A 72,089-nucleotide genomic window follows, 5' to 3' on the forward strand; every position below is an offset into this window, starting at 1 on the left:
GCCCACAAAGCCACACCCACAGAACCGGTAGTAAAATAATTTGAATCCAACCACTGAGCTTAATGATGAGTTTGAGTATATTGGTGGGAAGTATTTAAAATAAAATAATTAAACATAACTGCAAGGTAAGTTTTGTCTCACAAGCCTGGTTGTTTTTCATCTTTATTTTTAGGATAGCAATAACTCATTCAAAAGAGAACACATTCTGAAACTTTCAAAATCTTTTTCCCTCTTCAGATGCAGATTGAAATGATCAAACAGATGAGATATTGAAAGTTTAAAGTACAAAACGTGAGTATATAGAAACGGGGGGAGGGCATGGTATTTGTGATGGGAATAATTGGTACAGGAGTTTTAGTCAAAAAGGGAGTTTTGTTCTCACCATCTTCTGCGCATGCTGATGGCCGATGTTTGGACCTGGTCAAGGCCAACCGTCCTGCATACCAACCTGATGCTGCTGCTTGGAGATGCAACCCACATGACATGTAAGGGAGTTGCAGATTGGGCAATGGGGTGGGGGTGTTGGAGGGAGGGGCCTGGGCAAATGTTTGATATGTATGATTTCGTGCTTTTCTGCCTCAGACCTTGCTTTACTTCGCTGCTATCTATTCATAACCAGTAAAAGTACTTTTAATTCCACAAACAATGGTGCTGAGAGCTTTCTTTCTTGGTTACTGAGGGAGGCAGGTCTAACACCAGTGGCAATAAGTTGACAATGACTCATTTGTCCTTTTTATTTGAATGAGAGTAACATTCATCTGAAATTTAATTCACTTATCATTCTAATTCATAAATATATTTTTCATGAAATTGCCTTCAAGTCCTTGGGTTTTTGAATTACATGGTTTAGTAATGTTCCCTGCAAGTTTTCAAAATTGCTAATCTGTTGGATATATTTTGTGTAATTAGGTAGAATTTTTCCTTCAAGATACATCAAACTCTTTTTTTTTACTGTAATTTGAGAAAGTCAACAGTTGACATAAAATCTCTTTCAAGTTAAAAATAGATTCAGTAAGGAACTCTTTATTTCTATACATCAGCAGAATTGCTTGCTGGGTGTTTTGTTTTTTTAACATTCTGCAGATCAGAGTTAATAGCAGTTACACTAGAATTTTAAAAAGATAAAGAAACATGCAAGTATATTTAAAGGTTAGTAGGATGTCTTTTGGAATAGCAAATCAAATGAAGAATAGAGTTGGAAAAGCACATGAAAAGTTGGCTGACCAAGGAAAGGCCAACATGTGTGGCGCAGTAGTTAAAATACAGTATTGCAGGCTAATTCTGCCAACTGCCAGCAGTTCGATCCTGATCATCTGAAGGTTAACTCGGCCTTCCATCCTTCTGAGATCAGTAAAATGAAGACCCAGATGGTTGGGGGCAATAGGCTGACTCTGTCAACCGCTTAGAGAAGGTTGTAAAAGCACTTTGAAGCGGTATACACATCTAAGTGCTATTGTTATCTGAGAGGTTGCATCTAAGCCACCCATTTTTGAAGGATCAGGGGTCATTCGTATTCTGGAGTTTCAAAAATGACCAAAACGCTATTGTTCATTTTTAGGGAAGAGGCACAAGTGGGGATGGGATTAGGAAGACTTTCAGAGGAAAATATTCCTATTCCCTTCCTTAAAATTAGTGCGGGTGCGCACACACACAGACACACACGAATCAGATTCATGCCATGGAACTTAGTCATCTCTTTCTGCAACCAATGAAACACTACAATATTTTTTTGTTAGCAGAATAGATAATCAAGAGTATAGAAGGCATTTCTTTCATGTTGGACTCCTTGGGCTGATTCTGCACCTGCTTACAAGCCAATTGTTTAGGACAGTATTTCTCAACCTGGTCAGTGCACTCCTGGGGGGGGGGGGAGCTTGCTGTTGTCACAGAGGTCTACAAAGGCTTGAAGAAATCTTATGATTTAATCTTGAGGTAAGTCTTGGGGCTCTGCAGACATGACCCAGGCCACAAAAGGTAAAGAGCCATGGTGGCGCAATGGTTAGAATGCAGTACCGCACTCACTGCTCACTCCAGGAGTTCAATCCTGACCGGCTCAAGGTTGACTCATCCTTCCATCCTTCCGAGGTGGGTAAAATGAGGACTCAGATTTTTTTGGGGGGGCTGACTCTGAAAATTGCTAAGAGAGGGCTATAAAGCACTATGAAGCGATATATAAGTCTAAATGCTATTGCTATTTAAAAGGGGTCATGGTGAAGAAAAGGTTGAGAACCAGAGGTTTTTGGCTGTGTAGATGTGACATATCTGAAAATACAACATCTTCAATATGTAGTCTCCCAAGTGTGTTTGTATTGTAGCTGCCACGGGTTTTAGCCACAATACAGATTTTTTTTTAATTTCTATAGTTTTTAGGTTGTTTGTTTTGGGGAGGTTTTTTTTTAAAAAAAACATAGTTGATAAAGACTTCTCCCTTAAGATCAAATCTGAAAAAAATAAAAATAAAAAGGGAAGAGGATTCATTTTAATTTCCCCAAACTGAGAAAGTAACACATTTTATAGACATGTCATCCCATTTATCAAACAGAAAGTATGTTGAACACCAAGAAGTGTAGCCAGGAATGTGTCACTCACTCAAAATCCAATTTGAATTATTGTTTCAATTGTTTGAATAATTGATTGGCTCCCCGGTCAAGTTTGAAAAGTTAAATGGAGTCGATTTGATGCAAAGTATGTACGTGATATGGACAAGTCCATAAAAGTACCAAATTCATCTAGTTCAAAGCCACTCAGTTCAATTCAAATACATTGAGTGGATTGGACAGTTCAGTGTCCGTGTTTGAGTGGAAGCTGCAGCTGAATTGTTGTGATGAACTATTGGGTTGATTCAGAGGTCAGGGAGAAGAATGTCAAGCTGCTACAGAAAAGAAACTTGAGTCCTAGGAAAGCAAGAAGCATGGGGGGGGGGGGGAATCAGAAAACAACTCCATCTTAACTTTCTTAGATATAAGTTGAAGTAGAAAACAGCCATGACAGGCTTTTCCATTACAATACCCTAACCACATTAAAATTCCTTCCTAAGACTCTCTTAATGTTAGGCGCAAAAGATCAGGCCCACACATGAAGGTCCAATTTAATTGACTTATTGCCGGGGGGAGGGGGGGGCTCCTACAGGTTCACCCTGGTTTGGGAAAACCCGTTGCTAACATTATGGCCGGTTTGGAGAACCTACAAATCCTACCCCTGCCTGATCCCACCCACACCATCCGTCCCACCCCGCCTGTCCCAGGAGTCTCCATGCAGGATGCAATATAAATGCAGGGCCCGCGCAGAGGGAGAAAAACAGGTCTCCTGGAAGCTCTGGAGAGCCTCCAGATCCTGGGGGAGGCAGTTTCACTCTCCCAGAGGCTTGAGGAAAGCCTCCAGAGCCTGGGGAAGATGAAAACACCCCCTCCCTGCCGCCATGGTGCAGGAGGCCAACTAGGCCATGCCCACCATGGCCACACCCACCCAGCAACTGGGCAAAGAACCCGTTGCTGAAATTTTTGAAGCCCACCCCTGCTTATTGCTACTCATGCCTATGCAAAGGAATATTCTGAACTAATAGAGCTTGCTTGGAGAAATAAGAGTCCATAGAATTCAAGGGGTTTTAGACATATTGCTTGTGGCTATGTAGAGATTCTAGGTTGATCCCTCTTTTAACTCCGTCCCAGGTTCTGCCACTCCTTTCCCTTACAATGTTTCCTTACTTTGCCTGCCTTGAAAAACTGGAAATTGCTTTCTAGTGAAATAAAATGTGAAGTTTTACACATCCCTACAGTCAAGGAAAAGAAGAGGATTTTCCAGAATGGTAGCTTTCTAAATCAATGAATGTATTTATGGTGGCTTTTGGGAGAAGCAACGGGTCTCAAGGAATCAATGGACACTGCAAAGGAGTTCTTCTCCATTGGAAACACTGTTTGAAAATGTAAAATTTATGTTTTCCAAGTGAGAGAACACACAGTGGGCTAGGTAGCCTTTGAATGCTCAGCATCTCTATTTCACAGAAATTAAATTCATTGTGCGACATATGAAAATCTGGATCACAAATCTTTCATTGAGTTAATATTTCTACACCACTGCAATGGTTTTTTTATGATATCAAACTTCTTTTTAAGATTTCAGATCAAACCACATAATTCCCAGTAATTGTCCTACAGTTAAGAATAAACCAGTATAACAATCATTTGGGGGGCTGAAGATACTAACGTAATAGGTAACTGACTGGCAGACCTTTTTAAAAACAAAATCAAAGTCAGCTTCTCAGCAAGGCAAAGCTCAACTTGGACCACCAAAGAGGGTATAATTAAATACTAGCCGGAATCAACCCTCAATGTCAAATGGCAGATGTCCATTTTAAAATGCTTAAATGCTTTAATCAAAGAAACATATAACTTGCTAACTGAGACATGTAAAGTATATTTCCCCATCCCTGTCAATTATAAGACTGCAAACTCCGAGAGTAGGATAACAATTCCATTGGGGAAGCAGTGATATCTTGGAATGGGTCCAGGCCAGACAGATGGCGCAGAAAAGGAGGGGTAATGAGACATATAATATTGGAGGAACTGTGTTCTTCTCGGTAGCAACGTGGCATTATTAAGGCTCTTGATAGAAAGAAATATCTTGAAAATTGAAAAATGAAAGAGATCGGGAGGAAAAAATCAAGTGAATTTTGTTGGAAAATTATTCCTTTATTCTTAATTTAAGGCAAATGCAGGCTCCTGCTTTCTGTGGAATTGGTATAAAGTCTGACTTCAGCCCAGCTTCTCTTCTGCTTTTGCAACCTAGTTTGAAGGTGGAGGAATCTTCTGTTTTGCAATGAGAACTCTGCTGCTTTGTTCCTTTTTTTTTCAATCAAATTTTTATTTTTTTTATAATCTTTATACATATCACTATGTGAATGGTGTGGTAACTGGGTAACATACATTTCAATACACAAACATAGTCTTATTATTCCTAAATATTACATTTCATTCCCATTATTTCATATTATTTATATATCACCTTTCATTTCTGAATCATTTTTCTGTCCTTTTCTTTATCTTAACATATTAATATATAATTATTATTATTCCCCACTATTTTCTATCCCTATTTTAACTCCCCCCCCCTTTCATTTCGCTATAATATTCAAGGAAGTATTTTCACTTATTTTGTTGTTCATATTTCCTTTGTTCAATCAACGTTCCATCCTTTATTCTTCTATTAGTCAATATCTCTTTGAACATTTTTAGTATCAATCACAATCATTTATATATTTAGGGAATTTCTGTTCATATTCTTTCCAGTTCTTCAATCCATATAATTCTACTATTATACTATTACTTGTGTGTGTGTGTGTGTGTGTGTGTGTGTGTGTGTGTGTATGTATGTATTGTGTCACAACCCCTGATATGCCCAAATATGGAAGGGAGCATACTGCTTCCCTTTTCTGTCTTTCCACTCACCCTAGGAGCCATCCAGGCAGAAAGCCATTTTTTAATGTTGCCTTTGTTACATTTGTGTTGCATTTGTGCTGATAAATAAATAAAGGGAGACTAGTATAGATATATTTCAAGCTATTTAGCTCTCATCAGCTAGCCATACCCTTACTGGGAATTGAACCTGGGCTGTATTACATATCAGGCAGTTGTATTAGCCACTAAGCCACAGGGTCTCCTCCTTTATCAGCTAAGCCAGGGAAATAAGTATGTATTGTATATATAGAATATAATTCCAGAACTATCCATTTCACTATCTATCTCTTTTCCCCAGTTCTCTTCCTGTTCCTCGCATTCCCTTTTTAGGTTTTTTACATTATTTCCCTTCTTTTTTAGTTCCTTAATCACTATTCGTTTTGGCAACCTCATTTTATGTCCTGCTTTTTCCTTCAGCCTTCAAGGCAGTGCACATGGGGTTTCCCCTCATGTTATTTGCTAAGCAACATGTTGACCCAACAAGCATCTCTTCTCACCTTTAAGGAATGGCTTCTATGGATTAGTTGTGCTTTGGTTTGATTTTTTAAAAGAAGTTTTAAGACTTGTTCAGGCAGTTGCCAGAAGTCAATATGTGGCTATGAATTTTGTTTTACAGTCTTTTTAATGGTCTTATACATATTGTTTTGCTGTTGTTATTTTACTGTGAGCCACTCAGAATCTTTTTCAGTGATGGGCAGCTATATAAATTAGATAGACAGACAGACAGACAGAGATGGATGGACGGACGGACGGACGGATGGATGGATAGAGGGATAGATGAATAGATGATATATAGGGGGATAGATAGATGGATGGATGGATGGATGGATGGATAGATATAGAGGGATAGATAGGTAGGTAGATAGGTAGTAGGTAGGTAGGTAGGTAGGTAGGTAGGTAGGTAGGTAGGTAGGTAGGTAGGTAGATGATAGATAGAGGGATAGATAGATAGATAGATAGATAGATAGATAGATAGATAGATAGATAGATAGATAGATAGAGGGATAGATAGATAGATAGATAGATAGATAGATAGATAGATAGATAGATAGATAGATAGATGGATAGATAGAGGGATAGATAGATAGATAGATAGATAGATAGATAGATAGATAGATAGATAGATAGATAGATAGATGATAGATAGATAGGGATATAAGGGAATAATGAATTAAGCTAGCTGAAAATGGAAGAACTCAACATTAATCAATAAGATCCTAAGATACAATTGACATTGCATCTGGAGATGAAGACCAAAAATGTAATGAGTTAAGAAATCAGACAAGAGAAGATACTGTAATGTTAAAAAGTCATAAAAAATCAACTGTGTGCAAAACAACTTCCTCCTTATCCCCGCTTTCTCATATATGTATTAAATTTGCTGAGCCACTTAATCAAACAAACCACATTTTAACTATTCAGCAAAATATTTGCTGGCTGATGGTATATATTTGCACATACAGCAAGTGTTAGCAAGATGGTTCATAGATGAGACAGCTCTATCAGCATTCTGTATAATGAGCTCTTCTTATACTACTGACACCTCAAAATAATTTAAGAAGCTTCAAGTAGATCATATCAATGTTAGGCTGTGTCATACTATGTGTTAAGATGCAAAAAAGCAAAACCCACATAGGCAACTTTAAATAAATTCAACAACCGGAAGCATAATGAAATATCTGATATTACCTGGATGATAGAAACAAGAATTTGGTCAAGAATTCAACACAAGAACTTTTCAATTCTGTCTCCCGTTTACAGCCAGTTTGGGATAATTCTGTAACCATTCTTTTCTTCCAAATTAATAGAAGGAAAAGCTTCTAAAATATCACAAGAATCATCAGCTTAGAATCAGTGGTGGTATTCAGCAGGTTCTGACCGGTTCTGGAGAACCGGTAGCGGAAATTTTGAGTACTTCGGAGAACCGGTAAATACCATCTCTGACTGGCCCCGCCCCCATTTATTCTCTGCCTCCCGAATCCCAGCTGATCGGGAGGAAATGGGGATTTTGCAGCAACCTTCCCCTGGAGTGGGGAGGGAATGGAGATTTTACAGTATCCTTCCGCTGCCACGCTCACCAAGCCACACCCACAGAACCGGTAGTAAAAATGTTTGAATCCCACCACTGCTTAGAACCCATTCAGTAACTGTTCTAAATGCAGAATGATTGCATGTAAATTACAAGACTTGATAATATAGACTTAGTTGTGAGACATATTTTACACTAGTGCCACAATCTTTGCATTTCTTATTTTCCAGACTCAAAGAAAATGACATTGAACTATAAAGCAGATAGCAAGACTGGACTCGTATGTATATCCACTAAAGTAAGTCCATTGTAGTCCAATAAAAAATTTCAAATCCTTTTTGCTAGAAAACTGTTTTTACCATATTGCTGAAATGTGTTGCTTTCTAGTCAATTGCCTAAAAGACAATAGGAATACAGGTAGTTCTTGACTTACCAGTTCATTTAGTGGCTGTTCAAAGTTACGACACTGATAAAAGTGACTTATGACCGTTTTTGACCCTTATGACTATTATGGCATTCCCATGGTCATATGATCAAAATTCAGGTGCTTGGCCACTGACTCATATTTATGACAATTGCAGTGTCCTGGGATCATGTGTGATCACCTTTTGCAACCTTTTGTCAAGCAAAGTCAATGGGGAAGTCAGATTCACTTCACAAACCTGTTGCTAAATTAACAACTGAAATAATTTATTTAACAAATGTGACAAGAAAGGTTCTAAAATGGAAGGTAAAATTCACTTAAATGTCTCACTTAGCAACAGCTCAATTCTGGCCATTAATCGAGGACTACTTGTACTATACATCAGGATGAGAATACCCAGTAGTACAGGGGTGGGTTTCTACTGGTACGGTATGGTACGGCTGAATAGGTAGTAACTTCGGTGGACACGTGACCATACTGGTTCTATCAGCAGTGCCATAGGTGGCACTATCTTGTTTTTGGCTTCTGCGCATGCACAGAAGCAATTTTTCACTAATGCGCATGCGCACATAGTGAGCATCAAGGGCACACGCAAAGCACACACACACGAAGCGCATCCCTGAGTGAACCGGCAGTAAAAAAAATCTGGAACCCACCTCTGCTATAGTACTTAGCAAGCAGAACAACTGGGGGGCAGCTACCTACGCGAACCTCAGTAGATAGGAGCTGGAAGACTTTCATACCCTACTGGACTCCATCTTCCCAAATATACAATTCAGAGTGGAGGCAAAAATGTCTAAACAATTGCCATTTTTTGTGTTACTAGTTGTGAAGCCATATGCAACCCATCGCAACCCCATGGACAATGTTCCTCCAGGCCTTCCTATCCACTACCATCCTCTGGAGTCCATTTAAACTCATACCGACTGCTTCGGTGACTCCATACGTCCACCTCATTCTCTGTCGTCCCCTTCTTCTTTTGCCCTCAGTCTTCTGGAGTCCATTTAAGCTCATACCGACTGCTTCGGTGACTCCGTACGTCCAGCTCATTCTCTGTCGTCCCGTTCTTCTTTTGCCCTCAGTCTTTCCCAGCATGAGGCTCTTCTCCAGGGAGTCCTTCCTTCTCATTAGGTAGCCAAAGTACTTGAGTTTCATCTTCAGGATCTGGCCTTCCAAAGAGCAGCCAAGGTTGTTCTCCTCTAGGACTGACCGGTTTGATCACCTTGCAGTCCAAGGGACTCACAGGAGTCTTCTCCAGAGCAATAGATCAGCGATGGCAAACCTTTTTTGGCTCGCGTGCCACAAGGGGGGGGAGCACAGGGGGGTCATATGCGGGCGTGCTGCACCCATAATGCAATGCGACCACCCCAGTGCGCATGCGCACACAACGTGCAACCACCCCCTTTTTACATGCTCTTTTCGCTCTCCCCAGGCTCCAATAAAGCCTCTGGAGCCTGGGGAGGGCGAAAAATGGCTTTTAAAAAGGTGAACTCAGCTGGCCAGCATGCGCATGCGCGCTGGCCAGCTGACAGGGCAGCGCCTCGCGTGCCCTGACAAATGGCTCCGTGTGCCACCTGTGGCACGCATGCCATAGGTTCGCCATCACTGCAATAGATCAAAGGCCTCAATTCTTTGGCACTCAGCTTTCCTTATGGTCCAACTTTCACAGCCATACATTGCAACTGGAAAAACCATAGCCTTGACTATACACACTTTTGTTGGCAGAGTGATGTCTCTGCTTTTTAGTATGCTGTCTAGATTTGCCATTTTTAGATGTTATCAACAGACAGGAAGATGGCAGCCTAGAAACCACGGTATATCACAGGAATACCCACACTCACATCTTCTGAGCTTCTGAACAGTAACCATCCATGGTGTGCAAAAAAATGACAGGGGGAGAACACTCTCTAGTACCCAGCAAACAAAACAACTGAAGAGCAAGTACCTACATGAACCTGGGACACATATATTTAGCCACAATAGGAATATTTCTCAATAAGGAATTTAGTAAGAATTTCTCTATAATGGTTGGATATAGGAGATTCCATTTTATCCCATGTAATGATCATACATGTGTTTGCGGAGTTGAAGAGGTAGAAAACCTGATTCATATTCTTTCATTCTATTTTACATATTTTATGTATTAAATTGTAGTTTACCCTATTCTTATTTTAAATTGTTTTAATAGGATTTTATTAGTAACTAGCCGATAAACTGGCATTGCCCCAGTATTTATTTATAGGGGGAAAATTTCCAGACCAAACATAATTTCTAATGTTGGATTTCCCTTCTTACCAGAGGGAACCCCCTTGTGGAGTACTGTGAAGTTGTTGCCATGGCAACTCCACTGTGCTGTAAAGTAGAAGCTATTTAAGGAGGTACAGTAGAAACCATTTTAAGGCACAAAAGGCTGTGTCTTAACAGAACATACATCCCGAGGGGTGTTAGGGGTGTCTTACCCCCACAGTATTTTTCTCCAGAGAGTAAGTCATCTGGGTACCAAGTTTGATTGAAATTGCTTGAGGCTTTCCAGAGTTATGATGGAACACACACACACACACACACACACACACACACACACACAGCCATTTATATATATTGAACCTTGTATTTTGATATGGCCTATAGGTTAATCAATAAAAGTAATCTCAGTAAGAATTTCTACTTTAGATGATGGGATTGTTTCTATTTTTTAAAAAAGCAAATTCCTTTTTATATAAATTATTTCCAGCACATTTTATTTATAAGGAGCTTTAAAGCAATTGAGTGTGATAACTTTTCCTATTAGTGATTATACACACCGCACTTCTGAGATGTCCATGTATGTCTCTAACAAAGCTTATGATGAATATATCAAACAAGCCACTGTTGATCTATAATGATGTAGCTTTCAGTGAAAGCACCAGAAACATAAACTATACTAGTAATAAAACTTCTTTATAAATGTTTCCACTCTCCTGAGATATTTCAGCAGTCAAGGACTCACTCTCTGCTCATCGGCTGTCTGCTCAGAGCTTCTAAGAAGCCCACGTCTGGCTGACTCTGCCATTTCTTATCATTCTTCCAAATTGATATCTTTGGAGAACAAATTGTTTCCAGCCACTAACATACTGCTTAATTATAATCGCTTAGCTCTTCTCATGGCCAAATATAAGCAGACCTCCTATTTGTAAACATACCTTGTACTTATCAGTTATCTTAGCCAGAGCTAATGCTGACGCCTATTCAGGAAAGCCAGCAAAAACTTTTGGTTTTTGTCTACTGAGACAGTCCCACCTATTTAATACAACCTATTTCTTCGCCACCCCCAAAACACTTAGCAATCAAATGGATCAATTACCACGGAAAGAATTTTACCCTAAGCCTGTGATGGCGAACCTACGGCATGCGTCCCACAGGTGGCCCACAGAGCCCTCTCTGCAGCTATAGCCCCAGCTCAGCTCCACCACACATGCACACACACCTCCCACCAGCCAGCTAATTTTTGGGTCTCTGCCGCGCATACGCAGGGGGAAAGGGCACCTGCAGGAGATGCACATGCATGCGTGGGGGTGGGGATCATGTGTGCATGCATAGGGGCAGGGGGTTGCGCACACATGTGCTAGGGGAGGGGGGAGCATGGGGGATGAGGCGCACCCCCCTGCAGCCCATTTTTGGTCACAGGAGGCTGCAGGGAGGCCTACTAGGCCCAAAATAGGGGGGGTCACGCACGCATGCACGGGGGTGGATGGGAGCATGGGGGTCATGTGTGCATGCACAGGGGGCAGGTCACTGGGGGGGTGTCGCACATGCATTGCATTATGGGTGCAGGCGCATACATGCTTTCGGCACGTGACAACAAAAAGGTTAGCCATCACTTCCCTGAGTTCTCGTTAGCCTTCATTTGCTTTGGACTGTGTACTGCCTATTTTCTAAGTATGGTCTTATTATTTATGAATATAATTGGGAGGCCCATTGAACTTGGCCATTCACACACTTTCAGAAAATGCAAAGCTGGGATCCGTATGGTGCATTTAAAAAAGAACTCAAGAAAAGTTGGAGGACAAAAGAAACCACATTCCTACAATTCCCTGTGTGGTTTGGGTTTTGGGGCAGACATGATATTACTAATGAGACATTCATGTCACTTAAGTCAATTTGAGTTCTTAAATGTGGCTATTAAACCATCACATGATCCTGCTGGAAATTCTTACAAATGTATACCAGACAGTTCATGGCAGCTGTATGATTGTGTCATGCACTTCGCATTGGTAGGAACAAAAATACCAGGACAGCTGTTGTCAGAAAGAAAAATCATTCAGTATTTAAGAACTATTTCAAATCAGCAGCTGGATGACAAATTCCAGATGAAAATTAGGATGCACTCATACACATCTTTATCTATTTAGTCAGCCCAAAAGGTACCTACGATGACTTAGAATTCAAATGTTTACTAAAAATGTAAATCTACAAAACATCACTCTGCAAAATTTAGAGGAGGAAAGCAGTTTTTTTGAAAACAGAATAGAGCTAATATTAATATATTAAAAAGCTCGCTAAAACATGAGAAACAAGAAAGGAGCACAATTAAACTGTTTTTAACTTCCAGTCTGGAAGTTGCCTTTTCCTACTTTGGGTTGATTTTAGAAGTTCTTTTAGTCTACAGTAATTTTAAGAATACAATACAATACAATACAATACAATACAATACAATACAATACAATACAATACAATACAATACAATACAATACAATACAATACAATAGCAGAGTTGGAAGGGACCTTGGAGGTCTTCTAGTCCAACCCCCTGCCTAGGCAGGAAACCCTATACCGTTTCAGACAGATGGCTATCCAACATCTTCTTAAAGACTTCCAGTGTTGGGGCATTCACAACTTCTGGAGGCAAGCTGTTCCACTGATTAATTGTTCTAACTGTCAGGATATTTCTCCTCAGTTCTAAGTTGCTTCTCTCCTTGATTAGTTTCCACCCATTGCTTCTTGTTCTACCCTCAGGTGCTTTGGAGAATAGTTTGACTCCCTCTTCTTTGTGACAACCCCTGAGATATTGGAACAATGCTATCATGTCTCCCCTAATCCTTCTTTTCATTAAACTAGACCAGGGGTGTCCAAACTTGGGAACTTTAAGACTTGTGGACTTCAACTCCCAGAATTCTGGGAGTTGAAGTCCACAAGTCTTAAAGTTCCCAAGTTTGGACACCCCTGAACTAGACGTACCCAGTTCCAAGAACGTGACATTTATGAAGAAAATCAAAGGGATCTTCAACAGCTCAATAACTTCTGCTGCCCTTTCATTCTAAAATTATGTTGAGGGTTAGATATTCTCTATGGCAGCGATGGCGAACCTTTTTTGTCTTGCGTGCCATAAGTGGGAGGAGCACAGGGAGGTCGTTTGCAGGCGTGCCGCACTCATAATGCAATGTGCGACACCCCCCCCCAGTGTGCATTTGAATACTATAGGTGCGTCCCCCCATTTTTGCATGCTTTTTTCGTCATCCCCAGGCTCCAGAGGCTTTATTGGAGCATGGGGACAGCGAAAACAGCCTCCCTCACCCCCCTGGAAGTCCTTCCGAGGCTTCAGGGACCTTCAGGAGGCTTCTCTGAAGCCTCAAGAGCAGTCAAAACAACCCTCCGAGGAAACCGGAAGTCACTTCCGGTTTGCTCGAAGGGTCATTTTGAGCGCTCCGAAGGCTTCAGGTACCTTCAGGAAGCTTCCCTGAAGCCTCCGGAGCAGTCAAAACGACCCTCTGAGCAAACAGGAAGTCCGTTCCCGAATTTCCGGTTTGCCCGTAGGGCTGGTTTTTTGCGCTCCGGAGGCTTCAGTGAAGCTCATGCAGCCTCCAGAAGGCCTCCAGGGGGGAGGCTCTTTTCACCCTCCCCAGGCTCCTATAAAGCCTCTGGAGCCCAGGGAAGGCAAAAAATGGCTTTAAAAAAGGGTGAACTCAGCTGGCCAGCGCTCATGCGCACTGGCCAGCTGACAGGGCAGCGCCTCGCGTGGCCTGACAAATGGCTCTGCGTGCCGCCTGTGGCACGCGTGCCATAGGATCGCCATCACTGCTCTATGGGGACATTTCTGGAACTCTAAGAAAACCATGATCAGAGTATGATGAAGTGGGCTAAAATTCTAGTTATACTATACAGATGGAACAATGGGAAAATGTGTGGTTGAAAGGATGGGATGTTACACAAGTTATAATCTTAAAGGGATTTTTTTTCAAAAGGAAGTACCATTGGTATATATCACCAGAAAAAAATAGCTAGAATTTATAAAAGTGCCTCAAATCTAGGCTGGAAATGTGAATAACCAAAAGGATTATCATCAGGAGTAGGCGTCAAAAATTTCAGCAACGGATTCCCTGCCTGTTTGCTGGGTGGGCGTGGCCTAGTCAGGCGTGGCCTAGTCAGCCTCCTGCACCATGGCAGGGGGGGTTTTCGCCTTCCTCAGGCTCCAGAGGCTTTCCTTGAGCCTCTGAGAGGCCGAAAACTGCCTCCCCCACACTCCGGAGTCCCTCAGGAGGCCAGAAACAGGCACATTTCTGGCCTTCCAGAAATTCCAGGAGCTCCATTTTTCCCCCTCCCCGAGCCTCTGCATGGGCCTTGCATCCAAAACAAGCCACGTGGAGACTCCTGGGGAGGGACGGGAGGGGACGGGAGGGGCAGGATGGGGTGGGTGGGGCCAGCCAGGGATGGAATTTGGAGGTTCACCAGATCAGCCATAACATTAGCTACAGGTTCTCATGAACCTGGGCGAACTTGTAGTAGTCCTGATTATCATGATGGTAGACATGCAAAAAAACTAGAAAATGTTGGGTCCAGATACATACAATGTATCTGAGGATTTTAAAGATTAATATACAACTGAAACAAGACTTTTTTTTTCTTTTGGGACTGATGGATAAACAGTTGGAAAAAACAAGATTATTGTATACACAAAGTTGGGAAGATCGACAATGAAGGAACAGTTGGTGAAGCTGATAGAAGCTGATGAGATGACCAAATTGATCTGCTTAATTAGAGAAAAGACAATATATTTGGACAGGAAACCCTTTATGGACTTTTTGCATAAAATAGGAAAAAATAAACATTTGATGTATGGTTTTGACTATTATGTAAAAGAGATTATAAAAAGAAGAAAGTCATAAATTTTCAATTGTACTTATTACTGATATAAAGAAGAATGGGAGCCAATTAGATAGATAGATAGATAGATAGATAGATAGATAGATAGATAGATAGATAGATAGATAGATAGATAGATAGATGATAGATAGATAGATTGATAGATAGATAGATAGATAGATAGATAGATAGATGATGATAGATAGATAGATAGATAGATAGATAGATAGATAGATAGATAGATAGATAGATAGAGAATATATATATGTTGTATTTGTGCTGATAAATGAATAAAGGGAGACTAGTATGGATCCATTTCAAGGTATTTAGCTCTCATCAGCTAGCCATACCCTTACTGGGATTCGAACCAGGGCTGTATTACATGTTAGGCAGTTATTTTTCTGTGATGAGCCGAATGACAGAAAGAGGGAGTAGTGAGCTCCCTCCCATATTTGGGCATACCAGGGGTTGTAACACAAATGCATATATATATATGCAATCTACGAAAACAAATTATATATATATTGTATTGTAACGGCCTGGGTGGTGGGTGGTGTTCGTTTGTTGATTAGGGCTGGTTTCCAGATGTTTGGTAGGCGGGAGGTATCATCACGTTTTTTCATGTTGTGGGGCTGTTTCTCTATTTCGATGGCTTCCATAATTATTCTTGTTGAGGTGTTCTGTTTTGGAGATTAACCTGGCTCCTTCAAAGTTGATTTCATGTCCTGTAGCTTTAAGGTGCTGGAAAAAGGAGGAAGTTTTTTCTTTTTTTCTTACTGCGTTCTTGTGCTCTGTAATGCGTGCATTTATCCTCCTGTTTGTTTGTCCTATATATGTTGCCGGGCAGATTTTGCATGGTGTTTCGTAGACTCCTTGGTTTTCTAGCTGGATTTTGTCTTTGGGGTTTCTTAAGATGTTGGCTATTTTTTGGTGAAGGCTGTCCTGATATTGTGCTTGTGGAGGATTTTGCTGATTTTATCTGTGGTGCCTTTGATGTAAGGGAGGAGGGCGTTGCAAAGACAATCTCAATCTTACACGGGAAAAGACCCGAATACAACAAAACCAGCGTATGTATGTATGTATGTATGTATGTATATTCACCGTGAATATGATTTAAATACTATTGATAGAGACAGAGGCAGTCCTAGCAGGATCAGTCGTATGAAAATGGTAGGAATGACCAGATGACCAAAGAGCTACCTTTTTTAAAAACAGGCATCGTATGTATGTAAAAAGGAGCAGGGTTTTTTAGAAATATATTTTTATTATTAATTACCTAGAAGTATATTGAACATACAGTGTGATTAAGTGAGAACAATAACATATATCATATTTTTTGGAGTATAAGACGCAGCTTTTTCCTTCAAAAAAGAGGCTAAAATCTGGGTACATCTTATACATCGAATACAGCATTTTTTGCCTCCCGAAACCCCACCCCCTTCACTAAAATGGCCGTGCATACCCTTATGGAGGCTTTCAGAGAGCTCCTGGGGGCTGGGGAGGGCAGAAATGAGTGAAAAACGGGCCTTTTTTTGCTCAATTTTGCCCCCCCGACCCCTAGGAGCACTCTATAAGTCTCCTAAAGGCTATGCATTCCCCCTTTTTTTGACAAAAAACGGGCCCGTTTTCCAAAAAACGGGCTGTTTTTGGGAGGTCTGCAGAATGGAAAAACTTCTTTTTTTTTTTATTTGCCTCTTCAAAATCTTGGTGTTTCTTATACTCCGGTGCGTCTTATACTCCGAAAAATACAGTATGCTACTTAAACAGTGCTAGTGTTATACAATTATTTTTGACCATCCTATTCATTCTAATACCACGATGCATATATAGATTTCCAGGTCCCCCTACGCTAATTTCTTCGTATTCTGACTTCCACTTTGTGCTTCTAACCATTGATAGAATCTGTTGTACGTGTCATTACCTGGCAGGGGAGACACCATGATCACGAAGGTGGTTTTCCCAGGGTGAGGCTCATCCATTGCACTCCGGGTGTGCTGAGCCCTGCGATTTCCCCAAATGCGGGAAACTCAACTGCATAATTTGTGGTATTCTGTCTCTCCTTTGTCTTTTATTTTTAACGTTAGTCAATCCATTTCTGCACAGACTAGTATCTTCCTTATTATCTCCTCCTCTGAAGGGGTATTTTCACTCTTCCATTACTGTGCATACAGCATTCTTGCTGCGGTCAGGATGTGTAGTATTAGGAATATTGTTCCTTTATCATAACCATCTGTAATAATGCCTAATAGAAATAATTCTGGCTTGAAGTCTATACGTTGTCTAACCATTTTTCCTAACCACATATGAATTTGTAACCAAAATTTCCTTGCTTTTTTACAGGTCCACCACATATGATTGTTTGTGCCTGGTGTTTGTTTACATTTCCAACAGCTTGGGGACATATTGCTAAACATAACATCCTTCGGGAGAGGGTGCGGCTTAGAAATAAATATTCTATATAAGCCAATCTTGCTGGGGGAACATGCCCCCTATAAAACATTTTATAAAAAATATCTTTATATGATGTGGCCAGTGTCAATTTCCTATTTCTCTCCCAAAGCTTTTCCCAATTGTCCAAATCAATGTTATATCCAAACATTTTAGCCCATACAACCATAATCTCTTTAACTTGTTCTTCTTCCATTTTATAATCTAATAAATATTTGCATAGTATCCTTATCAATTTGTTTTGGGTCCCCACTAATAATTTGTCTAATGTTGTTAATTCTCTATAAAAACCCCATGTTTTCACATCCTTCATGTAACATCTGCAGCAGTGGTGGGTTGCCAATTTTTTTAGTACCGGTTCAGGCGCGCTTCTGCCCCCGAATGCACATGCGCAGAAGTATCCAGGTGGGTGGGAGGAGTCTCTCGCCACCGCTACTACCAGTTCACCCGGTCCATGCCGAACTGGGACCAACCCACCTCTGATCTGCAGGTATTACCACCACTCCAGTTCCAGCTCTTGGAACAGGGTTTTGATTGATTGGCTAGGTTGCCATTTTGAAGCTATACACACACACGCACGCGCGCACACACACACACACACTACATTGTGGAGTTTACAGGATAGTTATGACAATGAAAATTCCATCTGGAGCTTTTGAGATGCCTCTCTCTCTCTTTCTGAAGGAGTCATTATCATTAAAAAAAAATTATATTGGGTTTTCTATGCATAAAAATCCAAGCCTTGCTGTTTCTAGAAGGGGGGCATGTTTCAAATATACTCCAAAATAAAAAGAAGGAAGGCAGCTCCCTCATTGCATGTTATTAACAGACTACCTGGAGCTTCTAAACTTTAAGTAACCCTATGCAATATTGTAATGCACTCTGTTTGAATAAGTTAAGTACATAATAGCATGAGTAATTAAAATATTAAACTTAATTAACCTTAATTTTTAAAGGCCATTTTAGTAACTCAAGAAGATATCAAACAAGCTAAACACACACAAAAATGCAGGAGGAAAGCTATTCTTTGCTGCTGTCCCCATGCTGTTAAATAATTGTGTATTTATGGCACATTACTATATAAAATTGATACAAAAATATATGGTAAATTTCACCATTTTCCCAGTGTGTGTAATTATTAATCACAGCACCTCAGCAATTTCACTCTTATGTTTTGGGAAGAAAAATTGAAAACAGGAGTATGATGGATTAATCACCATCCTTTTACTTTCATTATGTAGAAATTAGGAAACACTAGCCTATTTTAAAAATGTTCTCACTATTCAGCAAAGCAAAAACCATACTGCAAGCCTTCCATTCTCTTTTGCTCTCCATGTCATTCTCTGATTGGCTACTTAGCAGGGTCCAGATGTTAGGGAACCATCATTAAGAGAATAACAGAATAACAACAGAATAGCAGAATTGGAATGGACCTTGGAGGTCTTCTAGTCCAACCCCATGCTCAGGCAGGAAACCTGTATACCATTTCAGACAAGTAGCTGTCCAATCTCTTCTTAAAAACTTGCAGTGTTGCAGCATTCGCAACTTCTGGAGGCAAGTTGTTTTCCACTGATTAATTATTCTAACGGTCAGGAAATTTCTTTTTAGTTCTGCAATAGGTTGCTTCTCTCCTTGATTAGTTTTCAATTGCTTCTTCTCCTGCCCTCAGATGCTTTGGGGAATAGCTTGACTCCCTCTTCTGAGATATTGGAAGACTGCTATCATGTCACCCCTAGTCCTTCTTTTCATTAAGCTAGACATACGCAATTTCTGCAACCATTCTTCATATGTTTTAGCCTCCAGTCCCCATCATGGTGACCAAAACTGGATGCAGTATTCCAAGTGTGGCCTTACCAAGGCATTATAAAGTGGTATTAACACTTCACGTGATCTTGATTCTATCCCTCTGTTGATGCAGCCTAGAATTGTGTTGGCTTTTTTGGCAGCTGCTGCACACTGCTGGCTCATATTTAAATGGTTGTTCACTAGGACTCCAAGATCCCTGTCACAGTTACTACTATTGAGCAAGGTACCACCTATACCTAGGATGGCGAACCTATGGCACACGAGGCGTTGCCCTGTCAGCTGGCCAGCGCGCATGCGTGCACTGGCCAGCTGACTTTAGGCTTTTTTTAAGGCCATTTTTCGCTTCCCCAGGCTCCAGAGGCTTTATAGGAGCCTGGGGAGGGCAAAAGCAGCCTCCCCTGCCCCCCCCGGGGGGGCCCTACAGAGGCTTCAGGAGCTTCCCTGAAGCCTCCAGAGCGCAAAAACCGGGCCCTATGGGCAGACCGGAAGTTCAGGAACGGACTTCCGGTTTGTTGGTAGGGCCAGTTTAAGCCCTCCCGAACCTTCAGGGGCCTTCCCTGAAGGCTCCTGAGGACTAAAAACGACCTTACAGGCAAACCAGAAGTCCGGTTTGTCCGTTGGTCCTCCGGGGGGCGGGGGAGGCTGTTTTCTCCCTCCCCAGGCTCCTATGAAGCCTCTGGAGCCCGGGGAGGGCGAAAAAAGCATGCAAAAAATGTGTGGGGAGCGCCTGTCATGTGTGCATGCATGCTGGGGGGGTGTCGCACATTGTATTATGGGTGTGGCATGCCCACCCACGACCCCCCTGCACTCCCCCCGCTTATGGCACGCGAGCCAAAAAAGGTTCGCCATCGCTGACCTATACTGTACGTGCATTTGGTTTTTCTTGCCTAAATGTAGCACCTTATTTTTTTCACCATTGAATTTCATTTTGTTAGATAGCTCCCAATGTTCAATTCTGTCAAGATCCTTCTGTATTGTAAGCCTATCTTCTGGAGTGTTGGCTATTCTTGCTAGCTTGGTGTCGCCTGCAAATTTGATGAATTCCCCATCTATCCCCTCATCCAAATCATTGATGAAGATTTTGTGTGATAACAACTGTGTGATTCACATGACAACCATGGCAAAAAAAAAAGTTGTAAAATCGGGCAGAACTCATGTAACAGCCACCATGCTTTGTAACCAAATTCTGGTCCCAATTGTCATATGTTGAGAACTATCTGTATCGTACGTATCTTCTTGTATCACTGATTATAACCCATTTGCTTGCTAAAAGTGTAAATTGAGCCTTGCCAGATAAGCTATTAACATCCAGTGTCTCACCCAGGCAAATAAGCTGCACAAAGAACCTAATAAATGTCAGGGTTCCAAATAGCATCCAAAAGTAAATCAGAGTCCAAGGCAAAGTATTGCTCAAAGTTCCAATTTATTAAGAGAGCCATGTTGGCACATCCTGGAAAATCCGAATCTGAAGACTTCCTGGTTTTTCCACCCAGTTGAAAGTTCAAGATCTTGCCCCCACACCCACAAGTCCATCACATGGTCCAATCTTCCACTGCTATGCTGGCAGCTTCCACCCATCCAGTTCCGGTCAGGTGCAGAGGTGCAGAGACAAAGGATGACCTTGGCTTTCTAGAAAGAATTTTGTTTTGGCTACATATCATCTAACTCCATACAATCCCCCCTCCCATTTTCCCACAATAGAAAATGCATAGTAGAATAATAGAAAGTGTGGCAGGCCTGAGATCCACAAGAAAATATGGCTGCCGGCCTGACAATAAGTATAATATGAAGATAAGAACTTTTCTTCTACCATTATTTCCCACTGGTTTGGATTTCAAATCGCATTGGAACAATATATGATAATTATATGAATCACATTTTTTTCTGAACTCCAACGTGGAGCTCAGAAAAAAACCTTAGGTTAAGTAATAAGAGGCCCATTGCCTGTATGGTAACCTCTTTTAAGATTAAATACAGAGGGGGAAATTGCTTGACTCATAAGCATATACTTTGTCTCTCCTCAGCTACTTTTTTGGATGGATGCTGTGTCACACATTATCAGGGCACATTTGTTGGCCTGTAATCAATAATAAAGGTGTCCACTAGAACTCTTGGAGTTCTAGTGGACAACCATTTAAATATGAGCCAACAGTGTGCAGCAGCTGCCAAAAAAGCCAACACAGTTCTAGGCTGCATCAACAGAGGGATAGAATCAAGATCACGTGAAGTGTTAATACCACTTTATAATGCCTTGGTGAGGCCACACTTGGAATACTGCATTCAGTTCTGGTCGCCACGATGTAAAAAAGATGTGGAGACTCTAGAAAGAGTGCAGAGAAGAGCAACAAAGATGATTAGGGGACTGGAGACTAAAACATATGAAGAACGGTTGCAGGAATTGGGTATGTCTAGTTTAATGAAAAGAAGAACTAAGGGAGACATGATAGCAGTGTTCCAATATCTCAGGGGTTGTCACAAAGAAGAGGGAGTCAAACTATTCTCCAAGGCACCTGAGCGTAGAACAAGAAGCAATGGGTGGAAACTAATCAAGGAGAGAAGCAACTTAGAACTGAGGAGAAACTTCCTGACAGTTAGAACAATTAATCAGTGGAACAGCTTGCCTCCAGAAGTTGTGAATGCCCCAATACTGGAAGTCTTTAAGAAGATGTTGGATAGCCATTTGTCTGAAACGGTATAAGGTTTCCTGCCTAGGCAGGGGGTTGGACTAGAAGACCTCCAAGGTCCCTTCCAACTCTACTATTGTATTATTATTGTATTATTGTAAAGGAGGGCTGTCCTCTAAACATTATAGTGAAATAGAGAGGCAGCAACCTTCACCTCAGAATCTCTAGTTGCTGAATCACAAACTATCATTCAAAAGATGTAGAGCAGGGGTGCTGAACTCATGGCCCACAGGCCGGATGCGTCATGCACTGGCCACGCCCATGCCATTTAGTGAAGGGGGGAAAGTCATGATATGTCACTTAACGATGCGAGTTTGCCACCCCTGATGTAGAGGGTGGGATCTCTCTAGCCCCTCATGCTCATCCCTGCTTGTATTGGGGGAAAGCTCAGAATGTAAACCAATTTCATGCCATAGATAAAACTAAATTAGAGGTGATGCAAGATGTCTCACGGCAAACGGCTAAATCAACTTATCCAATAGGTATATCTGAATAATCAAGATGATTTCTTGAAAATACATCCCATATGGGCGTTTATAGCGATTCTCAATTATCCATGGTTGTCCCAAGGGTGCTTTTCCAAAAGGCAACTGGAGCTTTTTTGGGGAGGAGAGGGTTCCTTGAAAATGTTTCGCTTCTCATCCAAGAAACTTTTCATCCCAAGTAAGTTTCTTGGATGGGAAGCAAAATGTTTTTGAGGAAAAAAACCAAGAAAGCCCAGTTGCCTTTTGGAAAAGCACCTTTGGGATCCCATATAGGGCCTTCTTAATTCTATCTGGCTGCTTAATAAAATGAGACCATTCTCATTTAGATAATTAGGGCAATTACAAGGTCTCTACAGGAGTGAATTGGGTATTTGCTAAGAAAGTAGGCAAATAATCAAGGTGCATCAAAATTTGTTGCAGGACTTATGATAGGGCTACAAGAGAAATTAAAATTAAGAGTAATACCATAGGGGTCATGTAGCATTTAGGAACTGAATGTAATACAAGATATACCTCATGCTATATAGGAGATCCTTCCAATGGACTTGCTTGCAGCTCTGGCACTACCATAAATTAGCAAACAAGCAATTATATATCTTTACTCCGTTGTTTTGGTTATGATGATAAAAATAAAACACTGCACCAGTCATTCCAAGCAACGGTAAAAGCAAAATACCAAACCTAGCCTGGTGAAAAGCTCCAGCATGAGGGAGCAAGTCTGCCAGTAAAGACCAGCAAAGTTTGCCATTTTTATTTAGGTATTGCTCAAAATGACTGACAAGTCACATGCCTGCTGGACCAGCAGCCTCCCTGCATTCTCTAATAGCCCAGTGATCTCATGGGAGCAGTGGAGGATTGTTGGGGTGTTCAGTTTCTTTCAAAGTATAGGCCCCGATATCAAAATTGTGTGTAAACAAATCCAAATCAAAGGCTATATATCCAATGAGATCCATCAAAATAAATTGAAAAAACGAAACTGTCTTTGAGTATTTCTTGGTTGAAATGAACACGAAGGAAGAATTATACTGGTCTATTGGTCAACAATGAAGTGCCTAAGGTTTGTCGTGCAGAGAAATGGTAAAAAGGAACACCATCTGTCTCCATGAATTTCAATGAGTCATTTTTAAACAAGTAAAGGCCAAAAAAACCAGAAATCCCAAGTCAAAAGGAAAAAAAATAGTGTTTTATTAACTACCACACTGTTATAATACACTTTAAACGTACAATAAGGTAGCCTTTAAATTTGAGGTGGTTTGAACAAATGAACAGATTTTCCAAATGTTTGTAAATAGTGAACTGTTGCAATTATTGTACTTTTTTTTTGTAAAACGGGTAGAGCACTTACAGACTTGGCTATGCAAATTAAGAGTGTACATTTTTTTATAGTTGAAAATATAAACAGTAATTAAAAAATAAAAAAAATCAGCTTAATAAAAAACATATATGTTTATCAGTTAAATGTACTGGATACATACAATTTAAGGGAAGCATAAAGGAAAGATGTGGATATTTAAATGCAGCTCAACTAACCAAAGCTTGGCAGAAAAAAGCGTTGTAAAACCCTTATTCCACTATCACTAATATTAATATGGACTATTGTCCCTATGGAAATGATTTTCTATTATTTGTATATGTGTGTGTGTGTGTCTGAGTGCTTATGTGTCTTTTTTTACTGATAATTTACATGATGGCTTTTAAGGCCCTGGCAGACAGATGTATTTGGAGACAAAGTTAGATAAAAATTGCAAAAATTGACATGGATACCCTTAATTTTTGGTCCTCCAATATTCAAGAAAAGGGTATCTTTATTTTTGTTTCATCACCCAAAATGCAGCAACTTATTTTTATTTAAGCCTTGAATAATTTTAAACATCAGTTATATTGCCCAAATTAGTTACTTAAAGAATATTATTAACAAGACATTATTTTGGCAAAATTAAACTTTAAACATGGCTTTTCAACAGGATTTAAAAGGTGACTATCCCTAGAGCTCCATGTTAAAATGTAATTTTCAAAATCTTACAAGAGTAATGCTTAAAATATTGTACATAGTTAACCTAATTAAAATAATTAGCTTCAAAATGACAACTTGATGAGCTAAGTAAAGCCTGTACAATGAAACATTTGCTTGGAAACTTGATTTGTCAGTTATGCATAATAAAAATTCCAGTCAAGAAAATTACAAAATTTCTTTTATCATAACATGATTTCTTTTCACCAATCAACTTTTATCTTACAATAGATAAATACCAACATGTTCTCATTTTTACACTAAACCACAAAGGATTGATGCATTTGATTAGACTACCATTTCCATTGTTAAATTTCTTTTTATACAAGTTGGTAAAATTTAATCTCTTCTAGATTCCAAAAGTACCTACAAAACTCATGCAATTTTACCATTTTAATATACTATGGAATATCATACAAAGTAAGGCATTTCAGTGTCATGTATAACCAAGTTACTGTCAATCCAAAAATTTTTGCACATCAATAAAAAGATATCTAAGAACTTAGGAACAATATTCTTCTCACTACTGTATAAAAATAACCACAATTAATAGGTATTTTGTGTATATTTATTCCATTGTCTCATTTCCGGAAACGGTAACAAGCTGTAAAGGTATTTCAGCATTGGTAAGAATATCTTGATTGCTGGTGCCAGATGTATTAACAGTTCCTATCCCTGAAACAGAACCTTGTTGAATATTAGCAAGGATAAGCGTTGTTCCGCCTGCAGTAATCAAAGTATCCTCTGGTGTTGCTTCGACCGATGCAAGCACTGTACTGCTAGCATGAATAGCTTTTTTATTTTGATGGGTTTTAATGTGTTTGGCAAGATGATCACTTCTCATGAAGCGCTTGGAACATTCTGGACAGACGAATTTCTTTTCACCTGGTCAACATATAAAAAAAGGGTTTTTTTCTTTCACACCAACGCAAATATAACTTTAACACGGCTGAAATTTGAAACACTTGAAAAGCTCCTCCTCTTCTTTAAATAGAAAAGCACATACGATTTATAAGCATTGCTATAGATGTTTAGAAATCAGTAGCAATGGTTAAGTGAGATTTTTAACGATTATCCGGTGCTTTAATTTCCCACCCCATACGCCAAAAGAAATAAGTAAAAAAAAAAAGAATTGGTCACCTGTATGTGTTCTCCTGTGTCGCTGTAGCTCATCACTACGGGTAAATCTTTTTCCACAAAACATCCACGTACAAATAAATGGACGCTCTCCAGAATGCCAACGAAGATGAGCTCTCAAATGTGATGTTTTTCCATAGACTTTCCCACATCCTGGTATGTGACAGATGTGTTGTTTCTTCTTTCCCAAATTGGTGCCTCTGTTAAAACATGCAATGAAACAAACGTTACTCGAAACACTGACATCATCAAAACATGTTGCATATTATACTGAACTGTAAGAAAACACATTCATGTACCTCAGCATAGATGTATAGTGATCAAGGGCATTAACTAGCTGAGGAGCAGCATGAGCTGTCACAGCGGAATCTAATGCCACATCCTTCAATCTGTCACTTCCCCATTGGCACCGAAAGAACAAGATGCACAGATTTCCCACAGATACAGGTGCTCAATTTAATGATCACTCTCACTTTTACCTCATTTATTTTAAGGCCATTTGCTACACAATGAGACACGGAATGCATACCTTCCACCACCTTCTTTACAATTGGGGCAAGTGCAAGCTACCCTTCGCAATCTTTTTCCTTCTTGATGCGGCTGGTCCCCTTCTTCATCCACCACCTGCACCCGCAAATGTGTCAGGTCATTGGTATTCAGTGTAGAATCACCACCAAGCTGCCATTCTTCTGGATCAGGCTCCTCTTCTTTAATCCTAATATCTAAAGGGAGGGGGAGGGGGAGAATATTACAGATCAACAGTCAGTCCCATTACACAGAAAGGAGAAAACTGTCTTAAGGTCTTAAGCTTTGCAATGTTATCTGTTTATCCTATCTTATCAATCAATCAATTCCAATCTCAGAATGCCAGGCAACAATTTATGTAATTTTATTCATAGCTGTAAGAACTACGGTAGCCATTCTTTACTGAAAATGCACATCTAGCCTCAGGTGTCAAATCAACTAAGTATGTTTTTAAAAATACTATTAAAAATGTTGCAAACAAAACCAACCATTTTTTCTAGCTAGAAAGCAAAAAAGTAACCTTTATTTTTCAAAAAAAAGGGATTTTCAATGAAATATGTAAAAGAATTCTGTTGAAACTAGAGAGAAGATTTTAAAAGGTGAAAATGATGTTTGAAGAATGCTTTCAAAAAAAAAAAACACCCACCAAACCCTTGCAAATTATTCTCTTGGGCTGGGAGCTTCACTGATGTGTAGTTGTCTAAACAGCTCAAGCAGATGTTTGATACCAGCTAATGATAATGATAAACTGACACATTAAAAACACATCAAAAAATGGCAAAGATTGAGAAATTCAAACAAATAATTGATAGTTGTGAACCAGTATAATAATAGTACATCTGCTGGAGAGATTCTGAAGCTACATGTAGAAGTGGGATGGCTGCACCAATGCTCAAGTCAACAACCTTCAAATCCATTCAAAAACGTATGCTTCCCGTTCTTAGATCAGCTCTAGCTGGCCGCAACTATTTAACTGCCCTTCCCTCCACATCTTGAAATGAAAGCTCAGCATAATGCTTTGCCAGTCCTGATGTGTTGAGTGTTAGCTCTTCCATTTACTCTGAATGGGAAGCCTTAAGAAGCCTATATATGGAAGCAGCATTCTTCCCAGACACAGCAAAGCCAGGCCAAGGAAAGATGACATTCTAATATGCCAAAGGAAGAAGAAAAAAACTCCTTAAATGCCAAGGGCTAGCTTTCAAAAGAAACAGAGCCAATATCAATTAAATACAAAGGTTTTTTTTTAAAAAAAAATCTCTAGGTATTCACCTACATTACATTTGTAATACAGCTTTAGCATTCAAACTACTATGATTAGCCTATATTTGTCTAATAATATCCATCTCTATATTCACTAGTGGTATAAAGAATATTTAATACACTTAATTTACCCTGACATTTAATAGCCTTCAGTTGCTGCAATACAACATATGTATCTATGAAGAACTTCTGTTGAGGAAGGTTAACGCTATAAATCTGTAAAGTGTTGCAAGCATAACTTGTAAAAACAAAGATAACCTAAATGCCGTTGATATTTGTTTAAGTAACACAAATTATAGTGCTTGCTGGAAAAAATTTCATATTCAGTACAAAGAAGAACCGAAAATATTTTTCAATAAGATATTTACCGGTAGCGCATGCACACAGAGAGAGATTTTCCTACAGAACACATTTTATAATTTGTCATTGGTATTAAAGTTTGATGTTGAGGAAAATATAAAATCAAATAATATAATATTGATCCATTTATAAGAGTGAGATCATCTGTCACAATGGATTGAAATATCAACAATATGCTGGTGATATTCAACTTTATATCTCCATCCCTGGGGACCCAAGTGAGGCTGTCATTATCCTGTCATAGGTCTTGGAGACTGTTGGAGCCTGAATGCAGAACAATAAGTTAGGATGACCTTAACAAGGCTGAGTGGCTTTGGGTACATGGAGCATCAAGAACTGGGTTTCTGACATCTTTCGTTCTGGATGGGGTTGCACTACACCTGTCAGGCCCAGTTAGCAACTATGGGGTTCTCCTGGACCCATGTCTTCTGCTTAAAGAGCAGGTGGAAGGTGTGGCTAGGAGAACTTTGGTTTGCACAACTTTGGTTTCTGCACCAGTTGCAGCCTTCCCTAAATCAGGACTGCCTGCACTCAGTCACTATAGCCCTACTGGATTACTGCAATGCACAACTAGTGCAGAGTGTGGCAGCATGAGCAGACTTCGGAGCTCCTAGAATGGCCCATGTTACAACACTGCTGCATGAGCTGCATTGGCTGCCGGTTTGTTTCCTGGTGCAGTTCAAGGGTTTGGTTATGACATTTCAAGTCCTCCTTGTCAAGGGTCCAGGTTACTTGATGAACCATCTCATCCCACTAGGACAGGCCCATCCCACTCACGCCAGCAGGACGCCTGCTGCAGATTTCAGCAGTCAAGGAACTCCAGCTGGCAGGATCCAGGAGAAGAGCCTTCTCTGCCGTAGTGCTGGCCCTCTGGAACATCCTGCCCACTGGTATGAGGCCTGCCCCCACCCTCTTGCCTTTCTATGAGAGCCTGAAGATCTGGCTTTGCCAATTGGCCTGGGGACCTCATGGAGGTGGCTATTAGACTAACAGCAGACCCCTACACATCCCGCTCCCTCTCCACCCATCTTTTTAGTTCATTTTGCTGTAATTTATTTGTATCGTTTCAGTGTTTACTATAGTACTGTTACATTTACATTTTTTATAATTTTACATTCTGCCATTGTAAGCTGTCCAGAATGGCCCCAGAGGGAGATGGATGGCAAATAAATTTAATAAATAAAATAAAATATTACTCAACTCCAAAGATGAACAAGAACCACTATATAACGGAAACATGCACAAGAGTACATACAATGCACCTCTATTGTAGTTCTCAATCAAACTGCACTTCAAGCTTCTAAATTTGGTTAAAAGGGTTCCCAAACTATCAAGCAAACACAGGGGCAGCTTTGCTCAGCTACAACTCCCAGGTGCCTCTATTGTAACTTCTGTCTCATTGTAAAAAAGAAAAGAAAAGAAAAAGCCAGTAGGAAATGGACATATGCCTCTTTCCATCCCCTCCATCTCTGAGTTGCAAAGGAAGATGTATTGAGGCCACCTACTCAGTTCTGAAGAAGCTTCTCTTTATAAGTCATCAATGCCTACCTATACTTTTCTGATGAACATCTTTTAGATTAAAAAACTTTAATCAAGAAAAAAAAGCATTAAAATTTCAACTAGCAAGAGACATACATGGATCTCCCACAAATTTGAGCCCTTTCCTAGATTATTTTACTACTAAATGCTAACTCATTAAAATCGAATGCATTTGTACAAAATTACTGAATATATAAATACATTTTCATTAAAACAAAAAATATATTCATCATCGGAAGAGAAAAATGGATCTAAAATGTAACAATTACACAAAGTCATGTTTGCCAAAGGACTATTTCAGGTGAAAATTCATTTGGTCTCCTCAGCTGTCAGACATGATTGATAAAATTTTGGAGGATGAAGGCAAACTGTTCAAACAGTGAGAATCCCATTAAAATTCAGCCTGCATGAAAAAGTTATATTATAAATGACAGTCATATGTCAATATAAGGAACATTTATTAATTAATAATTACTGGCTACCATTCCAAATACTGTATGAATACTTTGCTTCCTTGTCTTTTAGTTTCTCTTAGAATATAATTTTAAAAGCTCAACTATCTTTTTAATGACAGTATGCAAATATGTCAGCAGCTATCAATACTGATAAAAAATATCCCCTGAACCAGGAAAGGCATTATTCATCCTCTCTCCCCCTGTAAGTCCTAAATCTGTTGCAGATATCCCACCAATATTCTAGAAGAGGTTTGGACACAGAAGGGCTACAAGGGAGAGGGGGAACATGTCTGTTTTTTTAAGTAATGATCCTAACTGGATATCACTCAGATTTTTTTTAGGTAGGTGTACAATGTTTTTCTTCTGTTCAATCATGTCCAAATCTCAGAAACTGCCTGGACAAGTCCCTGCTGTTTTCTTGGCAAGGTTTTTCAGAAACAGTTTGCCACTGCCTTCTTCCTAGGGCTGAGAGAAACTGACTAGCCCAAGGTCACCCAACTGGCTTTGTGCAGTTATTTAAAAAGTGTGTTTTTGAAAGCTTTTTAGTCAATTAGGTTAATCAATAATCCTGTTTCTAACCACACATTCTTCAGTTTCAGGCTTCCAAATAATGGCCCATAGGACTAAGAGATGGAGAATCTGCACATCCTTATCTCCTGCCCCCTGGACTCCAATCTTTTAAACAGGGAACAAGGAAGGACTAAATAGAATGACAATTATAATGGTTTATTTGTATCAGTACCAATCAGAAGTCAAGCAACTAAAAATATATTAAGGAAACATGGTCAAAGATAGTGACTTCTTTCTTCATGCAATCTTCTCAAAAAAGAAAAAATATCCTTATATGTATTCCTATGGGGGGAAAAAAGTTTAATCTTATTTTAAGATGGATTTCACCGCCCTCATTTCCCCATTCCCCAAAGCACTTTCATATTTGTGTTTATTGCTTCCTTATGAAGTAAACCCAAACTTGCAGACTCGAAAGAAATAGACAAAATTTCAGTAAAGGGAAATCTGGAAAAGGATGGGAGAGGTCAAATATATATATATATACACCTTGTACCTTTCTAATAGTTTTCATGTCTGCTTCTTCTGGCCTACAGTTGGTTATAGCCCATATTATTGTTGACATTGGAACTTATATTGCAATTTCTTTTTACAGGTGCACTATCCTACAAGATTATCAAGTTAAGACATAGCATCCTCTTCCAAAGTGCTACAATTCAACAACAGCTGAACAGGAGATTGGTAGCAGCAAACTAGGTGATTGGTGGGTTGCTGGGAAAGTCCTAATGTTACCTCTTAAGAGGAATAAATTATTACCACCAATGAAATAGATCCATCCATCCATCCATCCATCCATCTCCTCTTTCCCAGGGTCAAGTGTGCACACATAGTCCATAATTAAAATATGTGGCATGTAACTCTCCAGATAAAAAAGATTATTCTGTCTTAAATGAGAATGCAGCATAATCAGATGAAAAAGGGCGATGGCACTTACCTGATACGTCTCTTCTCATAGTGGGGGAGGAGTTTCCAGGATGGGTTGACCTTGTCCTCTCATTGATTAGGCTGAGTCAGATAAGCTCTTTGGGCCACGCCCTGGTCACCAGGTACCACCCAGTTATCGGCGAAGAACTTTATCCGACTCGCTATGTCACCTATTCCAGACTTTATCTTAGTTTCAACCTTTATTTCTTTCTTCAGCAGAACAGCTCAACCATCAAACATAACGCTCATGTTACATAACCATATCAGGGAGGGGCTGGATATCCCCTGAGGCGTATCAGATAAGTACCAATGCCCTTTCTCCATAGTGAGGGGAGGAGTATCCAGGATGGGACATACCAAAGCTTACACGTCCCTAGGGAGGGTTACCCATGTTAAGAGCTCGCACAAACCTTATGCCTGGTGAGGCCTCACCTCCGCCCTGTGCAGAGTCTGCAACACCCTACGCCCGAATGAAGCCTCTGCAGAGGCAAAGGAGTCCAGCTTGTAGTTCCTCATGAATGGTGAGGGGGAAGACCACATAGCTGCCCTATAGATCTCAGTCAATGAGGCCTGGGTGGCCGAGGCTGTTGAGGTGGCCGTGCTTCATGTGGAATGTGCTGTAATAGAGCTTGGTGTTTGCAGATCCCGTGCTTGGTAGGCGGTAACAATACAGGTTCGTAAGCACCTGCCAATGGTGGTGGATATCACCTTGTTCCCCAGGGATCCTGGCTAGAAGGAGACAAACAGGGCTTCAGACTTCATGTTCGGCCGGGTTCTTCTGAGGTAAATCCTCAGAGCACTCCTTACATCTAGGGTGTGCCACTTCCTCTCTAACGGGTGAGAGGGGTCCGGGCAGAAATTGAGCAACATAAATTCCTGTGAGCAATGGAAGCAGGAGCACACCTTAGGGATGAAGGAGGGGTCCAATCTTAGTACCACCCTGTCCTGGTGGAACATGCAAGATCCTCCCTGGCCGACAGAGCCTGTAGTTCGGATATCCGCCTGGCTGAGGTGATGGCCACCAGAAAGGCCACTTTAAGAGTCAAAAACTTAAGAGACACAGTTCACACGGGTTCAAAAGGAAGGCCTGTCAAAGCGTCCAACACCTTATACAAGTCCCAGGAGGGGTACCTGTGTACCGGAGGTGGCTTAAGATTGGATGCCCCCTTGAGAAATCACCTGACCATGGGGTGGTGAGTCAAGGTCTTGAGACCTACCGCACAGAATTACAGATGAGATGGCTGAGATCTGTCCCCTAATCGTGTTGGGAACTAACCCTCTGTCCAGGCCCACCTGAAGGAAGTCTAGAACCTGCAGGATCGTGGCTTGAACCGGATTGTGGCCCCTGGAGCTGCAGCTTATTGAAAAGGCACGCCATGTAGTGCCATAAATGAGCTCCGTGGAAGGTCTGTGAGCCTCCTGAATAGTCTGTATCACCCTGGGGAAGAAGTGGCCTTCCATCAGGAAGCTCTGCTCAAGCACCAAGTGGTCAACTGAAGCCACTGAGGGTCCGGGTGCTCCAGCGATCCCTGACTGAGGGAGATCCTCTCCTGGGGGATCCTCCAGGTCGTGTCCACCGAGAGATTGGAGATCGGCAAACCAAGGACTCCTGGGCCAGTGTGGGGCAATCACCACCACCTCCCCCCCTCCCGCAGGATTTTCTGTATGACCTTGGGAATCAGGGATAATGGTGGATAGGAATAGAGGAGCCCCCGGGGCCATGGGCATCGGAGAGTGTCCACCCCCTCCGCCCCCCCCCCATGTCTGATACCTTTGGGCGTCCGAAGTGCCTTGCCACTTCCTCGAATACTGCCGGCTGCAGCCTCCACTCTGAATTGTCCACCTCAGTCCGGCAGAGCCAGTCGGCTCTGATGTTGTCCACCCCGTTATATGTTCCGCAGTCAATGACAGAAGATTCCTTTCGGCCCACTGCCCCAGTCGTTTGGCCTCCTTCATGAGGGCCTTCAATCTGGTCCCCCCACTATCTGTTTATATGAGCCTTGGTGGTGATGTTGTCTGTGAGGACTAAGATGTGGCTGCCCATGACAAGGTGACGAAATTGAAGGAGGGCCCGGCGGATTGCCCTGAGCTCCAACCAGTTTATGTTGTGAGTCAGTTCCGCCTGGTTCCATTGTCCTTGCACCATCTGATCCCTCAGATGGGCGCCCCATCCAAACAAGCTCGCGTCTGTTGTTACCATCACCCTGTCTAGCGTTCTGAAGATCTTGCCCTTGGAGATTGCCGGGGACGTCCACCAAGTCAGTGAGCAGGATACTTCTGTGGGTAGAAGAACCTTGGCCTGGGAGCAGCTCATGCGCCTTCGCTGGAAAGGCAAAAGGAAACATTGGAGGTCTCTGGTGTGGAACCGAGCCCGAGGGACAATGTCAATGGCAGACACCATGATGCCAAGCAGCTTGGACAGTGTGGCTAAGGATACCCTACGCCCCCTGGCTACCTGAGCGGCTAGCTGCCTAAGAGAGAGTTGTCTTTCTGATGACAGAGAAACCGTGTCTGCCTCTGTATCTATCAGGGCTCCTAGCTGGACCAGACTAGTGGAGGGTTGAAGGTGGCTTTTGGCCAGGTTTACCGAAAACCTGTAGTCTCTGAGGACTGCCATAGTAGTGTCTAGATCCCGTAGCGCACCCTTGAAGGACTGCAACAGCAGGTCATCTAAATAACATTGTGGTCAAACAAGAACCTGCCTCAGGTGAGCTGCCAATGCCTCCATTACCTTCGTGAAAACTCGAGGGGCGGACCACAACCTGAAAGGCAGGGCTCGATACTGGAAGTGGTGCCCTAGGTAGCAGAACCTGAGATGTTTATAGTGTTCCGGGGCTATGGGTGTATGCAGGTAGGCCTCTGTGAGGTCTATGAAGGTGAGAAAATCTCCCTGCCTAATCCCTTCCAGGATGGAATGCAGTGAATTCATCTTAAACCTCCGATAGCAGATGAAACAATTCACACGTTTCAAGTCAAGAATCGCTCTCCAGACGCCCGAGGCCTTAGGAATTACAAAGAGAATAGAGTAATATTCCTGGCCTTGCTACTCTAGAGGCACTGGCTGGATGGCTCTGATGTCCAACAGGTGTTGGATGGCCTCCTGCATCAGCAACCTCTGGGTCGGGTTGCTTGAGACAGGGCAGCTCCAAAATGAACTCAGGGGGGTTGGAGAGGAACTCGAGTGAGAGACCATACCGAATGGTGTTCTGGACCCACTTTTTGGAGGTGGTTAAGTCCCAGCAGTCGGCGAAGTACGCCAAGCACCCCCCAATGGGAGGTGAGCTAGGTCTAGGTCTAGTTCTTGTGGAAGGAGAGCCTACCTTCTCCTCCTCCGCCTCCTCAAAAGGGCCGCTTCTGCTGCCTGCCCCTCTGCTGTCTATCTGGGTATCTCTGCCTGGATGAAAAACCTCCCTGGTACTGCCTGGGGCCCGAGTACCCAAATTCCGACCCCCTAAAGGAATCCTGACCCTGGAAGGAGAACCCAAAATCCTGCCCCCGGGAGTTGGGGCGTCTAGGGTATGGCGCCGCCCTGAAGTTGGACTTCTTGTGAACGGTGGGGAGCACCTTTCACTTGTCCTTGTTCTCTACCAGGAATGGGCTGCTCCAAAGAAGGATTCTCCCGTGAAGGGGGCCGATGCCAGGCGCCATTTGTGGCGTACTTCCGCTTGCCACTGCTTCAGCCAAAGCAGCCTGCGAGATGCCACAGATGAGGCGATTGCCCTGGAGACAAACCTGGCTGCAGCTAGGATAGCATCTGAGGAGAATTGGGTGGTAGCCACCAGCTTGTTGATGTCTTGGTGGGCCCTGCCATCGGAAATGGGAATTCGCTGCTGCAGGTCTTGCAGCCACAGCAGAGAAGACCGGTTGAAGGAGGAGGCGGTGGTGGCTGCTCTCACTGCCCAGGCTGCTGCTTGATGCGTCTTCTGTAAGGTGAGGTCAGCTTTTTTGTCTTCCGCCTTCAGGGCATCCTCTGGTTCCCCTGGCATGTTAGTAGGCATATGCAGGGCCGTGACAGGCACGTCGATGGTGGGTTGTGAAAGCACCTGGGCCATGTCCCTGTCTTCGTTGAAGAAGGTCTTGTTCGTGGAAGTGGGCATGAGGCCTGCCGTGGGAGAGGCCCATTGCCGCTTGATCAAGTCTAGGAAAGACTTGGGTGTGGGCACTGTGTTTGCCTCGATGGCCTGCTCCTTGAAAATGTTTTCTGCTGAAAACCCCTGGGGTTGAACCGGGGCTTCTGTTGGCCTGTTGCCAAGCTTGGCTGATGTCTTGGCCTTGAACAGAAGGGATTTGTACAAAGAGGACTGGAACAATCCGGAGAAGGTAGGTTTGGGAGGAGGCATGCCTTCATCCTTAGAGAATCTATCTTCTCTGATTTCGCCCTCTTCGGAATCCGAATCGCTGTCCCCCTGGGAGGAGGCAGGTGATTCTGGAAAATCTTCCTCCTGAGTCTCTAGCTCTTCTGAGACCCTGCACGGGGGCTGCCTGGGGCTGCATCTGTGGCTGCTGAAAGGTTGCTGCCATGCACTGCTGGAAGGCCTGCATCATCATATCCTGGAAGTTGGGCATCCGTGATGTGGGTGGTTTTCCCGCCCCTGTGCCAGCAGGTGTGGACGGGAAAGGCTGTGGCGAGGGTCCCGCTGCTGTGGGGCGTGGGGGTGATTGCCATCCTTGTGCAGCCCACCAGATGCCCGAAGCATCAAAGGGAATCCTCACCTGTGTATGGGGGTTCCCCATCTGCAGTCCTGCCAGGACAGAATCCCTGGAAATCCTTCCCCAGGTTCCTGGCCAGGGGTAGCCCTCTTGCTGCTGGCCTTGTGGCAAATGCACTCCAAGGCTTGGTGCCTCCGCCTTTCGTATTTGGAGCCAGGCTTTGGGGGCTTGGAGTTGCAGCCTGCCTCTTTGGCCCCCTTGGAGGAGACGTGCTTTCTCTTTGCCTTTGCCTTGCCTCCTCCTCTTCCTTTAGCAGCCTCTGTAGCAGTCTCTGACCTGGTTAGCTGCTCCTCTGCTCCTCCGGTGGGGCTGCTGGCTGCTAGGCTGGAGGCTTGAGAGCATTCTCTGTGCTGCTGGGTGCCGCCATCTTGGATCATGTGGTTCCAAAATGGCCACCGACTCCAAATTCAAAAAGTTCCTCTCCCTGGGAACACAAGGAAGCAGCTTGTACCTTTGGGGCTGCCGCACGGCTTCTGCTACTGCTGGAGAGCTCTCTCTCTCGCTTCCTCCGCTCTCTTCCAAGCTTTGCGAGCTCCTGTGGGCCGTTATCTCTCTCCGGCACTCACAGGCAGGCGCGGGCGCTCCGCTGCGTTTACAAACGCCACGGTTTGCTGCTCGACCCCCGGGGGGAGCAGCGGAACGCTCGAGCGCCGGCTGAGCCTCTCCGACATGACTGCCTTCCCGGGGCTTCCAGGAGAGCGTCCCCTCGCCCGGTCTCGATTAGTGCCCTAGGTCTCTCTTTATGACCTGGGCTGCACGTTGCCCTGAAGGGCTTGCTGCGCATGCTCTCTCTCTCTTCCCGGCCAGGGAATCAGCCAAGAGCCAGTTACTCACTCAGGCAGGGAGGCAGCGAATGTAATCAAGTTCAATCCTTTCTTTAAAATTTTCCAGGAGCTTGGGATGATCACAGCCGCCCGTTGAGGGGTTGAGTCAATAACTGGGTGGTATCTGGTGACCAGGGCGTGACCCAAAGAGCTTATCTGACTCAGCCCAATCAATGAGAGGACAAGGTCAACCCATCCTGGATACTCCTCCCCTCACTATGGAGAAGACTATGTAGTCCTCTATCCTGTTTGTGACAGAAGCCAATAATGTAGCTCAAAAAGAGGACATGAGCGCAATGGTCCACTTCCACTTTTATTCTGCGTAACGTATTTCCAGAATTCCAGAATCCTGGGGATATACAATATATAACTACCATAACTGATGCCTTCATTGACAAAAATTAATTAAATTAAAAAGCTATCTGCTGGCAAAGAAAATAGCACAATTCAAGTATCTATTACATGTAACAATTATTATTGCCTGCCCAAATTTTCTACCACTGAGCTTCATCTCATGACATAGTTTGTATTATAGGGAGACTGGGGGGAGGGGGGAAATCTATCTACTTTCTTCGCACCTCACAGTGCATTTTTTAAAAATCATATTCCCCTTACCTTTTTTTTCCATACAATAATTACCAAGCCCATGCACCAGAGGACTGTTTTTGAAACCCCTCGTTGTTTTCAAAATACATTTGCCAAGTGGTTTCATGAAATGAGGTTAAGCGAAAAACACATCTGGACTTTCTGTTTCAGAAGCAATTTTAGTGTTTCCGTTCTAAAATCAATTTATGCCATTAACAACTTGCTTTTGTTTTAAACATTTAAAAAATGAGATCAGCTAATGGAGTATATACATCCAAATCTAGTATCAAAAATCCTTAATAATCCAAAATTTGAAAAATATAATTTTAAAAACATCAGCTTGACAAATCACAAATTAATTTAACCAAGAAAAAGCACCAGAATTTTAGACCGTATGGAGTGAAATATATTTTGGAAGCTGAAATAATTTATTTCTTCCTAAATGGCAACATCAAGTTTTACATGCTTCAATCATTATGACTAATTTTACCATAATTCAAAGCATTAGTTTTACAATACCTGCAGGACTGTCGGCATTTTCTCCGGGATGCAGTTGAATACCTCCAGAGTCTATGGAATTTATTGTAACTGTTTGTAGGTTTGGCAACTGAGCAGTACTTAGACTAACAGGTGTCGAAGTCAAGGCCCCACCTGCTGCAACTTGACCAAGAGTGAGGGTCTGCACAGGTGTCAACGTTATTTGTTGGCCAGGAGCATTTTGAAGCTGCAAGTTCTGCAAGTTCTGTACTCCTTGGACTTGAAATGTTTGCCAAGTTATTTGCCCAGATGGGGTCACCGTCTGTGCCTGGATTAAAAAAGTTCCAGGATTCAACTGAAGCTGAAGATTCTGCAAAGCCTGTTGTGATATACTTTGGCCGGCTTGCACACCATGGATTGTCTGTTGCGCAATACCTTGTACAATCTGAGCCTGACTCGTCGTTTGTTGAGATTCTTGAAGCTGTATATGTTGTACAATAGGCTGTGCTGTTGAGACCTGAATATTCTGGGCCTGTGTCTCCTCCGAGACAGATGTTTGGATGTAATTTCCCTGAAGATCTGAACTATGGACCTGCCCGCTAGTGGAGGGCAAACTGTTTGAATTTTGTTCTAATATGCTAGTATTGTCTATGGTTACAGGCAGTTGCTGTGAGGATGACGATGTTGGCACAAATAAGTCTGTATCGGTGGTTGTTTCCGTCATTTCAGGAGAAACCTGTTCTGCAGTCCTATCAGAAGTGTCCGAACTATCCATTGCCTGTGCAGTGCTTATCAAGTGTCCATCGGCATTAATGCCTGCAGTCATGGTTTGAGAACCACTTAGTCCCAGAGAATCTAGGTCAACGCTATTGATGGGAACAAATGCGATGTTTCCTGGCAGTCCAAGAGGAACATTAGCAACTACCTGTGCTTGCCCAGGAAAAGAGGAACCACCAATTGTAACCCCTTGGACTTGGCCAGTCTGTGATAAAATATTCTGAATGTTACTAGAGGATGTTCCAGAGGCAATAATGGTTTGATTGGAGCCAGGAATGATCTGAATTTGACCAGTTTCTTGATTCACACTACCATTATCGGAAGAGGCTGCAAAACCAAGCTGAACCTGCTGACCATCAGCTGTCTGTATCTGGGGTATTACTTGATACTGGACATTGGACACAGTACCATTTGATGAATCCGAACCAGGTGCAACAGAAAATATCTGCTGATTCTGCAGACTTTGAAGAGGAAGAACGTATTGTCCACTTGAAGTTACTGCGGCAGCCCCTGGGATCTGTACTATGTTGCCAGCTTCATCTTTAATAGTTGTAGGTGTAGCAGACAACACCTCCCATCTATTTGGCGTTCCTGCTAACTGTACAGAGGCCAAATCTCCTGTCTAAACAAAAGCAAAAACAAAAACCAAATTAAAATGCCTATGCAAACAACAGATGAGCAATGCATTACTTGCATGTACATAGTATGCCAAATAGTTAAATCTTAATGCCATATAAAGTTAAATAAAATTAAAAATTCAGCTGTTCTCCACACACAGGAATCTTTTGTCCATTGTTGCTTTAATTACTTTATAATTATTAATTCCTTACATTAATCTAGATTCTGAACTGTTAATTGTCGAATAGCACCTACAACGAGCATTAGCAACTTATGCATTTTATCCCCACCCCACCCCCACCCCCGGCTGTTTGGTTAACTCAGTATAAGGAGTTTGTTTAAACATTTGTTTAAAATAAACTATTTCCGAAATTATGCATTTATATACATATATTAGAATAAGTGAAGAACAAGAAATAGATTTTGATTTGTTATGCCAGGATGCAAACAAGTTAATCCTATCAATTCAGCTTCTTCATTTTTACACATGTGTCAGTAAACATAATTAGAAAGATGTCTATTATATACTAATTCCTACTTTAGCTAAACTATAAAACTATAATTAACAGCTCTAGAACATTAAAACATAAGTTTCAGGGTAGTTTGATAATTGTAGGGTTCTGAAGTTGTTAATCATAATTTCTCAATTAAAATAAAAGGGAAACTATCATTAGCAAGATACATCCTAACAATTTGCCCCAAAGTGGAGGCCAAAATGTATTTATCTCTTGGTTTAATAAGTTGTGACTGCCTACACTAAGAAATAGGAGAGGCCTTTTCTCTGAAACTACCTTTGATTTGAACAGTTTGACCTGATCAAGTAATTCTGCACAATATGCATGTATCAGGATACTGCCTTTCCCAAAGTATCTTAGCCAATCTCCCTCTTTAGAAAACCCTTTCAATTCCAACTTTATGGATACATACAGGTAGTCCTTGACTTGCAATAGTTCATTTAATGACCATTCAAAGTTACAACGGCACTGAAAAAAGTGACTTATGACCATTTTTCACAGTACAATCCCCTAATCACGTGGTCAAAATTCAGACACTTGGCAACTGGTTCATACTTATGACCATCGCTGTGTCCCAAGGTCATGTAAATCACCTTTTGCAACCTTTTGACAGGAAGCCAGATTTACTTAACAACCAAGTTATTAGCTTATCAACTGTGGCAAGGTCGTAAATGGGGGTAAAACTCACTAATTGTCTCACTTAAGAACAGGAATTTTGGCCTCAATTGTGGTCGTAAGTTGAAGACTACCTGTATTGGACATACATATAGCTCCTTAGCAAAAATTATGTTAAGCGATGAAATGCTGACCTTTACATTAATTTCACAATTTTAAAGTGTTAATATTTCCAAATCAGAGGAATAACAAAAAAAGGTATACATGGTCATCAAAACTGATAAGTGATTTGTTTTGGAGATTAAGAAATTATATGATTCAGGAACCTTCAGGACAGCTATACTAATACTTATAATAGATATACAATAACATCTTTGGTCCTTTCTTAATACTAGCTGTTGCATTTATAAGAATGTAAGGTGGGTGTAAAAGATGCAGCCGCTATAACTTAGCTATTAAAATGTTTTGGAGAAATTTTGAAAATAGGAAAGGGTTGAGTTTTCAAAGACCATCTTCCTTTCAGTTTACACTATTAATCATTCCCCACTTAAGTAACTCTCCAAAAAGATTATCTGTGCCCAACCTTAGAAATAACACATGATTTTCTAGTCTTGGACTTACATGTGTATGTTTCTTCTGAACTACAATGTGCTTATCCTTTTCCTTTACATGAATTTTCCTGCATGGTTATTTTTAAAATATTTGATGTACAAAGCCAAAGAAGCATAAGGAACAGAGTTTCTCTCCGTCTCTCTCTCTCCCCGTCTCTCTCTCCCTCTTCCCCCCCCCCTCTCTCTGGCGTTTCCTGAAAGTTCAGAATGTGAAAAAGGTATTTAAAAAATACATACTAAAAAAATGTAGTAAAAAAATATATTTCAACCGTACATTTCTCATTATGTTCATCAATAAAAACAATAGAAAGAACTCTTACATGTGTGAGATACAAATTCTTATTGGTTCCAAAATATTGCTGGCAAGAATAGATCTTATTTTTTTTTCTTTTATGCAATCCATTCCATCAGCTTTCAAAGTGTTTGAAGTCACCATCTAATGTGCCAGGAGCTGGCAATATGGCACTTGTGCATAGCATCACATAGATGGTCCCCCGAGAAATTCCAAAATTAAATAAAAAAATAATCTTCTATAATTGTTGATATGAAAAAGAGATGTAAGAAGGTGTATGCATATGACATGAATGACATATTTCCTTTTATTTGTCATTAACTTCATTTTCAGGAGGCCCGTATAATTCAATTCAGTGTACCTTCCCTAATTCAGAAATCATCCCAATCACATTTATATGGATTCTGCATTACCACCACAAATGTTCTGAGCAACATAGCTAGAAAGAAAAATGAAGTCATATTGCTTTCCTTTCATTATAGTGATCTTGATTCAGTACACCCAGTATATACTCTCATTCACTATTTGCAGCAAGAAAACAAGAAAGCTGCCACATATAAGGCTCTGTTACAGCAGGTTTCCAATCAGTGGGCTACCAGGAGTATATTCACACATTAAGTACCTCACTGGAGGCCAGCAACCAGAGTAACTTGTGAATGTTTAAAACCAATGTTAATTTTAAATAGCCATCCAAGCCATCCTGTCCAACTTCATAATGTACAAAAAGAAGAGAACAGATGGAAAAAATGGCACAGATGAGAAAAAAAAATCAATATAGGAAGTAAACAATAAATTAAATGAAATAGATTAATTACTTATGACAGAAAGCTAGACTATAACAGACAGACAGAGAGACAGACAGACAGACAGAAACACACACATATATATATAAATCAACAAAAATAAAGGCAGCAAAAGCAGTTATAGGAAAGTGTAGAGAAACAGTTTGACTAAACACAAGCAATTAATGCAAGAAGTCTATTATTATTTTTTCTAACTCTAGGTAATTATTACAGAAAGAAACAACGTGAGCTGCTGTAACTATATGTGCATTGTATTGTATTGTATTGTACTGTAATACCACCCTTTTTATTAAATTCCAAAACAGCTCAAACGTACACGTCAACCAGACTCAACTTTTAAAAATGAAGATAAAACAAAATAACATCATTAAAACATATCAGCAAAACTGTCTGGAAACAACCAATTTAAATCTCTAATTCAGCAGTGGACGAAGCATATCCACAAAGGCCAATCTAGGCACAATTTGCATAGGACATAAGCAGAACTCTCAGCAGATGTAGATGAATAGACAGCACAGCTGTTTTAGAAAGGAAAACATTTGTTTCCAGACACCTTGCAAAGAAAAAAAAAATTTAAAAAAATCAAGTCACCTTCAAGTTGGTATCAGCTCTTGATGACTTACATGGTCACATTCACGATTTTTCTATCAGATATGGAAGGGGTGTACCACTGCCTTTTCTAAGATTCTTATTTTGACCCCCTCAGCCTTCAGCCCTAGATTTCTCAGTTGGTCTCCCATTCACTAAGATGAATCCTGCTTAACCTTCTAAATTAGTGAAAGTTAACAACAGTAAAAGCAGGATCAAACCACTGGATCAGGTACAACATTTGCAAGATCAGTCATGGTATACCAGGGGTGTCAAACTCATGCCGTCACACCGGTAGCGTCATGTGACATATTGGGACCCCCCCCCCTTTTGCTAAACTGGGCATGGGCATGGCCAGTGCATGATGCAGCTGGCCCACAGGCCGGATGTTTGACAGCCCTGTGATATACTAATATTGGCTGCTGCTACCTTCCATTGAAAGGTAGGCACACAACTCCAAAGCTGAATCTAGGAGCATGATCAGATTTCAAGCAGATCTGTTTAAAAATTGCCTGAAAACCTGTTCTCTGCAGACTGAATATCTGTTCCTCTAAATTTCTATTTTGCTTTATTTTTTAATTTGTTTTAATTAATTGAATTAATCTGTTTTAATTTTTTAGTTTGATTTGCACATTACAGATAGTTCTCAACTAACATTTGGTAATTAATGACCATTTGAATTTATGACAGACCTCCGTAGAGCTACTTACAACCTATTTCCAGAGTTACAATGGCCATACACACATCTCTGATGACCTGTGACCACATTTTGGATACTTGGCAACCAGCTTATCTATATTCACAGCATCCATGTAGCCATAATTTGTGACATTTTTACTGGATTCCTGTAAACGACCATGGTAAACAATGATCCTAGCTTTAAATCTGGTCCATGATGCTTCAACTTACAGGTGCAATGACTTACCACCTTGGGATTCATTTAACAGCTGCCATAAATGGTTGTAAAATTATGTCTGATCCAATAGATGCCTTAACATAAGGTCATGACTTACAACTAAAATTCTAGTCCCAGTTGTGGTCATAAGTTAACTACCTGAATCTATCATTTACAGTCTACTGAGTTTTGAGCAAACTGAAGCTGGAGGAATACACACTAATCACAACCATTATTTTATTTAAATCTATGTTCCCCACTATATAGTTACATGAAACCAGAAATAACTTGATAATAGTTTAAACTTGCCAATGGCAAACTTTTTTCCTGGTTTTTTTTTTCCATCTACCTCTTTGCACCTTTTGGTCCTGAATTCACATAGTAAATTCCCAATTTTCTGCTTTAAAAATCATAACAAATTTTGTAGGCCAAGACCACATTTAGGATGAAAAATTTCAATAATCATGCCAAAGAACCTCAATTCAGATTCTTTAGCTGCCTAAAAATCTGAGACTATACTGTGTTATTTTTTTCACTACGTCACATTTGGAAGGATGTGTATGAACATGTACAACAACTGGCTTCATTCCAAGCCCTCGCACTAACTAACAGAGGCTGCAGAGAAGTAATAAACTTGGAAGCATATATTACTTTTCTGTTGTGCTAAGGAGATTATACTGTCTGCTACATGAAGCTACTATGCTTAATCCGTTAGTGTGTTTTTAAGTTACAATAAAGTTGATCACTTATAAGTATAGCTACAGGAAAATGTACGTATAAACTAAATAAGCATTAAATTACAACTGTATGGATGTATAAGGTAAAGTCACAAGCATGAGATCACACTTCCTAGATATGTTTATTGAAAAGTCCCTACAAATTCCATAGGACTTGTGCAGACTATACACAAGATTGCAAACTTTGATAAAAGATACTATTAGTCCCCCACCCCATTTCATATAAACCCTAAATAAAACAGGAAACATGAAGCTCAGAAAACTAAAAAAATTGTGCAATTTTAACTCAGGATCAGTGTGGTGTTCACTACACTCATTAAAAGCCAGCACTTCTGCTTTTCTTACCCAGCTAAATTCCTGAGAATTTAGGATCCTGTGAACCAAACAAGGCATCCATCAAGAAGTTATTTCACCCATCAAATGTAATCCTTTCCTCATTGAATTTGCAAAAGCAGGTTCCAACCCCCCCCCCTTCAGAAGTCCCTAATAACCTCAAGAACTTAAACAACTCTCTCAAAGGAACCCTCCCCTTCCCAAAGGACATAAAGAGGGGAAGGCATTAGGAGGGGAGGGGGGGGGAGTTCTGACTACTTTTATCTCCCACGATCTGCAATGCACACACACCGACCCAGCCTAGAAACAGCCTTCAAAAGCAACTCTCTCGCTTCCGCTGGGGACTACTGGCTCCTTTTTTTTCAAACAGCCATTTTACACGCTTAAAAGTGCATCCTGTCTTTCAGCCCAGCCTTCATTTTGTCGGATTTTTTGGGGGGGGGGGTGACAGCTGACAGTCCAGGAAGAAGGAAGGTTGTTCGTTTTTTCTCAGGGACCAAACCCACCCACCCCCGGTTTATTTCCCATTTGCTGAGGGGGGGGGGAGGTGTGAGAGAACCCGCCGCATTCCCGCCTCCCCACCCCCGCCGAGGAGCAGGGAAAAGGCGCCGCGGCGAGGCGAGGGGGAAGTCCCAGCGCCGCCTCCCTCCTCCCTCAGGGAGACCGGCTCCTCCTGGAGAGGCAGGGGAGCCTGGGGACCCCTCTCCGGCAGGTCGGCCTTGCGATCGTCCCTCCCCCGGGCGGGCGGGCAGTACGATGCGGTGTCTCCCCGTCCCTCCCCCCGGGCGGGCGGGCGATCTGCGCCGTCTCTCCCTCTCCCCCCCCTCCGGCAGGCCGTGCGAGCGCGGCGGGGCGGGCACTTACCGCTCCGGCAGATGGAGAAGCGGCGTCGTCCTCCTCCGGTGACGGCGGCCCGATCTTGCTGCAGGTAGCCGCCAACAGCGCCAGCGGCGACGGCTGGGTGTCCTAGGCGCGGCGGGAAGGCCGGGGACGGAGGACAGAGAAAAAGCGGGAGGGGAGGTTAGAAGGGCGCCCACCGCCGGCCTTCTTCTCTTTCTCCTCCGCCGCCGCCTGCCTCCCTCCCTCCCTCCGGACAGCGCGCGCGGCGGGGGCGCCTGCGAGTCCTGCGCTCGCGACGTGTCACCGGGCAGCACGCGGGCGGGCTGGCGGGGGGGGGGGAGAGAGGCGGCGGGGGGGAGAGGGAGGAGGCGTCGGGCAGCCGCCCAGCTCCGCGTTTACCTGGGGAGTTCCGGCCTCGTCAGAGGCGTCGGCCGAAGTGGCTGCCGAGGCCCCGTTTCCCTGCTGCAAATAGTCGCCGTGGGGTCCGCCGCCGCCGCTGCTGTCCACGTCCAAGGCAGCCATTTCCTCTTGTTTCACGGGCTTCTCGGGAGCTGCGGGCATAACGGGGAAGCGAAGGCGCGGGGGTGGGGGGGGAGGGTGAGAGAGGAGAAAGGCGGAGGGAAGCGGGGAGTGTGGGGGGGCGGTTGTCGGGCGGCGGGGGGGAGGGGAGGGGGTTGGGGGAGGAGAGTCACTGACTGGAGCGCTTGCCCCCTCCCTTCCCCATCGCCCCAGCGCTCCCTCCCGCGCAGAGGAGCCCGCCCTGCTCTCCTCCTCCTCCTCCTCCCGCCCGCCAAGCGCAGCCCTCCTCCTCCCTCCGTGCTGCCGCCGCCGCCGCCGCTGCCCCTGCCCCTCTTCTCCCTCCTCCCCCTGGCTCTGCTCCTCCTGCTGCTGCTGCTGCTCAGTGCCGCTCGAGCCACACTCCCAAGCAGACGCCCGCCCGACCCGGGAGCAACAGTAGCAGCAGCAGGAGCCGCCGCTGAGGCCCGTACGTACCCGTCATGGCGCGGAGGAGCCGGCGGCCAGGGGCGCCTTCTGCCGACTTGGCAGGCGGGGAGGGAGCGAGAGAGAGGCAGGCAGGAAGGAAGGAAGGAGAGCGAGCGAGCGCTGGCTGGCTGGTTGGCGGCTGGCTCGCGCTCTCTCTCTCTTCCCCCCCCCCCGGCGCGCGCAGGCCCCGCTCGCACCGCCGCCGCTGTTGCTGCTTCTGCCGCCACTAAGGCGAGGCGGCCGCGGCTGCTGCCGGGGACATGCTTATGGTGCGCGCGGGCGGCAGCGGCGGTGCTGCTGGTGGAGGAGGTGGTGGCGGCGGCCTGGAGCCCACTCCGGGGTTTTCCCCTATTTTGATTGACGGTGCGAGGAAGCCGAAAGGTGGGGCTTGCAGCAAGGGAAGAGGGGGCCCGGCCGACTCCGCCACCACCACCGCCGCCTTGCCCGCTAGCCCGGAACTTCCGCCTTCCCAAGACGCTCCCATCAGCTGATTGGCTGCGGTCCGCCGAGCTCCGCGCCGTCACTGGCTGGCCCGGGCTGTCGCTCCTAGCTGCGGGTGCCCCCCCCCCGCTCTGCTCCCTTGCCGAGGTGGCTTCCTGTTTGCCAGGGTTTGTGTGAGAGACAATGAGCGCGGCCTTCTCAGAGGAGCCCGCGCTGCGGGGGGAAGGAGACCGGGGTTTTGCTCGCCTCACGGCGGGACCGCTACGCTCTAAAAGATACCCGTAGAGTCGGTGTTAAGTGCCCATTTACGGCGGAGGGCCTTCGCTTGCTCTGTCCGCCGCTGATTTCCCCCTTGCCCTGCGGAAAGGCCGGGAGCGCTAGGATGGGTTGCCCGTGGGGAGAGATTGGAAACTCCGCTCTCCCGGGCGCCCCTTGGCTGCTCCTGACAGCGGACTCGGTGGAGGGAAGCCGCGCAGCCATTGCCCTATATAGAGAGGACAAGGAGGAAGAAGCGCGAAGGAACACAAACCTCCCCGTTGAAATATCAGGCGGTCCGTTTTGGAACCACGGATTTGCCTCAGACTGAAGCCCCAAAGGGTCGTTTTCTTCGTATGTTTTCTAATGGAGCTGCCCTTTCCATCCATCCCTTTTTTCCCCGTAGCCATTGATTTTAAAATAACGCCCCAGTTCTCAGGTTTTTCCGAACAATGTCACTGAGCTAGTAAATAGGGTAGTAAGATACGTCAAACTTACTTTATTTAAAAGAACTAGCTTAGAACAAAAGGCCCAATCCACATTTTAAAACTGAATGACAGAACTTCCATTGGGATTAATGTTTATGAATTGTTCCTCTGAGAAACAATTACATCTCCCTCTGGAGAAATTACCATTGGTTCTAAGTGTTCTGGGGTTAATTCTCCAATGAAGTAAAGTCGTTTTCTTAAAGTGAAACTTTGGTTTAAGAGGTATTTTTATATCTACATTGCGTTTTTCCATTGCTAGAAATCCCACTCTAAAAAAGTATACCATAGCATCCATTTTAGGATTTTTTTAAAGTTACCGAATCTTAACTGAATTTCACTTGGATTTAACCTTGAAATCTCAATCTGCCATGTAGAATGTTGTGTGTTTACTTGTAGTTAAGTGGGTCATAGTCTTAATTCTAAACCTGTTTCTTGAAAGACCCACTTTTTGAGAGGTTCATTTCCTGCTATTTTGGTTTTGTAAACAAGATCACAAAGCTAGATAAATATTTAACATTCCTTTATGAAGACTGTCATCTACATCAATGTTTCTCAACCTCAGGAACTTTCGAGATTATGTGGACTTCAATTCCCCAGGCAGTATATAAAGTAAAGATCAATTTAAAAAGTTGCATTACAACTGAATCATTATGCGTGTTATGTCAAGGAGAGACCAAAACTAGAACTGAGGAGAAATTTCTTGACAATTAGAACAATCAGTGGAATGACTTGTCTCCAGAAGTTTTGGGTGTTCCAACACTGGAGGTTTTTAAAAAGATTGGATAATCATTTGTCTGAAATGGTATAGGGTTTCCCGCTTGCACAGTGGGTTGGACTAGAAGATCTCCAAAGTCCCTTCCAACACTGTAATTCTGTTAAGCGGTCCTTTCCTCCTTTTGCAAATATTTCTCAGCTCTGAAACATCAGTTTCCACCCATTTCTCATGTCTTGATGCAGAGACGCAACTCTGTTGTTCTGCATCTGCTAACACACACAGCTTAGTAACTAAAGAAATTTAAAACGGACACGTATAACCCACAACTCTGTAAGAGAATCAAATCTAATAAGCACAGTACAAAGAGTTAAGGAAGAATTCTTGTTTAATTCAAAATACTAGCAATGCTCAAGTCCTTATTGGTTGCAGACTGATAAGCCAGATACAAGATTGGAAAGAGCTTTTTTTGTGTGTGTATTTAACAGATAAAAAAAAATATTGTAATGTTTCCTTCCCTAAGTAACAATGGGGAAAATATTTGGAGGACATTCTCAGTGATTGAAATGAGGAACCCCCAACCTTTTAGGGCTGTAAAAGGTTGTGGTAGCTTGCCCATTCACAAAAGAATTGCTATTGAGTGTACTCAAGAAACCAACTTATCAGAATACTAACTACTAACTCCTCTTAGTATCCCATACCCATGCCATAGGATTCCTTACTCTTCTACTACTAATGGTAATATTTGGGGGGGAGGGGTGAACACAATTCCAAACAATATACAGATACAGCTGTCCATTTCTATATTCCTCATCTTTGTAGTTAAAATATTTGTTTTTAATGTAAAACTCACGACTGGGGCCTGGCAAATCGAAGGAAAAGTAACTGAGTCTATTAGCATCCCTGAGATCCACTTGGAGATGCCAGATCTAAATAGGCTGAGAATGCTGAAGATGATCTGTCAGTTTATATTGTAGCTTTCCAAAGTTGAAATTTTCTGACTTGAAAGAAACAGCCATAAGGAAAACTGAAGGCTAATATTTCTCTTCCAAGGTTGAAGTCTGATCTCAGGAGGAAAAATGATAATCCCAATTTGGATGTAATTTAGGTGAAATTTAGAAAAAAACCAATTAAAGGTAATTATATCTTTGAAAGTTGAGGAGAAAGCAGTTAGCACAGCCAGTTCGGATCGAACTGAGTCTAAAAAAGGGGAGGACACTCCTCAGGCGATGACATCACTTTGGTAGACTCATTTATTGGTTACTGACTGAGTTAACCCATGCATGACCGCTGTCTCCACCAACATTGGAGAAAAGGTCTTTCTAGATCTTTACTACTGTATTTCTTTCAATGTTCCCGATTTTTTTTTCTTCTACTTTTACCATCATAAATTACTTCAGTATGAAGTAATGTCTGCTTTTTAAAAAAATGCAGATCTTGAAGAAATGTCTTCAGAAAGTGAGGCTGAGGGAATACTGTCCATTTAGAGTTGCCAAATATGTTAGATACATACCACATCCTGCAATATGCATTTCATGGAACAAGCTCATGACTAAGGAAGAGAAGAATATGGGGATTTCTCCTTATTGCTCAAATAAAGGAACAGCTACAATTATAACTTTCAGGAATGGTTTCATATGTTTCAAATGGTTACTTCTACAATATGAAGGCATATTTACTTGATGAATATCTTGTCCTAAAATCAATTTAGAAATGAGATGAGATGATCCATTTGTTCACAGTATAGATAATAGATGTTTCAGAGTAAAGTCAACAAGTAATAGAAGCTAATTAAACTGATTGTGTGCAACTTAGATTAAAGAGTTTGTAGATGAAAAGGGGGGCAGTTGAATACTTGGCAATGATGTAAAGAACAAAATTTAGTTGCATTGCATGCAAAGCACCATCCTTTTAAAAATTCAGAGTGAAGATTAAGTACAATAACAGAAATTTAAATAATCCAAAAAAGAATAAAAATCATATGAGCAACCCTCTATGTTAAAATGTTTTTTTCCAACAACATATTTAAATAAATTGATAACTTGTGCAATATAAATATTGAAACAATAGACTTGTTTAAATAGAATTTTTGCATTTATGTGGTTTGCATAGTGATAATATAAGTGGATTTATCAACAACAAAATAATGTCCAGCTGGAAGCAGTTCCTGAAAACAGAGGTAAAGAGAGCAAGAGGAGGCTTGGACCAATGTAGTTATCCCCATCTATCAACAAGCATAAAACAAGTAATTTCCCCCTCCTGTCTTCAAAATCTGAAACAGTTGAGGAAATAGAAAAGGAGATACCTGCTCCCATTGGAGACACATTCAAAACCTTTTTGAGACCCTTTGCACTATAGAATTTCCTGTCTTTGCTATAGAAAAAAAGGACCTTCATACCAAGCCCAATACATTGCTCATGTTAAAATTCAACATAGATAATCTCTGAGGTGTAGCAGTCAAAGGTTTTTTTGCAACATCTGTTTATAATGACTTCATATGGAGACTGAAAAACCAGCTACTATGACAGGGTAGGAGGGATTGCATTGCAATTTTTTTTCAAACACATTTCCAACTTTTTCAGTTATCAATATAGTCCCAAAATTTTTGATGCAGAGGTGGGCAAAAATGACTATGGAAAAGTTTCCAAACAGATTGGATGGAAGGGAAAGAAGCCATTGACCTCAGTTCAGCAATCCTGTTGAATATCATTGCTTCCTTTTTACAGACTTCATTATAGGATGTGCAAAATATCATGTGCAGAAACTGTTCCATGTATGGAACAGCTAATTGTGGAGTAGTTTGTATTTGCATTGAAATGTATGTTTGGTTTTGGCTTGGGCCAAAACGTGTATTCTGGACAGAAGTGTTTTAAAAGGAGTAAGGAAGAGCAGGAAAAAGCAATGGATGTGGGTGACCCATAGTAAAACTCACCCACCCTCTTTCTGGTTTTATAAAGGGCTTCCTTTCCCTGCTCCCCTTTAACCATCACCATTCTCTACTTAAAGGAAGGCACTGGAATGGCTGGCACATAAGCCATGCAAGAGAAGAAGAGAGAGGCATGCTAGCCTTGCTATCATCATCCAGTTAGGCCTCCAGATTATTATTTTTTCATTTTTGTTTTCAGGTGAAACCTCAAACATCTGAAGTGTTCCAGGATTCATTTTTGCCAAACTGCAGCCTTCATGGAATAGCTCAGCAGAGCTTCTGAGACACTATTTTCAGTTTGAAACAAAGCATACTAAGTGTTTTCTGCATATTGCTATTTCATTCTCCTTCCCAGAAATCTGGGTACTGTTTTTGGCTCTCTCCTCTAACACTGTTCACTTTTAATGTTGGGGAAAATAACCATATTCCCATATTTCTACCATTTTTTTGCATCATGAAAGTCAGCTGAATGACTATGGTGGTCATTTTCCCTCCCCACAACCCACATCACAGGGTTGTTGTTGGGAAAATAGGAGGAAGGAATATTACGTATGTTGGCCACCTTGAGTATCCCATAAAAAAACATGGGGTAGAAATAAAAATGTGACTACAAGTTAGATGCTTGTATTAAGAATACAATTTCTAATATAGTCCACATAATATCATAGGAGTCCAGATACTACCTTCTTCCTTTTATTAGCCAGGGCTTCCCAAAATATCTTATGTCTTACCTACATAAAATTATCAGAATAGCTGCATAACATCTTTTGAATTTTAATACTCCCCCCAATAACTTGGTAAATATTCAGAATATTGTGTACTGGATGGAATTGTTCTATATGTTCATGCCTGTATTTATACTTGAAAAAGAATAATTACAATTGTTTTATTTTCTCATCTGTTAATCACTTTTTATCCCTCAGTTTTTCTAGTCAAGTCTGCTACCTCTTTAATCCTTACTGTTCAAAATGAGTGGGCATATCCATGCCAAGGTCAGATTTCAAATCTGTACAAGTTGCGCCAACACTCATCAGCACAATTCCCACTTTAAGTAGCCACAACAATCAAACGTTTCTGAGTATATCTGTGAGGAAAAATTGATTAATGTCTCTTATAACCCAGTTTCCTCATTTCTTTTGCTCTTGTTTCTGGAAAGGTTTAAACAAGATGGGCACATTTAAGTCAATCCTTCAGGGCCAAGGACTGAAATCATTGTCTCCCTCTGATCTGTTGTAGAATTCAGAAAGGAGAAAATGGGTTAGCAATTTGGTGCTGACATTGCTACTTTAAGGGACAGAAACAACTCTGGTTCTACCAGGAAAAATAAAAGAAGTGAGCTTAAGAATAAAAGTTAAAATTTGCCTCAGTATGAAATTACCTGGGGGCTTTGATGGGCATGGGGGAAAGTTAAATATTTTTAATGCTTCGGGGAAGATTTTAAAGAAAATAATGCACAGTACACTTTCTTCTTTGCCTCAATCCTGACCAAAAATCGGCTTTCTGTGAGCTACAACTGACATCTTTTGTGCTAACTTTCTTGTCACAAGAAAAGCTTTTTTTTCCCAGGACTGTGGCTGGCAACAGTGTGTAGTGTTCATTGTAAAGAAAACAAACTGTTTTAAGTCATGATCCTGAATGTGAAGATATCTTTCCAGCTCTGTAGTCTTTAAACTGTGACTACATCCTAGATAGATAATCAGTGGCTGCTGGTTGTAATGGGTAGAATGCTCATTGTCAGGACTGGAGGCAGAGAACTTGATCCCAGTTGCTTGGGAAATGAGTGGGAGGATGCTGCTGGATGTCCCATTGGGATTTGGTTGACCATTGTGGGAGCAGAATGTAGAACTAAAATCTTCGAGCCAGCAAACCGTGTGTTCTTCATTTGCTAGCCTATTACATCTAATTATGGGGATAAATTATCACTGCAGTTAAAAGATACCTTGAGAAAAATTATTTAATGAAGAGTGAAACATTTGGGATATTTCTAATAGTCAAATTAAAAGAATATACTTGGCAGACTTCCTAAAACAGAGGGACAATGACTGAAATGACAATTGGATTGTCAACATTAAAGAAAACAGCCTGGTACTTGCTACTATTCAAGTCACAGATTGACTTCATGCGTTGATTAAAGTATGTGGAACACTGAAACTACTGTGGGGAATGTCTATTGCTCTCTGGGCCAAATCAATCTTTATCTTACTTAAATTAATACAGTTAAAATATCCATTCAATGTGTGAGAGGGTTGGCTCAGAGGATGCATAACTCCTTTCAATACTGCTATCAGGTTGAAAAATACCACAGTGAGCAAGCTGACTTGCTGGCACCCTTATGTGCTGGAAAGGGTTTGTTAGGAAGCCAGATTTCCTTGGAATGCCCTTACCATGAAACACCCCCTACCCACCCCCAGTGTAGAGTAGAATATGACCTTGATGGGGAGAAAGAGGATAGTAGCCAGGGTAGATAAACATTGCAGAAGCCCAGAGTTACAATACTATCTGGGGCACCCTTCTAATTCATGACATAAAGGAGGGAGGGAGGGAGGAAAGCTCATCCAGACTTGCAAAATTTTGTTTCTATAGCCAATCTGAATCAAAATAGTTTTACACCTCTTTTTTGGTCTGGTCTGTCTCAAAGGGTTGGCTTCCAATTCAACAAAATGTTGACAGAATAAGAAATGAAAACGATCCCAGGCCTAACACTTTCAGGCAAGGATGTGACTCTTAAAGATATTGAAGCATGTTTTTCCACATTATCAACTTTTCATTAAACCATGATACTGGCTATTATGCAGTTACTCAGCAACTCTTCTGAAATCTTTTTGGCAAAAAAACAATGAAAATTCCATCCATCTTTATTATGTTGCGGTCCATCAGGAAAGCCATTAAACAAACCACAGAGCCCACTACATACACCAGTGATGGTTAACCTTTTCGGCACCAAATGCTGAAACTGGCACGCAAGAGCCAGAACCTGGAAGAGAGCAGCTGGCTGGTGTGCATGCACGCGGTGACCAGCTGCTCTTCCGGGTTCCGTCGTGTGAATGGGCCAGCCAGCTGGTCCAGTGTGCATGCGCGCCAGACCAGCTGGCCGTCACGCATGCCCGCAATGGAACCCGGAAGAGCAACTGGTGACAGTGCACGTGCCCATAGGGCTCTGTGTGCCACCTCTGGCACATGTGCCATATGTTCGGCGTCATGGACATATACTGTTATCATTTACACCAGGAAGTTTAATTTGGTACTCTGCTTAATTGTCCAGCCCCTTATCTTCCCTGTTAGTTATTTCCATTATTCCAACAATACACTCTCTGTAATACACTCGCCCTAAGGCATGGCTGCTGTATGATGGTATCTTTTCTAAATATCACTGGCCAAAACACTATACAGTATTGTGTACTGTGGCTGCTGCCTCTTGCATCTGATCCCTCATTGCCCTTAAGTTCATCAAATTACCAATCAATCATATGTTAGCTAATGTATGAAGCAGTTGCTGGAGACCTTTTTGTGAGATACTTGACTGCAGTTGGAATTTCCGCATTGCACTTTACCCCACTGTGGTAATATCAGCTATGCAGATAATTATAGGAGGAGGCAGGAGAGCTGGCAACCACCCGGCTGCAGATTTATTGCAGATGCCTACGCCCCAACCACAGGGGAATTGCTAGGAAGTTCACACACATTCTAGCCTGCAGCTGAAAGGAGAGGCTCCGTTCCAACTTGAAAGGCCCAGGAGAAGGCCTCTAGTGTATTGAAACTTAGACAAGACCCTTTCCCAGCAACTTGCAAATTTCCCTGATGCAGGCTCTGAATGCTTCCATCCTTCTGGTATCCCTTGTAAAACTGCAGGCATTGCTTAGAGAGTAAGACGTACAGAAGTACTCACCAAGTAAGATCTGTGCTACTTCCTATTCAGGCAAAGGCTTTTTATACTTTTCTGGATTTTGACTATAAAAATACCGACGCTGGTATAATTGCTAATTCTAGCATTCGGAGTTTATCCTATCTTGCTGCTATTGCCAATTCACTGCACTTCAGAAAAGTCCTCTGCTTAGGACAGGGGTGTCCAAACTTGAGAACTTTAAGACTTGTGGACTTCAACTCCCAGAATTCCCCAGCCAGCCATGCTGGCTGGGGAATTCTGGGAATTGAAGTCCACAAGTCTTAAAGTTCTCAAGTTTGGACACCCCTGGCTTAGGATAATAATCAATGACAAGATCTTGCCTGTTGTTATTCATTGGACTCAGGAATTTCTTAATAAATGAGAATATTTGTAACTCAGGGTTGAAATGAGGGCTCTCTGAGCTTGGTTGTTGCAGACACTTCATTGCCAAAACTAGGTAACATCATCAATGCTGTGATTTTACTAACACTAGCACTGATGGTGTTACCTAGTTTGGGTAATGAAACGTCTGCAAGAAAATAGCCAAGCATGGAGAGCAACAAGGATCCCTCATCTCTTTATTCGTCCTATCTGACGGTTTAATAACCACTTTCCCAAATCCCAAGCTGAAGACTTCATTTTGTTTCCACTTGTTAAATTATCCAAGAACAATAGAAAAACGTTGCCAGCTAATCTGAGGAGAACCAACACCCACTATACACCAGACGGTGAATGAGGACAGGGAATCCTCAGAAAGTAATCAACCCTTCTCTATCATTTTCTTAGGTTTTTTTTCCGCTAAACCAATGTCAGCAAACCACCCCCACCCTCACCTTGCTTTATGCACTTGCCTGGCTATTTGTTCAAAAGAGAGGCGCCCACAGTTTTTGGCAATTTCGTCAGAATGACAAAAGCAGCATTGTGCCACTACAATATAAGCTCCATCCCTTTCGTAGAAGCATGTAAACCTATGATGCACAAAGACTGAAGGTGCAGAGCCTGTGTGATGTCAATGTGGCATTTGGTCCATGAACAGCCTGACCCCCTCCCAGCCATGTTGCCTCTGGTCCTACAGCCAATCTAGGACACGGAGTACTGTTTATAAACAATCTATTCATCCATCCATCTATATTGAGCTGCCCACCTTACCTTGTGTCTCTGGCTGCTGCATGCAATTAAAAAAATGTCCAAACAACATAGTTAAAGCCAGAGAGTGCAATTCAATCCTACACATGATACAGCCTTTTAATGGGCCCCAGGCTGACACGGGATCCCCAGGCCTAATGGTGAAACCATGTTTTAAGGGCCAATGTTGCCTTGGGGGAGAAGAGAGGGAAATGATGTTACCGTGGGTGGATGCCATGATAAAAAAAGACCTTTTCTGTATCCCGCTGAATGAAGCTGCTTGGCCGATTTGACCTGCCACATGCCCCCCCCCGCTAGACCTGACAGGACAGGTAGATGTAACGGGACAGGTGGTCTCAAGTACAGCGATTATGATCAGATACTACAGTTCTACATTTCTACATTAACTTTGGTTAACATCTTTTTAAGTCTCTTGCTTTAAGCACATACTGTGATGTTTTTTATACGTATATATTGTTATATCTATATTGATGTTATATATGCAAATAATAGTACATATACATCTAAATACAAAAAAAAGAAAAGAAAAAAAACCAAACTAATATTACAGTGCACCCCCACCCTCCGGAGACCCTGTCTTTCCCCCCCTTCGTCTATATCAGTGATAGCAAACCTTTTTGGCACTGAGTGCCCAAACCCGAACACGCATTCATGTGTGTACATGTGCACATGTCAGAGCACCAGAAACCTGAAAACCATCTGACCGGTGTATACATGCCTGTTTTTTGCCATTTTCAGGCCGTGTTTTGGGCCATTTTAAGTCCGTTTTTCAGGCCATTTTAAGGCCTGTTTTTTGGCCCAGAAAACAGCCTGAAAAAGGCCCCAAAAGCGGCCTGTTTTTTAAACCAGGAGAGCAGCTGGCAATGGCACATGTGCCCACAGAGAGGGTCCTGCATACCACCTCTGGCACATGTGCCACAGGTTCGCCATCACGGGTCTATCTTTTCTTTCTATCTATATAAATAAAATGTAATATTTGTTTGTTCAAAATCTCAAATCTCCGAAAGTTCTTCACCGATTGCTTTGAAATTTTGACACAACGTTGCTTTCGAATACGCACATGTTTTTATATATGTATATTATATAGATGTCACACCTGTGACAGGTTAAAACATGCTTTTTGTAAAAACATGTTTCTTTTAAAACAAGCGCCATCTGCTGGATGTAAAAGCAACACGCTATACTAAATATTTCACGATTCCATTTCAATGTTTCCGATTGCATTGTTATATTGATTTTTCATACATTTCCATTAATTTTCATTTTGATTTAATTATTTCGTGTGACATTGTGTTGGAATTCAGCTGTGTCGTTTACCATGTTTTTCCTTTGTTTTGCAGTTCGTGTTTTTGCCTTTTTAATGTTTTGCAATTTTATATATATTTTTTGTTATAACTTTCTTTCTTTTTCAGTGCAATCGTTCTGCTTTACTTCATCCAAATAATGCCTCGCAGAAAATCAAACTTAGGTCGTCGTACTCGCGGAGCGGAAGCAGTGCGACGAGTAATTGCAAATCAAACTGAGGAAGAACGGGCATCAGCAAATGAGCGAAACAGACAAAGAATGGCTCAAATACGTGCCGAGGAAACAGCCGAGCAACGTGCAGCCAGACTTGAGAATGCACGGTTGCGAGCACGGACATTGCGTTCTGCAGCTTCATATCTCTTTCATTCTCAACAGAATGAACGCAACAGGCTGAGAGTGGCTGAAAGACGTCAACGAGAAACAGCAGATCAGCATCAAACACGACTCCGTGCTCAGCAATCACGCAATTACAATCGCCTTGCATTCCGATATAACCCAGCTGATGATTATAGTTTGAGCCGGCATGTTCTCATCGGCACTATGACTGAAGTGTGTCCTTATTGCAAGGCTCTGAAATTGAAAGCCGCGAAATATCCACCAGCCAAAGCTTTGCAACGGCACGCGGCTTGCAGTAAAAAAAATTAATGACCAATGTCGTAGAAGCAACAATCTTGACAGGACCTTTCAAAGGTGAAGATGTCCTCATTCCTCGCATTCCTATGATTCCAATGGATATGCCATTTCAATTTAAGAGATTGCAATTCCCAATTCGATTGGCGTTTGCAATCACCATCAATAAAGCTCAGGACCAATCTTTAGAATTGTGCGGTTTAGATCTAGACACGGATTGTTTCTCACATGGACAATTATATGTGGCGTGTTCTAGAGTCGGCAAACCAGACAATCTCTATATCTGCGCACACAATGGAACAACAAAAAATATTGTACACCCACAAGCATTGTGAAATTAAACATGTTAGAAACTTGCGCTTTCTCTTTTTTTTCTTTCTTTTCCATTTAACCAGACTGGGCCACAGCAACGTGTGGCCAGGTACAGCTAGTAACAAATAAAAGATATATAATATATTCAAATTAGGCCCTTATCCACTCCAAAACAACATATATTCTTAAGTAGGTTTATTCCCTTTACCTTCCACCAACACTGATTTCATAAATTCCCTTCAATATTTCGTTATAATTGTTTGCTTTGGTCATCCCTTTTTAAAATTTAATTTCCGTTGTTAATTTATCATTTGTTGCCATACTCCAAATTTCATCACGCCACTCATGTCTTTGAATATCCCCCTCATACTGTGATGCGAATCATCACAGTAACCCAGTCTTTGTCCTTTTTTCCCAGTAAACTGCTAACTGCTTAATATCTCTGTGTAAATCTTAAAAGTACCAATAGTAACTATTGAACACGAAATGATTACAGTATTTCATTGCCTCGTATCATTAACCTCACACATTCTTCAGGCTGCTTAGCTATTGATTATAGTTTGGATTTTAGGCCTCTAGAACAGTGATGGCGAACCTATGTCACGCGCGCCACAGGTGGCACGCGGAGCAATTTGTCAGGGCACACAAGGCGCTGCCATGTCAACTGGCAAGCGCGCATGCGCGCGCTGGCCAGCTGAGTTCACCCTTTTTAAAGCCATTTTTCGCCCTCCCCAAGCTCCAGAGGCTTTATAGGAGCCTGGGGAGGGCGAAAAGAGCCTCCCCCCCCCCGGAGGCTTCAGGGACCATCCGGAGGCTTCCCTGAAGCCTTCGGAACGCTTAAAACGACCCTCCGAACAAACCGGAAGTGACTTCCTGTTTGCTCGGAGGATCGTTTTGAGCGCTCCGAAGGCTTCAGGGACCGTCCAGTTTGCTCCGGACATCACTTCCTGTTTGCTTGGAGGGTTGTTTTAAGTGTTCCGAAGGCTTCAGGGAAGCCTCCGGATGGTCTCTGAAGCCTCCAGAGGGCCTCCGAGGGGGCGGGGGAGGCTCTTTTCGCCCTCCCCAGGCTCCTATAAAGCCTCTGGAGCCTGGGGAGGGCGAAAAAAGCATGTAAAAATGGGGGGAGCGCCTGTAGTGCGCGCATGCGCACTGGTGGGGGAGCGCATTGCATTATGGGTGCGGCACGTCCGCACACACCCCCCCTGCACTCCCCCCACTTGTGGCACGCGAGCCAAAAAAGGTTCGCCATCGCTGCTCTAGAATGTGTAGGCCTGTTTCATGATCTTTATCTGGAACTCTGGGTTCCAAGGGACTGACGCTGTAAAGAGGTGTCAGGTATATGGCCCATAACACTTCTAAGTGCAGCCCAAACCAGATTAAAAGCAATTGGGTAATATTTAGGAAAAATAGAAATACAGCAAAACATACCATTACACTTTACAACTAAGTACACTTTAAAACAAAGTAGGTAGTCTTCACCTACCGACTGTCTCATGCAGCGACTGTTCAAAGTTAAGACGATGCTAAAAAATAAAAAAATAACTTTGTGGCCAATCGTTACATTTATGACTTACTTTTTTCTCCAGGCACGTGATTTCTATTTGCATGTTTGGCTTGCAGCAAGCAGAATCAATAGGCAAAAGTAAAATTGTGGGTCCCAAATCACACAATGATACAAAGAATTTGAAAAAATTCAGTTGCTGCGATTAATGGATAGAGAATTAGAAAAGAGTTGTGCAAATTGTTTTTGTATATAGTAAGTGCTACGAGGGTATTGTGTGCATAACAATAGAAAAATTCTCCAATGCCCGTGCTCTCAAATGGCCGGTGAAGATGGCAGAATTAGCAGTGATGGCACTTGTCTGATTAGAGAAAGGACAATGACCACTTTTATTAGCTACTGGAAACTCCTTATGGATTTATTGCTGAAAGAAGAAGAAAAAATGAATTTGTGGATTTGATCGGGAAAGATAGGTTATGGAAAGAAGGAAATTATATTGTAGTCTTAAAGAGGATAAAATACAAAGACAACTGCTGTTAAGATTGGAAGATGCTTCTTTAAAACTTTTCCCTCTTTCTCTTTGCAACTTTTTCACCTGCTTATTACTGTATCTACTTTTTCCCCACAAAAATTGTATTGTTTTTATTCTTAAAAAAAATCTTTGATAAAAAGTACATATTAAACAAAGAAGGCAGAAGTAAAATCACAAGTCGCAATTGAATGACCAAGGTGAAATAAGATTGAAAGTCTCTTGGTCACGTGATTGTCTAAGTCATTTGTGATTTTACATGCAGCCCAAAGGGATCGTCATCTACTATTAACTATTTTTTCAGCCCCAATTTCTGTTGACTTTAACTGCACTGCTATAGGAGACGTTGCCAAGTGCAATGATGTGGAATAGCAGAAGAGCTGCAGGAAGTGACGGGGGAAGGATTAATGCTTCCCTCTGTTGTGTCTCATTAAAATGTGCTCCACCGAAACATGCATCTGCACTAAATGGGCCTTCGATTGGCACTCTGGAACACTATGCTGATCTCTTCAATGGGGCCATTTTCATCTGGAGTTAAATAAGAAAATAACATGCTTCCACTTCACTGCAGTTTCACTTCTCTGGATACCCTTGTAGCTTGTATTTATAGCTCTTTAAAGCAGCACATTAATTGCTGTCACACAATTTAACATCCCATCCAGCTTGACCCTTTTATCACCCCAAGGCAAGAATGACATTTAAGGCTTCATAATTTGAGACTTCATAGCAGCTGCCCACTGAACGTAGGAAGTCAGGCAGTGGCGAATAGCATCTCATTAGTGCCCTCCATAGTAGTCTCCAACAATTAATTGCACATTATCAGTGGTATCTGTCATAGTGGCTGGCTCCACACTAGTTTGTATGGTGACATGGCCACTTTTTAATACATTCACTTCTTTACATCTCGGTGTCATCCTCAAACCGCATGGCCTTCATACATTAAGAAATGCAATGTTTATTGAGCCAATGGTCTTTGAGTGGCATGACCAGGGCAAAAACAGGACTGATGAAAAATTATATTAAATTTAACTAAGATGGCCCTTGTGTATTTAATCATTTTCTACTGTCATATTAAAATGTGCAGATTGGCAAGAGCATTTGGAAGAGCTCTGGAGTCATAGATTTTTGACCGCAGTTCTGCATCAGACTTTGCTTCTGTCCTAGCCATAAAGATGAGTTTTGATAATCTCTTGCTTCATGCACTTTGAACCTGGTTTAGGGTGTGGCTTCATGCACTTTGACCCTGGTTTAGGGTGTGGCTTCCCTGAGCCCAGCCAGATGGCTCTGTGCTCTGTAATGCATATTAAGTCTATATAGTGTTTAACTTTATGGCTTCATCTAATGTAATGGGACATCAGCAAAAATAACAATACTGTACATTCCAATTTAGTAAAAGGTTTGTATTCAGAGTATAAAAATTATATTCAGTAATGTGGATTTTTCTACAAAAGATTGAATCTGATCCCCCCCCCCCATTGCTCTACTTATGGAGATTTCACTTATTTTGAGGTGTTTTTTTATTTCTCTTCTCTATTGTTTTTATAAGTAACTCAAGATGGCAAACACATAATACTCCTTCTCCTCCTATTTAACCCATTGCAACAATCCCATGAGATGAGCTGGCTGAGAGAAAGTGACTGCCTCGGAATCACCCAAGTGTATTCTCAATGTTAAGTTCTGCAGGGATACTTGAAAAGGTGTTTTTTATTTGTATACTAAAACAGTGGACCTGAAATTTTCAACTAGGGGACAGTTCTTGAATCATGAAAAAACACTTGACTTGCAACCTTTCTGGATAGAGGAGGGTGCAAGAAAAGAAATTGTGCTACCGTTGGTCTTTCCCGATAATGTAATCCAATACGAAAAATTAAGCTGAGGGAGACTGAAGTCCAATAGGAAATGCCCCGTTCCCTCAACCTTGGATGAAAAGGCTACAGGAAGTAGCCTTAGCATCAGTGCCAGTTGCCTTGGGGAAGTAAAGTTTTTAAAAATCGAAGTGGAGAACAAAATGCATGCAAACACTTTTTAACCTGGTGTGAGTAGGATGAGTTATAGATTCTTTCTCTTCTATATCTTCAAGGAAACAACCTTGAGTTTGGTTGTTTCCTTGAAGATATTTCATTAGCAGGCTAGGTAACATCTTCAGTATTACCTGAAATACCTTTGGCATTGAAGATGTTATCTAGTTGACAATGAAATGTCTGCAAGCAGACAGCCAGGGACTCCACCATTCAGTCGTGAGCTGCACATAATCTTTGATATATGACCACAAATTGAGCCCAGAATTTGGGTTGTTGTAAGTCATTGCAGTGGTAAGTCCAATCATTACATGACGGGACTCAGTCCTACCACCATTTTTACAATGATGGGTAAACAAGTGGTTGCGGTTGTTAAATGATTCACATGGGGAGAACTCTAAATTCAACTTATCCAAAGGGTGCAAAATGTGACCATGTGACCACGGGATGGTGCAATCAGTTTAAAAAGCAAGCTGGTTGCCAGGCACCTAAAATGCAATCACAGAACTGCGGGGGTAATGCGGCAGTTGTAACTTTTGGGACAGATCATAAGTAAACTTTTGACTCCTTTGTAACTTTGAATTATTAAGTGACCAAGTCATAGATTGAGGACTACCTACTCAGATATTCTCTTCCAATGGTTTCTCCTGTCTCTATGATGACTCAGCTGTTGTGGTTTAAATTTACATGCATTTAAGCAAAAATTTTATTTGCTTAATAATAGCATGTTTCAGGTTTTTAATGATAAACAATGCCACAGAAAAATGATCATATACGTGGTAGTTTAAAAATAACCAAAATATGATTTTAAGTAATTTTAAAAGTTCTGAACATGATTGTATGTAAGTATTTGTAATATTTCTATTGATAAAAGGAGGAATAGTCTAAAATAAGAGAATTAAAGCATTTATTCCTATTGGACTAAACTATACCCTATTTATTAGGTTACTAATTAATGTTACAAAACTATTTTATGAATGGTAAATGTTCCATTTAGGTGAAAGCCTTGAACTTATGATTATGTGGATCTAAAATAGTCAGAATAGCAAAGCTAACAGGTGATTCATCTCGTATATTCGAGATCAGGGGTGAAATCCAGCAGGTTCTGACCAGTTCTGGAGAACCGGTAGCAGAAATTTTGAGTAGTTCGGAGAACCGGCAAATGCCACTTCTGGCTGGCCCCAGACTTGGGTAGCAATGGAGATTTTGCAGTATCCTTCCCCTGCCACACCCACCAAGCCATGCCACACCCACCAAGCCACACTCACAGAACCAGTAGTAAAAAAAATTGAATTTCACCACTATTCGAGATGACCTTCATATATTAGTGAACATTTCAAATAATGTTATAATGTACTGAATCTGTCAAATAATTTCTAAATTGTGTGGATTTTGAGAGCATTTCAAAAATTAACAGGAGCTTCCCTCTTCCAGAAAAAAACTTGCTCTCTTTAATATGGCTATTTACAGTCTTGCGGCTTTAGGATGCAACAAGAATTTTACCCATCAGGGGCACAAGCGTTCTCCATGTTTCAACAAGCTAGCAGGACAACTGAGCTGACTTGTTCATGTCTCTGAGAGGGAGTTTACATGAAAAAGAGAAATTTCACCACTACCACCTCTCCCCCACCCAACTGCCAAACACAGCACTTTCAACTTTTTAAGTACTCAGCTGAAGGAAGATCAAACTGAGGCGATCTATTCAGGAACAGCAACTTTATTAGTTAACAACAACTCACTAGTCAGAACAGTACAGAAGAACTCCGGTTTGACAGCTATTTATAGTGAAGCTGTCAAACCGGCAACCAATTAGAACGACGCCAGCTCCTGCTGACAACGCCTGAGCGTTCTAGCCAATCCTGGCACCCGCTGGCGATACAATAATACAATAATACAATAGCAGAGTTGGAAGGGACCTTGGAGGTCTTCTAGTCCAACCCCCTGCCTAGGCAGGAAACCCTATACCGTTTCAGACAGATGGCTATCCAACATCTTCTTAAAGACTTCCAGTGTTGGGGCATTCACAACTTCTGGAGGCAAGCTATTCCACTGATTAATTGTCCTAACTGTCAGGAAGTTTCTCCTCAGTTCTAAGTTGCTTCTCTCCTTGATTAGTTTCCACCCATTGCTTCTTGATGATTGACACCTGATGGTTGCCATGGTTCGGACATATCACAACTGGATTTAACTTGCCCATGAGTCAGCTTCCTAGTTAAGAAACAGAAATGCTCACATCTTGATTCATAATGCTTCCATATTCGTAGATTTTCACGGGTATAGGTATGCTGGTTTTGTTGTATTCGGGCCTTTTCCCTTGTAAGATTGAGATTGTCTTGGCAACGTTTCAGCGAGGTCTCACTCGCCATCTTCAGGCTGTGTTTTGGGCTTAAAGTGGAGCTCCGATCACACTTTAAGCCCAAAACCCAGCCTGAAGATGGCAAGTGAGACTGAAACATTGCCAAGACAATCTCAATCTTACACGGGAAAAGACCCGAATACAAGACATACATATACATATACATACATACACACACACACACACACACATACATACACTATGTGTGCGTGTGTATGTATGTGTGTATGTGTGTATGTGTATGTGTGTATGTGTGTATGTGTGTGTGTATATATATATATATATATATATATATATATATATATATATATATATATATATATATATATATACACACACATACACACATACACACATACACACATACACACATGTATATATATATATATATATATATATATATATATATATATATATATATATATATATATATATATATATATATATATATATATATATATATATATATATATATATATGTTGTATTTGTACTGATAAATAAATAAAGGGAGACTAGTATAGATCTATTTCGAGCTAATTAGCTCTCATCAGCTAGCCATACCCTTACTGGGATTTGAACCTTATTATTTATTTATCAGTACAAATACAACACAAATATAAAAGGCAACATTAAAAATAAAAATATGGGTTTCTGCCTGCATGGTCTTCTGTGATGAAGCTGAAGGACAGAAAGAGGGAGTGTGACCTTCCTCCCATATTTAGGCATACCAGGGGTTGTAACACAAATATATATATTTTCACGGGTGTAGGTATGCTGGTTTTGTTGTATTCGGGTCTTTTCCCGTGTACACACACACACACACACACACACACACACACACATATATATCCTATTGTTTACAGCCACTCCAACATTTTGAAGTGTGATTATGAAGTATATATGTTAATGTAGCAGCTGCTAAATACCACCAATGTTACACCTTTAATTGCTGCTCTTGCTTAGAGGAAAAAATAAAATATCCTGATTTCCCCGATTGCCACTTTTTATTCAATTATTGGATTCCCTAAATCAGTTTTCCAAGCATCTTTTAAATGGGAAGGACAATTCATAATTTCTAATAATAGCATAATTCGACATTATTTCTTTTGGTTATGTCAAATTATGTTAAATTCTCAAAAATAGTACAGGTAGTCCTCAATGACCATAATTGTGTCCAAAATTTCCATTGTTAAGTTGGTAAGTGAATCACTGCAGTTCTAAAGTGAACCATGCAATCATTAAGATAATCTGGCCCATTAATGTTGCCTGTCAGAAGAAGTCTAGGAAGGTTATAAATGCCGATCACATGACCTCAGGACAGTGCAACTTGCATAAAAATGTGCAATTCACCAAAGGCTTGAATCATGACCATGGAGATGCTGTAACAGTCATAAGTCATGACTCAGTCATGAGTCACTGTTTTTCAGTGCTGTTGTAACTTTGAGCAGCCACTAAACTAATGGTTGTAAGTCAAGGATTACCTGTATATGAGCAAGTTCTTGACTTCACCTAATATAGTGTTAAGCTCTTGTCAAAAAAAGCAATTTAACTGGCAGACAGCCCAGCCTATTTCCTGGCCCAAAATTGGTATAAAAATAATCATGTAAAAGTTATAATTCTTCAAAAAATTTAATTGACCTGACTCATATTAAAGTTTTGTAAACAGTCATTAAAAGGACCAGAGGAAAATGCCACCTTTCAAAACTATTTTTCCCCCAAAATTTGAAATATTGTGCCAGTAAAGTATTATTAATTTTGTATATGCTGGGGAAATTTTTCATCTGGAAAAATATATAATTCAAAAAATTGCCAGCTTCTAATATAATATCTGTATCAGTCCTCTGCTTCGTGAGATGTTCCACTACAAATGAAATCAAATAACTTAATTCTGCTTATTTATAATAGATATTTGGAAGCCCCAAGTCTTTCTGTGACTGATATAATATCTTTCTAATCTTGTTTTCTTAAAATTGAAACTAGAGCTTTCAGTTGTTTTTGCCATTTCATTAGTATTTTGTCTGGCATTTCAAATGGGAAGGATTTTAAACAAATTAAGACTGGAAAGGACCTTCTGGAAATTTAGCAAAATTAGTGTAATTACAAAACAGTCTCTCAAATGCTTTCCCAAGTTAGGCTTGTTGTATCTACTTGTACAATCCAATAGTTCACTTAAAATAAGAAACTGTCGATTTACTTAAAGCAACAACATTCTTCATTGCATGACATTCCTAAATTTCTTGACAATATAACAATTGATTTGTCAATTACAAGTGCCTTCTTAATTGCCTTATTAGAAAAAAAATCACTGATAGATTTAGAATAATGAACTTTCAGAGGCAAGAATCACTCTTTTATCATACTTGGGCAGATTAAATTCCAAAATGCAAAATTGCAAAAGATATAATCTTGTCAATTCTTGTTTTATATGGAAATGGTGAACAGCTTTGGACTTTTCAAATTAGTGGTGACTTTTACTTTTTATTTCTTCATATCCTTTTTTGCATTTGTCCTCACAGCATTGTACATTCTTTGCTTAATATTTTGCTTCATGTTTTCTCATTGTATAAATTGCTATTTTGCTTCATGTTTTCTCATTGTGTAAATCTAAATAAAAAACTGGAACAAGTTATGATTGTTTTCATTGAAGTAAGATGTTGCTGCCTGCATTGTCAAGCGTACTCCATTTATCAAGCTCTATCAATCAGCCAAACAGCTCAAATTAATTTTCAAATGTTGCCACAATGAAAGTCTATGTCAGGCAGTTCCCATTTTCACCAGTAGCAATTTTCTCCTCTCTGGATATACACTATATTGCCAAAAGTATTCGCTCACAACTGCTTCTGATTATGTGGATGGGTGAGCGAATACTTTTGGCAATATAGTGTATGTGGGTGGGGAATCTGGATTAGAATTGAGGAAAGATTAAGGGGTAAAAAGCGTTCTTCTTCCAATAAAGGGGACCTGATCCAGACTCTCATTTCTGCATTTTGCTATTTAGTTAAAAGGAAAAATGCCCTCACAACTATACGTATCAAATATATATTTGGTTTGATTTTTTAATTTAAACTAAATGTGAGACAAACAAAATCAAAATCAAAGGGCAGCAGAAAACCAGCCATGGTATAAATCTAAGCTGTTCAAATGTCCTAGTTTTGGGCCTATCCCTTTTGCTAGATTAAAGTACCATTCCCCAACCTTGCCAACTACCTTATCATGAATTTTCCTGCCTTTCTTGCTATGACCCATCCTGATTCCATAAAGTTTGTTGTGACTCAGTCCCAATACTGTACGTGGAGAGCACCTGATGGGTACAATAAAGTGGTCTGTTGATGTCTCTCACTTATCTGTCCTCCCTATGTCAAGTCACCACCCGGCAGGAAAAATACTATCTGCCAGTGGGATGGTCCAACTGGCATATAGCAGTGGTTTTCAACCTGTGGGTCGGGACCCCTTTGGGGGCCGAATAACCCTTTCACAGGGGTCACTTAAGACCATCGGAAAACACATATTTTCAAAAAAATACAGAAAACAAAATAATTTTAAGTTGGGGGGTCACCACAACATGAGGAACTGTATTAAAGGGTCGCGGTATTAGGAAGGTTGAGACCCATTGTGCTACAGGATTCTGCCAGTGTTAAAAAAGGATCCATAGCGTTCTGCTTCAGGCCTCTCTGTCTCTCATCTCTGTGCTTTCCCTTGTGCCCCTCCTCCTATAACAACTCTTCCAAAACATGAGGGAAAACATGTTTTTATACAGATCATAGTTTTGAGGGAAATTGAGTCCCAGGTAGCCTTTTTGCTCTCTCTGTCCTTTTTTTTCTTGCCTTTTTATAGGCAATAAATATCAACATCCGGATTCTTACATGCTTTGTTTGGGAGGGGGAGGGAATAATGCCATCATTCCACCCAACACTTTACACCTTTAGCCTCAAATCAAATTCAGTTTTTGCTCTGGACCCATCCTTTCTTTGTTTTGTCCTGCCCTTACTTTTTGGAGTGTGTCACCTGACTATATTTGTCTATTAGCCTGAAGAAAAATTAGAATCTTATAGGATATATGGGCCAGAGAGAGTTCTCCAATAGCCATAGTAAAATCTACAAAATAGTGAATGCAACATCACAGTCCTAGTCCCAGCCTTTGTACATGCAGTGCTATCTGTCTGTCTGTCTCTCTGCCTGCCTGCCTGCCTGCCTGCCTATCTCTATCTATCTATCTATCTATCTATCTATCTATCTATCTATCTATCTATCTATCTATCTATATCTCCCCCCCTCTCTCTCCCTCTCTCCCCCCTCTCCCTCTCTCTCTCTCCCTCCCTCTCCCTCTCCCTCTCCCACACACAATGCCACATTTGTCATCTTGCAGATTTTGATGCACTAATCCCCTGCTGATGCCCTTGATAGAATCTTTAAACAGAATCAATTGAATTACAATATTCTTCTCTGTATGAGTTCTCCCACTGTTGGTCCGATCTGTATATAAGAAAAGCTAAATGGGAACCCAACAGCACACTAACAGCCAAATGCTACAATTTGCTACCTCATTCCTCCAAAAGATGAACTAATAAGGCATTTTGAAATATCAATAAAATCAAATGAACTCATCTTCCTCTCTCCCCATTGGAAAGAGATTGTGCGTGCACGGACACATACGTGCAGTCTGCTTTTAATCTTTTGTTGCTGGGATAATGATAATAATAATCAGCTCTATAACAAGAATCTCCAGGCCTCACAGCAATGAAATTAAATTACAATCTTCATAACCAGCTTCTGTATTTTAACTTTACGAGCAAATAAATATCTATCCATCATGGGATCAAGCTATAAAGCCTTAAAACTCTAATAGCTCAGGAATAAATCTACATAAATATAAAGCAAGGTGGCCAAAAAAAAAAGGTAACAAAATTAGACTATTGGTAGTTTTTAAATCTCTGGTTAAGCAATTATATACAGTAAATTATTTCCTGATAATATGCAATATAATGCTTTTTCCCATCTATGCTGCTACTTGTTTTAGCAGTGCAGTAACAAGTAACTGGAGTATTTGACTTGTTTTGTCATGAAACTAACATTTCAGATTATCAATCTTTGTTCTGGTAACACAACTTAAAATTGCAAATCTCCCTCAGCTATGAAAAACACCTATACAGTAGCAGGAATTAACATATAATTCGATGCAATTATACACTAGCTACAAATCATTGCATTTTGCTGAGATATTAGACAATAACAGTTTCATGAATGAATAAAAGCAACAATTGCCATTACAGAATTTTCACATAATAGAAACAAGTCAGTATAAAGGTTCACTAGCAAATAGATGCCAATAAAATCAATACAATATCAGAGTCAGAGTTAATGGCTTCAAATTAACCCAGATCCTAGCATAGAGTCAATAAAATGATTTTTTAAAAAAGAAATATCTGTTCTGGAACAGCCCAAACAGCTCCCTTATAGTGCTCTATTCACAGCAGGTATTCTATTAACATCAATGGGTGTGATTGTCCCTTCTGCAGGTACAGTGTGTAGAAAGCATTTGGCATAGAATTTAAGTGAGAAATGCTTTTATTTGGCACTTAAGGTTGAAGACTAAAACATATAAAGAACGGTTGCAGGAACTGGGTATGTCTAGTTTAATTAAAAGAAGGACTAGGGGTGACATGATAACAGTGTTCCAATATCTCAGGGGCTGCCACAAAGAAGAGAGAGTCAAGCTATTCTCAACAAAGGTGGAGATAGTATCCATGCATGGGTTGACACTGTCCGCTCTCTGATTCGACTGAGTCTGATTACTAATTAATTAGTACCCTTTATAACCTGCCCTTGTGAGTAACTCCACCCAGCTTTCGACTCAGTCCACTCTGGGACGGTCGTGTTATCCAATTGCTCTCTCTACGTTTGATTAATATCAGCTAATTGATTCGGAATATTGACTACTATCATCTGATTGCGGTGTGAGTATGTATTTAAAAGACTGGCTTCCAGTTCAGAGTGTCCTTAGCACCCATAGGCCAAAGGGCTTCAGCCCACAGGCCCGTGCCTCCTTGACACCATTGGCCTCGAACCAGCCTGGCCTTGAATGCAGCCCCAGCTATTGCTGCACAGGGTGCCTTAAAGCCCGTGAGAGACACCAGACCTTGACAGCCTCATTTTCAAAATAATATCTCAGGGGCTGCCACAAAGAAGAGGAAGTCAAGCTATTCTCCAAAGCACCTGAGGGTAGGACAAGAAGCAATGGGTGGAAGCTAATCAAGGAGAGAAGCAACTTAGAACTGAGAAGAAATTTCCAGAGAGAACAATTAATCAGGGGAACAGCTTGCCTCCAGAAGTTATGGGTGCTCCAAGACTGGAGGTTTTAAAGAAGAGATTGGACAACCATTTGTCTGAAAGGGTATAGGGTTTCCTGCATGTGCAGGAGGTTTGACTAGAAGATCTCCAAGGTCCCTTCCAAGTTCCAACTCTGTTATTCTTTTAAGTGGTCCTTCTTTTCTCCTTTTACAAATATTGCTCAGCTCTGAAACATCGGTTCCCCCCCCCCATTTCTTGTGTCTTGATGCATTAGAGATGAAAGAACTAATTAGGAACTATTGATCTGAATAATTTTAAATTGTTCTGAGTGATCTTCTCATGTTAACTAAATAGTCCTTCACTGGCTGGTCCAGTCATGTCATATATTCAGGAAGCCGCTGTTAATTCATGTAGGGTAACTATTTCACCCAAATTAATTGATTAAATAGCATTATAATAACATTATGATTATGTGACCTGTGATAGGCTAACAGGCGGAGAGTGCCAGATGCCCAAAGGGAACGGTACCAAAGAAGCAACAGAGAAAGGACATTATGGCAAAGACCAGGTTCAAATAAGATGCACATTCTCTCACAAATCTTCCGCGAAGGAACTTCTGCTTCAGAGCTGGGTTGCTGCCGGTTCGGCCCGGTTCGGCTGAACTGGTAGTAGAATTCAGGCATGGGTCACAGAACCAGCAGTGACCCAGGCCCGCCACACCTCCGAATCAGTACTCCGGTGTCTTCTGCTGTTGCCAGCATGGTTCTGTGCATGCACAGAGCAATTTTTAGTCAAATATGTATGTGCAAGCCAGTGGTGGGTTCCTGCTGGATCGCACCGGATCGCGCGCGCTCCCTTTCAGCGCTCCACC

At 41.5% G+C, this 72,089-nt stretch overlaps 1 protein-coding gene and 1 long non-coding RNA gene across 3 annotated transcripts; one reads left to right on the forward strand and one right to left on the reverse strand.

The window, feature by feature from the left end:
* Nucleotides 1-23,606: 23,606 nt before the first annotated feature.
* Nucleotides 23,607-46,898, reverse strand: SP3 (Sp3 transcription factor). Of its 2 annotated transcripts, XM_081937027.1 has the most exons (7): nt 46,437-46,898; nt 45,843-45,994; nt 45,468-45,569; nt 37,862-39,218; nt 26,123-26,315; nt 25,597-25,793; nt 23,607-25,341 (listed from the first exon to the last, which is right to left on the reverse strand). In XM_081937027.1, the coding sequence occupies exons 1-7, from the start codon at nt 46,441-46,443 to the stop codon at nt 25,025-25,027; spliced, it is 2,325 nt and encodes a 774-aa protein (XP_081793153.1). In that variant the 5' UTR covers nt 46,444-46,898; the 3' UTR covers nt 23,607-25,024. The 2 variants fall into 2 exon arrangements, with proteins under 2 accessions (XP_081793153.1, XP_081793152.1); XM_081937026.1 differs by lacking the exon at nt 46,437-46,898 and having other exon boundaries at nt 45,843-46,321.
* Nucleotides 45,217-58,570, forward strand: LOC309383941. Its single transcript, XR_014173948.1, has 2 exons — nt 45,217-45,531; nt 57,691-58,570. It is a non-coding gene; the product is annotated as an uncharacterized lncRNA (long non-coding RNA).
* The last annotated feature ends 13,519 nt before the right edge of the window (nt 58,571-72,089 follow it).

Source organism: Natrix helvetica (assembly GCF_964273705.1).
Source record: "Natrix helvetica genome assembly, chromosome: 1".
Classification (NCBI taxonomy): domain Eukaryota; kingdom Metazoa; phylum Chordata; class Lepidosauria; order Squamata; family Natricidae; genus Natrix; species Natrix helvetica.

Coding starts and splice junctions, on each gene's coding strand:
- SP3 (XM_081937026.1), bottom strand. CDS start 46,004: ATGCCCGCAGCTCCCGAGAAGCCCGTGAAACAAGAGGAAATGGCTGCC. Junction 45,570..45,842: donor ACGAGGCCGGAACTCCCCAG/GTAAACGCGGAG, acceptor CGCCGCGCCTAG/GACACCCAGCCGTCGCCGCT. Junction 25,342..25,596: donor ACACAGGAGAACACATACAG/GTGACCAATTCT, acceptor TATGTTGACCAG/GTGAAAAGAAATTCGTCTGT.